The following is a 56,177-nucleotide window of genomic DNA, read 5'->3' on the forward strand; positions in this document are numbered from 1 at the left end:
TTTCCCTAGCCCTGTGCCTCAGAAAGACAGGACTGCCATCCTGCAGAAACACTTCTTCCTCTCCACCTTCACCTGATGTTACATAAAAGAGATGACTAACAGCTTGTGGGATGTGATTCTGCCCTTCCACTCTGCTTTCATGAGACCCAACCTGGAGTATTGTGTCCAGTTATGGAGCCCTCAACATAACAAGGACATGGAACTCTTAGAGAGAGTCCACAGAAGGGCCACAAAGATGATTAGAGGGCTGGAGCACCTCTGCTATGAAGACAAGCTGAGAGAATTGTGGTTGTTCAGCCTGGAGAAGAGAAGAATCTGGAGAGACCTTATAGTGGCCTTCCAGGAGCTGAAGGGGCCTACAGGAAAGCTGGGGAGGGACTTTTATATGGGCAGGTAGCGACAACACAAGGGGTAATGGCTTTAAATTGGAAGAGAGCAGATTTAGGCTAGGAAGAAATTCTTTAGTGTGATGGTGGTGAGAACCTGGCACAGGTTGCCCAGAGGAGTTTTGGCTGCCCTCTCCCTGGAAGTCTTCAAGGCCAGGTTGGATGAGGCTTTGAGCAACCTGATATAGTGGGAGGTGTCACTGCCTATGACAGGGGGGTTGGAACTAGATGATCTTTAAGGTCCCTTCCAATCCAAAACATTCTGTGATTCTATGAAAAATAGCTCACACAGCTGGTTTGAGCCATTGTTTTTGGGCCTTTTTGCTTTGTCATGTTGATGCCTAGGTTTCTCCTTTTCTGCCAGCTGTGACCACATTGCTGAAACCAACAAAATCCTCAGCCTGTCGGTCTCTCACAAATGGGGTGGTAAAACCTCATTTGTTAACCAAACTTGTACTGGTAAACTAAGTTTCAGATCATTGCTTTCTGATTAGGTGGCTTACATTTCTACAAAGTCTTTCTACTCCAAATGACTATGCTTGCATTAGAAATACTTATTTATTTATTTATTTATTTTATTTTCTTCTAGTAGAATTGCTGCACAAATTAACCTTGAATTATACTTTGGGGAACACAACAGCCTCAAATCGTAACATGATAAAAAAACCTCTCAGGCATACTCACACATACATAGCTCATTCTCTCCTCTCAAGTGGTAATTAATTATTTGAAAATAAAAACCACTCAAGTATCAGTGTTTTTCTAAAGAAACATTTTGGATGTTCTTTTTCTGTAGGTTCAGTATTTAATAATAATTAATTCCCATCACTCTGCAAGCAGTGATTGCTTCATACTCTTGTCTTTTTCCTTTGAGGTATCATATGTCATTTTCATTTTTTGAGTGATTTCCATAGTTGTGTTCTGCAAGATTTCTGGAAGGGCATTCTGGCCTCACCAAAAAGAGAAATTGATGAAAAATGGTTCCTGTGAGGTTTGCCAGATTATTTTAAAGTTATTGTTATGCAAATAACTCCACCAGGCTGTGGAACAAAGCCCTGGACCAAGTCAGAGGGGAAACTGTCAGCTTGAAACGGAAATTGACAAGAAAACATTTCATTTTTCATTGTCAAGCCTCTCAGAACTACATCCTTTTGCACCAAAGCCTCCTAGCAGGATATGAGTAACTTATGCAGGGATGTCAAGATTAATTCCAAGCTTTGCTCGTGTCCTCACATTAGCTTGGCTACAATTTTGAAATAAAAGTTTAACAGAAGAACTTTACAGAAGCTTGCAGACACTGTTGATGAAGTCCTGAACTTCACCACTTAGTGATCGCAAAAGTAACCGCAGTTGCTTTTAATAACTTCAAGCTTGGGTGATGTAATTTTCTGTTAATAAGAAATGTCCTTGTTAGCTTTAACCATTTTACTTTTTGCCAGAAAAATTCTCTTATCTAGAAGCCTTTCCAGACTACCCTGAAAACCTGAGTGCTGCTACAGCAAACACCTTTCACTAAAGACCAAACCTTCAGTCTCAACAGCAGCCAGAAAAGGAGAAAGGAGCTGCTCTTGCAGTTGGAAAAAATGTGTTGGCTTTAAGTTGTTTGTGTCATCACTTACTTGGTAATAAATTGCTGCATATGCTGGCCACTCCTTACAGGCTCTGCCTCTCCCCTGACAGCTCCTGATGCCACAAAGACCCTGGGCACACAGGTGCCCTCCTCTCACAGAATGTGCATCTGCATGTGCATCCAACTCCTGCAGCACCTCTTTCTGACCCCCCTTCCTCCAGCGACCAGCTGACATCTGCAGTTGATGCCTTACTTTAAATATAAGACAAGCAGGAATATGAGGTCCACTCATTAACCCCAAAACTTATTACAGTTTTGTGAGCATACCTTTAAGTGCATTTAATCAGACATTTCCTGATCTGTTTGTCTTTACATAGGTTTTTTGTGGATTACAGACCTTTGCCTTGCTGGTCAGTCAGATCCCATGCTCTCCTGCTTCAGTCACACAGCAGCTTCATTTCTGAGAACTGTCCAGAATGCAAGTGAAAGCTTGGGAACAAATTAGGCAGAAGATAGTTCTGTAACCACTGCTTGAAAAATGCAGTGATTCACGTTCTTCCCTTTGTTTCTGCTGCACTGGTATAGTCACTCCAGTTTCCAGTAAAAAAAATAAATATATATATACACAAGAATTAATTGCACACAGTCACTAACTAAATGACAACATTTCCACACAGTCCAAGTGACTAGTGGTATTGATAAATCATAGATGAACTTCTGGAAAATGTTGCAAACCAGAGCCACTGAGGCACAATTGTAAATCCTGCTCCTACAGTCAGTCTAAAACACTGTTTTTTCAACCTTCCAAACCAGGCTGACAACTGGGTAGTTGCAGGATTTATAGAATCAAAGAATAGAATCATAGTATCATTAGGGTTGGAAGGGACCTTAAAGATTACCAAATTCCAACCTCCCTGTCATGAGCAGGGAACCCTACCACTAGACCAGTCTCAAAATCTCATCCAATTTGCTCTTACAAACCTCCAGGGATGGGGCATCAACAACCTCCCTGGGCAACCCATTCCAATTCCTCACCACCCTTGCAGTGAAAAATGTCTTTCTAATATCTAACCTAAATCTCCCCTCTCTCAGTTTAAAACCATTACCCCTTGTTCTATCACTATTTTCTCTGATGAAAAGCCCCTCCCCAGCTTTCCTGTAGCTCCTTCAAGTACTAGAAGGCTGCTATAAGGTCTCCCTGGAGCCTTCTCTTCTCCAGGCTGAACAGTCCCAAGTCCCTCAGCCTGTCTTCATAGCAGAGGTGCTCCAGCCATCTGATCATCTTGATGGCCCTTCTCTGAACCCTCTCCAACAGGTCTATACCCTTCTTGTGCTGAGGGCACCAGAGCTGTACCCAGTGCTCCAGCTAGGGTCTCACCAGAGCAGAGTAGAGGGGTAGAATCCCCTCCCTGGCCCTGCCGGCCACACTCTTTTGATGCAGCCCAGGATGCAGTTGCTCTCTGGGCTCCAGTACACACTGGCTGCTCATGTTGAGCTTCTCATCTATAACCACCCCCAAGGCTGCGCACGGTGGTCCCGGCAACACCCCCTGTGTGTCATGCTCTCCTGAAAGAGCTGCCCAGCCCTGCTGGGCCTCTCTGCTCTCCCAGGGGCTTCCCGAGTTCAATGGCCCCTCTCAGGGTGTGGCATAAGAGAGGGAGATTATTTCATCCACCGATAAATTTTAGTGATGTGTAGGTTGGTCCGTCAGTACTAGTAGAAGGTACTGTTGTTCTGGAAACAGCTGGTCAAACGCAATTGAGCCAGCCTGACATTTTATAACATGCCCATAAGTAGTGTCTGTGTCTGACAAAGCCCTCTATGTCTTGTGTGAATTTGGAAACCTGTAGTACAACAGGATGAAGACAGTAGCTGCATCTACTGATGTATGCTCTAGCCTGCACTTCTGGGTCAGGATGAGCTGTGGTGGGACGCACAGTCAGTAGCCAAGTGGTGCTGCAGGACCAGGTGTTGCTCACTTGGGCAGGGTTACAGAGAAAGCGTCACATTTGTGTATAAGCTTTAGATCAGAAAGAACAACGGTAGTTTGTATGTGGTCACAGCTGTTTATCCTTTGTTGTGTTTGATTTGGAGGTATTTGAACTGTGATCTCTTCCCAAACCGGGCTCCCTCTCTCAGCTACCACACTGCCAATGGCTGCGGTAAAGGACTGCAAATTGCGGCTGCTGGCAGTGAAATCTTGTGTGGCATTGCCTAGCAAGTGTGAAAGAGCAGCAAAGGAGGGCATGGAATGCTTAGCTGAGAACTAGCTCGGTCTATCTGCAAAAGCACGTATTACTAGGGGACAGAACATGTTGTGTAACTGTCTGAACCTGGCACTTCTCATCTCTGCATTTTGGTAAAATTGCTGCAGACACCTTAAGTCTTGCAAAGTTTTGTTTTGTTTCGTTTTTCTCCCAGCCATGTATCACAAATAGAAGGCGTGAATTACAACATACACCTGAACCTCCAGCCCTGCAAATTGTGTTTCTGGTTCTTCTATTTTTCGTCTTCCTTGTAGCTCAGGAAACAAGAAGGAGAGGAGGAAGTAAAACCAGATTGCGTTGGAAAGCTTTGATAGCAAAGGCTGTGCTTTGTTGGGATTTGAAGGGTTTCTTTTTTACCGTTCATCTTGTCACACCATTTCTCAGAAAAGCATGATGGTTTCCTCTAGCTGACAGCACTCCAAGTTGCTATTTCAGTGGAGGGATCCTAGAGGGAGTCTATACTGCAACCTGCTAGTCACTTCATGGAGGCCACCAGCAGCAGCACACCTTTGCCTGCCCCAGCACCCCAGGAAGCTGCATCACTCATCCATTCCTCCCCTCTTCCTCTCCCACCCCCATCGTCACTGCTTGTCTATGGCGGAGGCTTTGGGGTGGTTTATTTAGGTGGCCAATATCTGGGTGCTGCATACATGTACTGTGTGGGAGATAATGAGCCTCTTTGGTCACAGTTTTGCTCTGTAACACACACAGTATAGAAAACAGTTCAGCCGGCAGGGAAACCACACCAAAATCTGCTACCTCAGCGTGCAGAGATCCGCTGGAAGGATGGGGAACTGCCTACCAAATATAAGGTAGGTTCATTACCTCTTTATATTTAATTACTAAGCATGAGGGCTAAGAGAGTGATTTTGTAAAACACGCAGATCAAATTATACCTGTGATGAGTCAGCTTTAAGGGATCACAGAAAACCCACAAAGCAACCCTGTTGCCTTAAGACAACATGAGGAGACTCTTGATTAAGCAAAGGTAATTTAGCAAACAAATTAAGATTAACAATACAGTTCTTGGTATGTCAGAGTACTGCCTCAGGATGCTTTTACAGAGGTGACTTCATCTGTAGGCTCCCAGCATTGAGAGCCTGCTAAAGGGAGGAAGGGTGCTACAGGTGAGGAACACAAGAAGCAGAGAATACTTTCAGGTTTCCAGGTAGGAGAACTACACTTAGAGGTGCACCTTGACAACTTGTATCTGTTGCACCATGTCTCATAAAGACAACATTTTATATATGCTGTACATAGATTAATTTATACAATCACAGAACAGTCTGGGTTAGAAAGCACCTTAAAGGTCATCTAGTTCTGACCCCTCTGCATGGGCAGGGACATCTCCCACTGGAACCAGGTTGCTCAGTATATTAAACATACTTAAATTTTATACATGGTTTAAGTAAATATACTACAGTTGTGTACAACAGCGGGTAGGAACAGATGGCCTCCTAAGGAGTTGTGAAGACAGAGAAGGGTGCTCAGTGGAAGCCACCCCTTACAGGCAGGTTGTCTTTGGCACTGTCTGTGCCAGAGATGCTCAGTGTAGGGTTCCTCAGTGGTACTGGACACCAGCTAGGCTGCCTGTCTGATATGGCCAACAGGCTGCCATTGCTGTCCTCCCTGGGGCAAAGGCTTCCAGAGGATTCACCAGTGTTCAGCACAGCACTTTTCAGTGTCATCGATTGAAAGAGGGGCAAATTGTATTAGATTTTTTTCTCTTACCTGGGTATGTTATAGCACTGGGATATTTCTGAATTTATTTCTAGTTTATCCCATCTGAACAGGACATGCAGGAAAGCTCGAGCACTGGAAGCAGCACGTTACGAAGCAGTGAAATAAAATCATATAGCTGGAAATTTTTTAATAATAGTCATGAACGCCCTCCAACAAAACTAGCTGGCTCAAGCCATTACTTCTTTCACAAACATGATTTGAAGGACGTTTGCTCTGGGCACGTAACAACTCACATACTATCTTGCACTAACTTGGGATTTTCAATGATGCCTAAGCCAATGTGCTTAAACACTATGAAAGGGGGAAGGTGAGAGGCAGATCCTTGGACAACAAGTGGGTGAGAGCCAGCACTGTAGCTGGCAGCATTGCACAGGGTTCCTGGGGCTGTCCCAAGCAGGCTGGGGGACCCCTCCACAGTGCCACAGCTCTGTCACCATCCAACCTTGCTGTGTGATGGTACATAGAGAAGTTTTGCCTGACCTGGCTATCCATAGGTGAAGACATCTGGAAAGGGCAAAACCACATCAGAGTAGCAGGAGTTGGGCAGCTGTCCCACCAGACATCCAGCCTCTCTGACCATTGCTTTGCTTGGTATTTGCATCACAACCTTCCTTCTGCTAAATATTGTCCTAGCTCTTTGCGGGAGCCTTTGTACTTTTGTGGGATGGTAATCAGGGCTCTCCGGTAACACTCTTCTTAGTAGAAACAAAGAAAAAAACACTGTGTACAGAGGATTTCCTTGAAGGCCCACATAGAAGAAAATCCCCTCTCTTTCCCGTTGTCTTCTCAGTAGATCAAAGGAAAAATTGTGTAAGCTCTGAGTATGTACCCTGACTGTTTACTTGGTCTTAAGGAGCTCAGATGAGGCATTAAATTGCCAAAATTAATTGTTCTGCTTGTTTCTGAAGAGAGTGCATCTCTCACCTCCCTGCATGTCTGTGACCAGATATTTAAAGCATGACAGCTTGTCCTGGTTTGAGCCAGGATTAAGCCAGTTTTACTTTTGCTGATTTTATTTTTTTTTTTCCTTCAGTGAGCTTTCTTTTAACTAGCAACTGTGTGTTCTGCTAGGATGATAAGACACTGGAATGTTTTTGCAACTGCTGAGCCTTCAAGGTTGCACCTTCACTCTGCTGGCTCAGACACTGCGGGGGAGATCTGTGGCCCCCCCGTGGGAGGCTGAGTTAGACAGACAGCAAAATTGGCCAGAGATATTCCATTCCATATATCTATGTAGGCTCGGCGGAAGGTTGAAGATCATAGAGGACAACTTCCTTCCTTTTTTTCTCCCCTTCTCTCTTCTGTCCATCCATCACCGTCGACCCTTAGGCTCCAGCTCTCCTGACCCTCATAACTCTCAGCTTCCTTCAGCAGCAGCTCCCGGATTCCTCGGGACTGTCCCATCTGAGGGAAGTGCTGTGGGAGTTGCTGGGGGTGGGGGGAGGTGAGAGGTTTTTGCCCATACCTGAATATATCTGAATATATCTGTATATAATTGTATATATTTTCTGATATCATTCATTAGTGTTTTAATTAAAGCTGTGTAGTTTAGTTTTCAATCCAGCCAAGTCTCTCTCTTTTTCTCTCTCTGCTTCTCTACCTGGGTGGGAGGGGGAGAGGATTGAGAGCATTGCTGTTGGACACGAGTCAAATGGTGACACAGCTTTACCTGGCCATGATGGAAAGAGTAAAAGTCCCGAAAGCAGGAAGCCTTGCTCTCAGCAGCAGTTTGAGTCAAGGCCAACAAAATCCTTGTAAGGTTGGTGGGTCATTGTCAGTTACAGCACTGAGCAGTGATGATCTCACGTGTCTATAGGGTTTCAGCCCCAGGTTCTTTTCTCCCAAGCCTGCAGAATCCCATTTGCTTGCATCACAGTAGTGGATGTGACTTCTGCTTCTTTTGAAAACATTCCTAACTGCTTTTTACCATCAGGAATCAGTCAACTGCGAGAAAAGTTTTCATAAAGCAGATTTGCCTGCTCACTGTTGATGGGGCTGTGAAACCCTTATCCCCCATCAGAGGGGAGGAAGGTCCGATGCCAGAAAAGGTGGCACCAGCAGTGCTGTGTCAAAGCCTGTGCCCTGTCCCTCTTTCCTCACTTTCAAAAACCCTACTTAACAAACCAGTGTCAGGAAAGGTAATACAGGGAAAGTATAAACTAGCTGCCCTAGCAGGGCAGAAAGAAGCTGCAGCTCATCTTGCTCCATCTCCTATCGATTATCAGTGCTGGCTCACAGTGAGGGTTGTGTAGCAGATCACTCCTGAGTCACAGCTGCCTGATTGCTGATAAAACTGTGTCTTTTTGAAAAATCACAGACTTTGCAGAAGTTCAGAGGGATGGAGAAGTGATAAGAATGGGTGGTTTTTTGTTTTGTTTTGGGGTTTTTTTTCAGAAAACTGTCATTCCTGCAGTGACTTGGCATCTTGACAAAGATCCGGTGCTTTGGAGGTTCAGCCCTGGCTGTTGCTCCTCACCAGGCAGCGTGAGAGACAAAGACTGATGGTCAGCTAGGAAGGGCTCCTCTGCTCCACAGCACAGGGCAGGCTCCTAGTCAGGCTTAAGAAAAAGCTGGATCAGTTACCTCTTGTTGAGGGAGAAAAGTTAGACGGAAATGACAGCGGCAGTAGCTCCCCAGTGAATCCTCCCTCCTGAAGGGAAGTGCTGTTGTGTCCCACAGCAGATCAGAGGAGTGTTGTATTTCTGAAAGCAGGTTAGGCTGGCATAGACTCTTATAGAGGTGGATGTGTGTGAGACCATACCAGCAGCATCCCACTATCTCCACACAGGAAGTCCCCCTTTGGGGGCAGGAACAGCACCCATTACCTTGTTTCTTGGGATTTTGGCAGATGGGCTTGCAGTAAAATCAGACTTAAGGTGTACTTAATTTCAGGTGTGCAAAGAGGATCTAACACAAACTCAAGCTCTTAACTGCAGGTGGCTTAATCCTGCAGCTACTGGGATAAAATGTTGCAACCAGGAGCTGAACAATTTCAGACCCCACCATTTACCTGTAGACCCTGCTGCCTCCTCTGCATTTAATTTCTTGACCTGCTATTCTTGTTATGTATCCCCACGTTTGCTACTTTATCCCCTCGGTTTGGAGAGCTAACTTTTTAGTGTCACCTCTATATTTGGCTTAACCACTTCCTGAGTATGACAGCCTCTGGAGCCTGAACAACAGCTCATTGGGCTGCTCTGCGAACAGCAAAGTGAAACTATAGAAACAAAGAAAATGAATTCTGCCTTTGTTTTTATTTTAATAATTGACTCACGTTTCTCCTCTTTTGAGACTGCTGGCCAGAACTATTTCTGAGAATTTTCACTGATAAAGCTACACTTAGAATTGCCTCCAAAAAAACCCAATAAAAGCCAAACCCCCCAAAAATTCTTCAAACACAGGCAATTCTGGTTCTCCTCTAACTGCTGGGCATCTACCTCAAAAAAGCCAGCATGTTTGTAGCAAGGATGCAGATGCTGCAAAATGCTTTTAATTCTCAGACTGCATGACATATTTTCCCACAGAATTACACATTATTGACTAAATAAGATGACTTTATCAAAGGGTCGTGCAGCAGTTTACAGGTTTAATTTGTACAGGAACATATGTTACTTATCTTTTGACAGTCCAGGGGAAGAGCTATCCGAGCCCAACAACCTTTCCATCTAAGCAAGAGATAAAAAATGAGAACCCAACTGCATATAAACAAGATGATCAGAAAACAACTTACATCAAACTCGTGATAACTGACAGTTAAGATACACTCCTCATGTGAATTGTGTGTATTATAAATATACAAAAATTATGCATACATATTTTATTTAAAACGTATCTCAAAGCACTTCTAGGGCCAAATTACATGAAGTATTCACACTGGCATCCTCAGCTGATGTATGGGAATTTATACTTTGTGTGTGCAAAATGCTATATACATTCAAAGAAAACCAGGTAGGCCACCTGGAATGAGGTGGGATTATCTTTATTCCTAGCTGTAATAGAAGCAACCTAAATTCTCACTCTTATCAGGAACTCAGAATATCCACTAATATTTGTCAAAATTTCTGCTACTCTGACAGCAACAGGGGCATGTGCAGAGAGAAATGACTTCATGCTAATTACCGAACTTGGGTAGTATATGAAATAATTAAGATCTAAGATCACATGTTTAGCAAGGAAAGTACTGACAGCAACAAAAAATGGTAACATTATCTATGTACCTCCAGTCATGGGAAAGAAAATGAATATGCAAATATGTAATTAGAGACTGACTCATAATGCACTTCCACCGGCAAGTTGGGCACATCTCCCAACTTCATATGACTTGAGAGCTTTACAGTCCCTTAGTACATTTTTATTATATATGTATATAAATCTAACACATGAATATCGACACTGCAATGTAAAATGTTTGTAAATTACAGGCGTTTTACAAGCACAAAGCTATAAGCAAAGATGCACACTCCTGTGAGACTAACTCTTATTCTCTTATTATCAAAAAACTTGGTAAAAGAGCAGTTCAGATGTAATTTAAAGGATCTTAAAGTTGCCAAAGGGAACTACTTCAGCCTGGAAGTAGTCTTCTGCTTGAAACAGCGAAGTTTATTCGCTAAGGGAGATTAAATGTTTCAAAACCTGACCTGTCCGCTCACCAGCAGGTTTGCAATTCATGTTGCACAATTGCCATGTTTCTCTTCCTTTTGATTGTTCACCCAGACACACCACAGCATAGGGTGATGTGCATAACTTGAGGGGGAGAAGACGGTGCTGCTTCTCTCGTAACTCTTCCCAGTATTTACTGCTCACTCACCTGTTTGGAGGCATTTAATATGAACAAGCCCAGAAAGGCTGATGGATCCTCAAAATCATAGACATTGCTGAGCTAGTGCTGGGCTCTCCAGGGTGACAGAGGCAGTTTGCAGGAACAGCCAAATGCTGTAATGCCTGCCATCAACTGCTGGTCCCTGACACCCCTGCACCCGTGGACCTGTGCTTTGTGTCTCTCCTTCCCTAGGGCAGCCTCTGCTCCTGCCTGGGACTGCCAGCTCGGGACCATGGGGAAAGGCTGAGAGGGCAGAGACAGAGAAGCTGCATAAAGTGACTTGTCAAAAAAGCTGTTGGAGCAGTTTTCCCACACAATGTTGGGCACCTGAGGGTTGACAGTAGGAAGCAAGGAATAACCAGCACTAGACCTAACCTGTCCACCCTTATTTTCATACCCTAGGTGGAGATTGCTCATCCCCATCAAGAGAAAAAGATACTCCCACAAGGCAAGTAAGTAAAGAGACTCTTCAAGCACCCTGGAGGTGGGGGTAGCATGGCATTCCCAGGTGATGATGTAAGGAAGTCCTCCACAAAGCATTACAGCAGAGGCAACTGGTAGGCACGAGCCTGGCTATAGCCAGCAGCCATAGGTCAGGCATTTTGCATCCCAGCCAGGGAAAATGTTTCATCCAGCGGGGTCTATCTGCCCTCTTGCTGCTCCACTACACTGGATTATTTGGGGTCTCTCTTGGTTATTTTGGTCTCTGGAGAAGACAGTAAGAGAGAGCAACAGTCTCCTCCAGCCTCCTAAGCCGCACTTGCGTCAGCCATCACCTCGCAGCTGCCTCCTGGGCTGATGAATTTGGCCTTTTTTGCACACCACAGCCAACCCGAAGGCTTGCAAGCACCTGAACCACAGCTGGGAATACCTACTCTGCATGATGCTTGTGCTACACCTCTGCTTTGTTTGTCCCCTGCAAAAGAGGCAGAGGTACTGAAAGGAAGAGGGCAGCTAGCACAGCACACAGCTGCATTTGGACCCATTCCAGACTGCATTCCCCATAGAAAAGCACAGCTTAGGAGTTTTTTTCTAAACATGCATCAGTATAAGATATTCTCCTAATAAAATAGGTTCTCCATATTAAGCGTGCAAAGAGGGAAGACACATAGTAGCTGGGATCACGTCTGTTCCCATGAATCATGAGGTCTTCATTTTAATTCAGACTGCTACCTTTTCCATCAGTGGGCAAAGCCATTCATGCAGAGATGGTATGACACTTTTACCACTTTCACAAATGGCAGTATTTGCAGCTTCTTCTTAGTTGTGTGCATGGCAATTTCAAGGCAGTGTGAGGGCAGCACAATAATATTTTAAAACACTGCAAATTGTCTAAGATGGCAGCTTTCACTCAATAGTGAGAGACTGACATCTCTCCTTCAGTCAGGAAGTACACTTGAAAAGCCTGTTATCTTAGGCAAAAGTAAAAGCTCAGCTCTGAAATTTCATAGGAACAACCAATAGTTCAATTGCCAGCTAGGCAGATGAAAATACAGCTGTGAGCAAGGATGAAGCAAACAAGAAGCTCTTGTCACTCTGTTTCTGCCAAACACATGGACACAAACACCCAGCTCACAGTTGGGGATGAGGCATATGATGTAGTGCCTCTGCACTCCAGCACCCAGCTAGCGATCTCAGGCAAAATTAAGACTGCATTGGTCATAAAGTACAGGCAGAGAGCAAGCAAGCAAGAACAGCCATTTCTGAAAAAGACATGTAAAACTGATTTAAGTTAAAAAAACCCAAAACAACAACCAAACCACAAAAATATCCCTACATGGCTGCACATCTAGGTTTTATTAAGGTCAATGAGCAGTGCTGCATGGCGTAAGTAAATGCTAAATGAGATAAAAGATGAATCTTAAAACCCCACCAGATTTGTTTAGTCCTCAGAGATTCAACTCGTTCCTAAATAATGCCACACTAGCTCATCCTTTTGCACCACCTGTGCTCAGTCTAATTAAATCTGAGTAAATCCTGTGCTTCAGAAAGTCCTTGTATAATGCTACTGCACCAAAGAATGACAATCACATTTGACAATGTCATTTGACAATGACAATCACACAAACACGTGTTTTCTTCTTTCTCCAGCACAGACTAACAGCCATCCGACAAGTATCGTCCAGGTAAGGACTAACAGTTAATGTTTTTGCAGCTCTCTGGGGCAATTGACTCCAAAACATCCATAGGTCAGAAAGACAAGGTGTTCATCATATTCCCGCAGGAGAAACAATTCACATATTTGCCTGGAATGCAGAAAAACTTCAATTTAAGCCCACGTGTGAAGTAAATGTATGTACGTAAACCATAACAATGATACACAGGCCCACTGTCTGGCAGCCAGTGGCAAACAGACCACAGCACTCACCTGTCATTTTAGAGGCTGAGTGTAACCCTGCTTTAATCAAACAATTGAGGAGGTTGAACCTCCTGATCATGTCCTAGATAAGTGTTCCCAGCCACTGGGCTATTTCTACCTCCGGGGGTATTTTTCTGTCCTCCTCCTCCTTCCTTTCTCCCCTCAGCTTTCTGCTCATGAACATAACCTCACTTGCCTACAGTTTCATCAAAACTGGAGTGTTTCCACAAAAAGTTTCAGTTTCAGCATAGCAACTTCTAATAAAAAGCTGTTTAACTGGGCTATTGCCAACAAGTTTTAGTAATAAAAGAAGTCTTCAATTGAAAAACAAGGGGAGATTTAATACTTGGAGGCCTAAAAGTTTGGGTTAATCTTGTGTCAAGGAATGACTAAATCTCTGTTGGAACAGAGTAAGGTTTCCATTTCCAGTGAGCCACTGCCTCTACTAGGAAGAAAAGGAAAGAAAAAAAACCAAAAAAACTCCCACAACACACACAAAAACAACCCCCCCCCAAAAAAAACAACCAACAAAAAGAAACCCTCAAGAAAACAAACCTGCACTGCCAGGTTGAACAATTAGTTTCTTAGAAATCAGAATGGAACAAATGGTTGCACTGCAAGAGAGGACAGGCAGGAAAGACATTGCCCAGTTGATCGCTTTGCAGTTAGATTCAGGAGCTCTGGCACTGCACACCAATAATTTAGGAGTTAACTATATAACTTGGTGTGTCCCCTGTTCCTCTACCCAATCTCATCCTCACGGAGGCAGGGGTGAAGGAGCAGTCACTTCTCAACTGATGCATTTCAGAGTCTCATGTACTTGTCTGTTAATATGCTGGGCTCCGAGAGACAGCAGCTGAGTGCTTGTGGTTTGCTGCCTCTGCTTTGTAAATAGTTCATTTTAGCAGCGGGTTAGTGAAGGTGCCTCTTGAGTCACCAAAGATGAACAATCACCAGGAGCTCTATGTACTGCAGAACAAAGCACTACCATTTAGAAGCCCAACCCATCTGTTTTGTTTTTTTTAAATGAAGATGACATCAGTAAAACTAAAGATGGTGCCCAATAGATATGTGGGTGTTTAGCAGAAAAATTTTAAGAGAGTGGGCAACACAGAAAAACATGTGATTAAATGAGCTCATCGTTTGCACATGTGAGTGTGGGGTGGACTGTGGGAGAAGAGGAGGGGGTGAAACTGTAATGGGGAACCTGCCAAGTAGCTGTCTTGTTTTGAGAGTTTTTGCTGCCCCAAAACCCCCAGAGTGTGGTTTGAAGACTATCCTGAACACGTTGTTTACACAACTGGGGAGCTGTCCCTTCCAAGTATCAACCTTGGCCTATGAGTAATGAAAGACTCAAACAACATCTCAAGAGTCTTCATGTTTGCTCCTCGTGCACCATGGATGACCCAGTCTCTCTGCTAATAAGAGAAGATCAATGAAAGCAGTTTTTCAAAGCCGGTAGACTGGAACACTTTTGAAAAACATGGCTGTGATTAAGGCTTGGGAAGAACTAAATGTTGGAGGGGAAAAGAGGCATTCCAGACTTCACTCGGTGGATTGGTAGCCAGTCACTTAGGAAAATACAGAGCCTACTCTTCTAATTTCACAGGCACATTAGAAGAAATTCTGCTGCCCTCCCAGTTTACAATACCAAACAGGGGAGGTGAGCCTCATGCCCCTGAGGATAGTTAGGAAATTCCTTTTGTCCTGATTGCTCTGCTCCTTAAAACTTCTAGAATTTCTAAATCTCAAAATTTTAAAAAGCCTCAATTCAAAACTCAGGAATTATTTCCAGTGAGGTGCCCTCAAGGTCAGGAGATTTTTAACACAAAACAGAATCCAAACAGACAAAAAGATTTTTATAAACTGGGAAAATCTGAGACAGATTTTGCAGGAATTAAGTTGTAACAACTATTTCTTACTTCTAGATTTAAAAAAATAAAAGAGAACCCTTTGGATTTATTAACCAGTGGAGCAGAGACCTCTGTTCCACTTAGAGAGTATGAAAGGTAGCCACCTTTCATACAGCATGTCAACACGAACTCAGCAACATGCACTTAAAATACTGCAACTACCACAGAAAATAGAGAATTATACTATAAAGCCTGTACTTAGTCACTGGTTTTATTACCCAGTGGGTTCAAATTAAGAGCAGAGCAAATAATTTTTTAACTTCTGGTTCCAAGTACTTAATCAGTTCACACCATCCCTTTAGATTCAGTGAGTCATCCTGCTAGCTATTTAGATGCACAGTCACCCACGACCCATTAGCAAACACCTTGAAGAGGCAAAAGAAGGGACAAGTCTAAACAGATCTGGGAAGACATTTACCCACACAATCTTACCTCCTTTTTCACTAACGGCTCTTTCTTCTCCTCCCTCCATTTTCAAGGAGAGCATTAGATGCAGGCTGCCAGGGAGGGGGTCAGCCACCACTGAATCCCCTGTGAGTCCAGAACCCCTTCCAGGACAGTGTGTCTCCTGCAGACACATGCACACCCACACACTTGGGGTTTCAGTTGACTCACACACTCTGCACCCTACTTGTCTCTGTGACAGGTGGCTATGACTCTTCTTGCCCTCCCTTTATCCTTCTTTCATTTGTTTGTTTGTTGTTTGTTTGTTGCCCTGCCCCAGCCCTGCCCCGGCAAAAAAATCAGTAAAAGGCAAATTAGCTTCATCCTGGCTCAAACCAGGACAGAAAGTCACCCTGATCTCTCCCTTTGGTTCTTCCCAGAAACATCTCATATTAAATCCTGCGTAAACAAACTCCAAATGCTCTCTTCTCACATGATAACATACCCCATATCGTCAGTATTTCCTCCTCCACCACATCTGTAATGTGATCTGGAGAACTCTTCCCATTCACTCATTGGGTAGATGTCACTGTGGGACCACCGGGGTGGTGGCTTTCCTGGGACAGCCCTGGGGGAACTTGAGGCAGTGGATGATCCTGGTTCTCCTACCTGCCATTGTGCCATTGTACTCCCTTGTGTGTGTGGTGATGAGCTGCACAAGCACACGGGCTATACCACATCTGTTCTCATTGCATACTTCTTCAGAGTATAATCATGTTGAAGCTAATAACTCTCTGTCTTTCACTTCCTCTCAGGAACATTTAGCCCTCAAGGATTCTATGAATTCCAGTGACCTCTGGTACTCTACTATCAGCCATGATGTAAAACATGAAGCCTCTGTGATTAACACTCATAATCAGACAGAATATGCACTTGTCAACATGCGCAAGAGGAAGGAAGATTTTGCCTGCACTGAAGAGCACAATGAATACGATTTTGTCCTGATAACTTAGAAAGGGACACTTCCTGCTCCCAAGGCACTCTTTTCTTGAATGCTTAAGCCAGCACTATGCAGCCTTGCTAACTATCCTACTTCTCCTGTCAGGACTCCACATAAACTTCTCTCTCATGTTACCAAGCTTACTGCCAGTCATTTCCAATGACAAATCTGTCCAGGAAAAGGTTGTCATAGAGAGACATGGACAGGACTTTACAATTCAACCAAAATGAATCAGTGGCAATTGCCGCTGTCAGACAATGTTTCTCTATTGAAATTTAGGTGCTTCATTACTAGAAGCAAATCAGGCTGCACATTCTTCTGGACTTCTACAGTCTTTTTTTTTTTTTTTTAGAAGAGATCTTACAGAATTACTGATAGAAATTTTAAAAATGCAAAAACACCACTGCTTTTTTGTTTGGTTGGGTTTTTTTGGGAAAAGGTTAGTGTTTTGGCGTTTTAAATGAAATCATAGTCCCTGTGTTAGGTGCACTTTTCCAAAGCTTCTCTGGACTGCTTGATACATGCCATTATACAATGTATAATTCATATGAATAACTCATTTCCCAAATTGCTCTCCCCCCCTAAAGTAATACTACTTACCTTAGAGTGAAGTCTTAATGAAGTTGGAATTAAATAAAAAGCAAGACTGCACACAAAACAAACTTCTGGCCACTTGGAAGGCTATGAAACCTGATTCTGCACAGATGATAACTTCACACCTCTCGTTAGAAGACTCCCAGATGTGGCCCCGGTGGCACAACTCTTCCAGCTTACTCCTGCTGCAGTCTCAGTTTTGGCTCTCTGCAATACCAGAACATAACCTCCCCGTAGTCCACCACCCCTCTGCAAACAGTACTTCTGCACACATGCATAGAATTGAAAGCAGTTACTTGACTGCTCACAAAAGCTCATAAGGTGATTATGTGCTTGTGTTCTTGCTTAAGCATTTTTCTTTGCTCCCTCCATTTTTGTAATAAAACAAGTGGGAAGAAAATGTAGAACAGTTTTCCTGAGTTTAAAACTTCCTTTGTAGGGCATGTAGTGATAGGATGAAGAGGCATGTTTTTAAGCTGAAAGAGGGTAGATTTAAATTAGATTCTAGAAATAAATTCTTCACTGTGAGGGTGGTGAGACACTGGCACAGGTTGCCCAGAGAAGCTGTGGAAGCCTCCTCCCTGGAAGTATTAAAGGCCAGTTTGGATGGCCAGTTTGAGCAACCTGGTCTAGTGGGAGGTGTCCTTGCTCACAGTGGGAGGGCTAGAACTATATGTTCTTTAAGGTGTCTTCCAGCCCAAACCATTCAATAGTTCTATGCTTCTGTGTGATTGCTGGCTGGGCTGTAGCCCTGGCTTTAAGGTGTGGAGCCTTTGCAATGCCCACCTGCGGTTTTGGTGCTGGGGGCAGTCCCAGGGGTGAATGCTAGCATGCAGTGGTGGAGAACCACTGCAGTGGGAGGCACCTGAATCTGCCTAAAGTCTGTACTGGCTACACAGATTTTACACAGCCTGCCATAGGATTTTAGAGAGCTGGTTGTACACTCCACAAGCTGAATTACCAGAACTCCCTTCTTTTCCTTTATAACAGAGTCTCAGTCGCTAAAGTTATTACCTACACTTCCACTAAAATTAACATTAAGCACTCACAAAAAATATCTAACTTGATGAGGTGAGGGTATAAATAATTCACCTGGTTATCTTCTTTTACATGATCAATTTACCTCAAAGATATAAAACCAGAAACCCATTTTGTCATTTTTTACATTTTCTTCAATGAGAGTTCAATGCTTGAGTGGTGGTAGACTGCAAGGTCAGATATTTTCTGTTGAATATCATGACATCTTGCTGCAACTCCTCCTTCCCTGCAAATTGTTCAGGTAAAGGTACAGAGGCAGAGAAGGATAGCTGGAAAAAAAATGAATGCTTGCCTCCTTCTTTTGTCTATTGACTCCTAACGCCCATAGATGTATCACCATAGAATGGCATAATCATTATATTCTTTTCCAGTTCTTAGAATCAAGACAAAGAAGTGTTCAAGGGCAGGTTCAGTCATCTTAGTAAGAGCAATAAGATCAAGCAGGATCTCAAAGGCAAATTATTTCTTTTCTTCTGGTATGTTCATAGACTTCTGCTTTTGGGACAAATCATGCAAATTATTAATTTTATTCTTCCCCAGTGCAGGAATCAGAAGGAATACCTCTTCTAGTTGTGTGCTGCATAGAATATTGGGTCAAGAGAAATTATGGTTCTTACATCCAATGCTAAATCTTACAAATCAAGATGGAGTCAGCATTAGACACAAGTATGACTCTTATGTGAACTACTAATTTGGTCAAGGCTGTTTCCCAAGCTCAGTTAAAACTCAAGCAACAACAAATAGAGATTTGAGTGTACAGTTGTGACCTACAGACTCTTCATACAACTCTCAGCATTTAGAATTCCAATGGTTATTTTCCAACTCAAACAGCTGAAAGACTGGAACTGCTAAAGAATGAAAACAATCACTTTAAGAGTAAAAATAAATAATTTAATGTATGGTAAAACTGACAGATTACTCCTTAAATAAACTAATAACATTAGAAAAAGAGAAACACAACTTCCCATATTTCTCACAATACAAAAAGTTTCTTAAAATACATGTGTCTGTCCAACATTTTATAACATTTATACTGGCTATGAACAAATGACAAGAAGCTATACTTCACTAACATGGTAGTGAATCCATTCCATCCCATGGAAAGTTGATGCTAAATTTTTGTTTTTCCTGGTATAGCCAATTACAGGCTATATCCCTCATGCCACACTGGCCTACATGGTCTGATCCAGCATCTTCCTCTTGGCATTGGTCCATCTCATCTAATTTCTTGTCTACAAGAACTATTTGCTGCCTTATTAAGGCAAATAACTTGCAGCTATTAATTTTTACCCCCACTGCTAGGACAGGGACTATAATTAAGGACATAGACGAGTTTCTCTTAAATTTACAAATGCAGGTCAAATAGCTGTCTACTCACTAGTACCAGTAGCTAATTACTAAAGTGCACAGCTAATTTGATCCTTGAAGATTCCTGTGGCATTCAGATGCATTAGTGAGTAAGACATGTTTCTTCCTGATGTTTCTTCCCTCATTTCTATTTCATGTTATAGAACAGAAAAACAGAATAGATAACACTTTCTCCAGGAAGACTGTAAGATGAACAAGAAAGGGAATATTGAAAGTTGAAGCATGTTTAAGAAGCTGGTGCAAAGGTCTTGCATGCAATTAAAGAAAACAGAGGATATTTAAGTTTTCAGGCTGTTTTATGAAGAAAGAATAGTGAAGCATGGTATATGAAATAAACAGGCATAAAAGTAACAGACATGAGCATGGCTGGAAGTGAGCATTAAGGATGAAGCTGTGTAGATAATTTTGAATAAGTCAAGAAAAGCAGAAAGGAAACACATGCAAGACTGTTTTTAATGCTCATGCAGGGAATCCAGATTTAATCATAAGGTAAGACAAAGCAGAAGTTTCATAGTCCACAGAGCATGCATCAGACAAGATGCATAATTTTCACAAGAGGTTAATGAGTTATAGTTATTGAGATAACAATAAAGGAGGTAGCGGTGTTACAGAAGTAAAACACTGTTATAAATATACCACGTTTTCCATTTACAATATTGCATCACACACAGTATTTACAGGACAACATTTTTAGAAGTGTTTCTACCTAATGAATAGTTCCCTACCCTGGGATTCTAATAGGCAGCAGAAGCCCATCTCTTCTAGACAGTGAGGAAGATAAGAAGTCTTTCCATCATTTCTCTGAAAGTTAAAACAGTACATTATTAGCATTAAAATGAAACTTTAGTTAGAGAGTTCAATATATTCTTTCCTGTCCCTTTTATACTGTATTTTCTATGAATCCTATCAATATATTATGAACAAAACGATGTACCAAGAACAATTAGCATGAGCTAATCGCAAATCTTACTTATGCAGCTTGAATGTTGATGTGTTAGCCTACAGCTGTATTTTGCAAGTGGCTTGGTAAGTTGGGTATGGGGGGAAACAACTCCATAGATTGTTTTCAGTAAAACTGCAAAGCTCACAAGACTTTTATACTGACATTTCAATCAAGACAAATCTAAATGCACTGGAATCGCTACCTAGTCACTGGTAGTTATTGGAATCACTACCTAGAAAACCTGGAAGAAGAAACATCTCTGTGCATAATAAATTTTCCCTAAAAACTCTGAAAAGACAAAAAACAGGAGGCATTTTCATCCTTGACTGTGAACCAGAAGTTCACCCCCAAATTACTTACCCTGTTTTAGTTGGATTAAAATGTGTTTTACAAGCGTTCAAATATGAATAAACAATAAGCAGAAATATTTTTAATTATTTGGCTCTCTGTTATGGTACACACACAAGGAGATCATAAAATGCAAGAGGAGATCTGAAAAGCTTGGTTGAAGTCTGTAGCTAATCAGTGCCATCACTACTTCCTTTCTCATCAGAAGGCTACACAGTGAATCCTAGGTTATAAGCTAAGAACAGTAGGACTGTCTTGAAAACCGAGTATTTTATGATGTTCTTAATATTATTGTGCAAAATATATTTGCTAACAGATCTCCACATCTTCCCAGAAAGATTTCCCTTACTTCAAGTAAATACTTCTGCTCTTCGTAAACAGTCTCTTTAATGTATAGTACTTACATGTTAATTTGAGAGAAGTCGGGTCAAACATTAACCTGTTACATTCAGATGTCCCAGGATCATCTTCATCATAAATATTTTGACGTAAAACATTCCTTATAAAATCCGGGTTCATTGTGTTTTCCATAAACCCCTCTGTTGATGGTGGTACTAAAAACTTTAGCTGATAATGCACAGTGGAGCTTTCATTACTGAAAAACAAGGTCAAGTATTAATGTCTTCCAGTCCTCATTGGATCTTTTCCTTTTTGAGAAGGCTGACTTTTCATATCAATGTTGACATGGATTTTTAAAAAACTTGTTCTAAAGAAAAAATTCCATTTTTCTACTCCCTCTCCCTTCTCAGAGCAGCTCTTGACACTGAAAGGAACACATATACTTGAAGCCAACCTGAAATGTATTTTCAAATGCACAGCGGGCAATTGCACATGTGTCATTTTGGGGTGAGGTTTTGAACACTCATGCTTCACAAGTACGTGAAGAGGTGCTAGATAAGAGGTGTGAGAATGATCCATCCACAGGTTAGCTGAAAAACTGCAGAAAGAGTTTCTCTCTTGCTGGCAATACCTGGGGCCACCCAGCTGTGCCCCTAACTCAGCTGTGGAGTGGTTTACACAAAGCACAAAACTGGAGTCCATCTCTAGAGATTTAATTATTTATGGTCTAACAAATCCGCTGACTACAATTTGACAGCTACATTTTGTACTCACAGAATTCAAAACATCAAAAAGTTGTTTGGTGGGGAAAAAGAAAAGGAGACACTGAGAGATGTACAAAAGAGAGAGAGAGAAATCAGGTCGTCAGCATGTATGCAGAACTGCAGCTTTGTATTTGATGGTCTAAATAATAATTTTAACCCACCCAGCTAAGGAGCCACAGTTCAGTCACTGACCAGCGGCAGCATTCCCAAGGCTGGCAGTGCAAGGCAGCACATTCCCTGAAGTGCTCTCAGGACTGCTCCTTGCCACAGCCTAAGGAGGAACCTTCCTCTGTCCTTGGTCTCTCAAGAGCCTTGGGACTGTGCAAATCTAATTTCCTTCATTTTCTCCTGTCTTTCTAGTCCCTTTTATAACAGTGGCTTTTCAGAAATCCTTGGGTCTCTGACCATCTTCCCTTGTCTCTTGCTATCTCTCCATGGCAGGATCACTCTGTAGCTGAGCATTCCAGCTCTACTTTTCTCTCTGCTGCTCAGCCTCCCTACTGTGGCAAATCTGTGGTGTCTCCATAGATTGAAATTTTACAGGTTCAAGACAGTAAACTCCTAAGCCTTCCTCCAGTCCTATTATCTGCCAAGAGTAAGATCCACTCTCTGTTCCAGCTTGAAGCTTTCTGTTGCCTCTGCAAGGAAGGGCTGGATGCTTTTCCCCTTCTTCCTACCACTGCTACTCCTCTGGCTACACCAGCCTTCAGTGGCTGAGCTTCTCCTTCACGTGTCTCCCACCCAGGTTAGCCTAACCTCCACTCTGCCACTTGCTCTGTCTCTCACTGCTTTTCCACCAGTCTCTCCAACATACTACTGCTTTGAGATTTGCTTCTGTTGTCCAAAATAAAGTGAGGGGGGGAAAGTGGTCCAAACAAAGCAGCAATGTAATGTTGCTGTTTTGGCTCTCACAACTTCTGTCCTTGCTGCCTTTAGCTCCTTTGGGAGCAAAACAGTTCTGCCCTCCCCATGAACCCTGTGTCATCTATTTAAGGCTATTTAAGCCATGTCAGTCTCAAGTGGTTTCAGCAGCTCATTTTCCTTTTAATAAATATCCTTGAATATGTTTATTAAGGGTTGCCCTTGGAATCAAAGACAATGTTACCTCACAGTAACAAAACGTTACTGTATGCTATTATATATTAATAGCAGTACTTGCCATTTACACCAGAGGATGCTCTGACTCGTTTTCACTACCTATATGAGTAACTTTCCCCAAAACCGCCCATTTTTCACAGATTTAAATGTTGTGCATATTTACACAGGCGCATTTATGACTCATAAAAACCTGAAATTTTATGATCATTTTGGTGACAGAAATAGCTTACCTGAAATTAATCAACTGAGCTGACCTAAAGTAGCGTCCTAGAGCTGGAGATGAACTGTAGACATCTGTTAACTTGGGGAGAAAATAGAAAAGATAAAGGAAAAAAAAAAAAATTCCATTCTGTCACTCTTTTCCTCATAAAAGAAAGCACAGTAAAAGATTCTTACAAGGTGCTTTAAGGGACATAAACACAGGTGCTGAAGGTCAAACCTCAGCAAATATATGCCCTGGAAACAGTACACAATCCTTTTAGCTTGACAGACAAGTTAATCTTTACCCCCTTCCTGGCAGTGTTCAAGGCCAGGCTGGATGGGGCTTTGAGTAACCTGGTCTAGTGGAAGGTGTTCCTGTCCATGCAAAGGTATTGGGACTAGATAATCTGTAAGCTCTCTTCCATCATTCTGTGATTCTGTCATTCTATGATTCTATGAAACTAGGTGTGTGAGTGATTACTGTATTACGTTAACACAATGGAGGCATTCAAGGTGAAATGGAAGTGTGTGCTCATGTTGCCACGTGCAATTTATGTTGTTTGGCTTGGTTTTTTATTACTACCAAAAAACCTTTCTACTCTTACTTGGTAGAGAGCAAGTTCACTCTACTGAGACTTCCTTTCCACAGTAAGTCTAAATGAGCATGGTCATGCCTGCTGAGCTTGTTTCAGCTGTTATGCAGGGTTGTGATGGCTCAATGGAAATGGCAGCTACAAACCCAGGCTGCCTTCATGTACTTATAGAGGAATGCAATGCACAAGATTTTTTTGCAGCATTGGGTTTTGATGACCTTTACAGGCCCCTCCTTACACAAATTATTCAATGATACTATGAAAAATGTGAAGAAGGCTATGTTCCAATTATTATTCAAATTTGGGGGAAAAAAATCAGGCACTTTTTTTTTTTTAAATAAATGTGAACTTCTTGCATGCTCAAAAGCAGACAATTATTTTTCTAGATTGTGACTTAAAATTATACTACAAAAAGTACAACTCATATTTTTTTGTGGACTTACAAATTACTGAGTTGCTGAATCTATGTTACAAGTAGAATCAGCTTTGCCAAGAACCACATCAACACATACCCTGTTAGTAATAATGTCTTCAGAGAAAAGGTGTGGGAGATGACATATTAACTCCAATGTTCCTGAAAAATTGTGAAAATTTCCACTACTTAGTAGTGCTTCAGAATCCCAGTAGTCATCCTCATCGGTGTAAACATCTAACATAGAAAATGAGGTAGAAAGGGGGGAAAAAGTTCCAGTTAGCAGATGGGTTGGAAAAAAAGCTCTTGGCTTCCATGTGGGTGGCTTTCTCACAAATTTCCTTGGTAACTACTGACAGGGAGTGACAAAAAGAAAGTGCAAGTCACCTGAAGGAAAGTGACAGCACAGGGAGGTCAGTCACCCTCCCCCATTAGTGAAAGTCAGCTGCTTTGGGAGGCACCAACAGCACACACAGGGACAAAAGTGATCCATGACACTTGTTGCAATGTTACAAGCATAATTTCCATCCTCATTCCTGACTCTCAAAATATTTTCTCACTTAGCTATAAACTGGGATTGGCATGTTTTCAGGTTAGAAGTTGCTTGCTGCCTGCTAAAAATAAAAGCATTCACATCCACTACTCAACACAAGCAAGCAGCTTCCCAGTCCCTTCAGCAGTTTACAGAAAGAGTGAAAAGGATGCTGTTGTTAGATTTGTGTTACATTGGATTGTACATAATGTACATTTTTGTTAGAGGATGAACCAAGAGCGAAATACTTACTAGAATAAAGAACTAGGCTGATGAGAATGACCAGGAAGAATACTAGAAAAACTGTGGTTATAACCATCCATAGCTTACACCTCCAAAAAACTACATTCCCACATGATTTCCAGTGATCGCTCTCCTAGTTACAAAAGGAAGGGACACGTTGATTAATAAGGTGGAGAAAAATATTCAAACCTGTCTCTGTTGTAACATTTAGAAACAAAAAACATCACATAGATGGGAGAGTCTCATTGGTAAACAATGCCCTACATCAGCAGTTCCCACCCCTAAGTATGGCTACAGCTGGCTTGCGAAAGGCAAAGGACATTTACAGACAGACTGCTGCTTGAAAGAGATCTGTCATTCCCCATTTGTGCAGGATTTCCAATTCCTGAATTGCCCATAAATCTAAAGTTCTACAAAGGTGCTTTCATGGCTTCAAAATTTTGTTTTAAACTACATAGATTTTATTTGCTTTTTCCACAAGGTGTCTTTTTAATGTTTGCCATCTCTCACAATCAAAAAGGTGTCTGTGGAGGAATTTCCAAAATCATTCACCTCTGAGACGATGACTATATCAGTCTCTTTAGCTCCTGGGTGCCAGAACCCAAAGGAAGTGAATTGCTATAAATTATAAACTATTGCATTAAAAAACACTGTAAAATAATGAAGACTTTTACAGCTGGCTCCCTTTTTTCTTGAAGACTGGAAACTTGAAGGCTATTAAGCCTTCATTTAACAGAAAGTTTATTACAAATATTGCCCGTTCTAATAGATCACAAGGAAACTCTTTTCAAATAAATTGTGCAGGTGTGTATGTTTACATAGGAGAGAAAGGACAATACCTGACTTTCATTTATTTTTTAATAAGATTTAGCATAGCAGAAATTAGTGTTTTAATAGTTACCACAGCTGTACTAATATATATATTTTTAAAAACCCAACACACAAAATTAACCCTAGGTGATATAACAATACAAATTAAAACCCCTCCAACTATTTTACTCCACAGCCAGAGGACTGAAGGAAGGGCATGAATTCATAAGAAAGTAGACCATTACACCTTTTTGATTCCTCCTCCTCCCCATCACTGTAAAACCAGCTTTCAACTCCGTGTCCCTTTTGCCATCAGTACCAGGTAAGGAAAAGCACGTGCTTTAGGTTGCCTGGGCCACATACATGCAGGTTAGCAGGAACCAGCTGCTGGCTGGAGGCACTAACCCAGGTTACCTTCCTACACTTTTTGAACCTTCTAAGAACCCAGCATAACAGAAAGCCTTTCACAGAGTTTAACTGACATCCACCAGCTGGCTTAAGCTTCTTTGGGGGTGGCAGATGAGCACAGGAGAAAACAGACACTCACAGAAAGATCTTACAAGAGTAATTTTTCTGGGGAGTGGGGAAAGGCAGAGAAAGGGAAAGCTCTCTCTGCAGACATCCCTGCACACTGTACTTTGGTTCTGAGAGGGAACAACAGGCAAAAGCTTACTATGGTTTTATGGTTTCACTTACAGCATGCTTACAGGTGTGGTCATGTTTACATATTTTTTGGGTTTCTGTTTGTTTTTCAAAGTGTATTAGAAAAAATAAGCTTCAATGTAATACTTAACACTAGCATATAGTTTTATATCTGAAAATAAAAAATAAAAAAAAGGCAGTAACTACTGTCTACAGTACAATTACAAAATCAGAGATAGTAATACCAGTTGAGACAGTTATCAAAATCAAGTTTCAATTGAGCCATATATTTAGACCATTGCAAAAGTGTGATTCTTCATCACACACAGCAGACTGGCCTGATCTCGAGCAAACATTCAACTCCCCAACTATTCCCTCCCAGCTGAACCAACACCTTCTGGACATCGCAAGCCTGGTGGGAGTGAACAGCAGCAGAGAAAAATCTCCTCCCTGTGAGCAGGACTGTCCTTCTGATTAAACTGCCTCATGAGCAGGAAGCAGAGCATGGTAGCTTTCCAGCAGTCCCTATAGGATAGGAAGCCAATTACCTGAGTCAGGAGAAACAGAGCCCAGTTGAAAGCTCAGTTCTGGAAAGGAGAAGGCTAAACAGAAACTTCAGGCTAAAGTTTCTCAAGACAGCTGAGCAGATCTAGCTCACCCCTGCCTGTTCTCCACCTTCTCCTGTTCCTCTTTGCACCTCCCGAGAATTTGTCTGACCCTGCAGCAAGTTGGTTCAGCGTAACCAGACCAGATGGCCCTCAATATAGCAGAGTAAATGGGGGTTTTGCCTGGCAGGAGGAATTAATCAGCCCATGGAGATGATCAGCAGGGCCCACACAAGGAAGCAGTCACTGTTGCTTGGGCGGGAGCAGGAAGGGAGGGGTGGTGTGACTAATGCAGCCAAGCTCCCGTGAGGGCTCAGCCATCCCTACAGAAAAGTGGAAAACTTCTTTTCTTTACCACAGATATGACCTCTGCTCTGGAGAAAGCAATGAAAATCATTGCACAACAGTCACTTGCTGTGAATCTCTATACTACTCCTCTGCCAGCATTAGCCTGTTCCATAACTTTAAGCTAAATGCTGCGAGCTGCTTCCCTCAGGACTCACAGGCGTTAACTAAGGCTTCAGGACACTCCATACAAATTCGTAATTGTAAGCAGCTGCAAATTGCTCAAAGATAAAAAGAGACAGAAGCTGTTGTAGGACATTCTATACTTGTTTTGGTAGTGCTGTTTTCTGATTAGTTTGTTCTGAAAGAAATCCTGATTTTAATATGGGTTTTAAATTTTCTCCTTTCTGGTTTTGAGCCCAATCTCCCTGAGAGCACTTGACAAGAGAAAGCAAAACACCAAGTACCAATTACAACTTCATTTCCTAAGTTAAAGTTCACAAATAGCCAAGCACCAAAAAATATTTTAAAGAAGCATAAAACCCCACTCCAATATTAAAATACTTCTTTCAAAGAAGAAAATAAATATGTTTAACAAGTTTTCAGCCTTTACTTTCCTGTGAACCACATTTCCCTCTCCCACAACCTACAAATTAAACCACTCTTACTGATGTTCCCACGAAATGTATCATTTCTTTTGCTGTGTGCTGTTTTTCACCAACAGCAAGCATCAAATGAGCAAATGAAATTCCTACCTTTCTCGTTTCAACGTTTAGAGGCTTGTCATGATCACCCTCATTTTCTTCCACATGATCTTCACGTAATTCAATAATCTCATGCTCCTGGCCAGAATTTTGCCTTTTCATAGCTTCTTTCTCTGCACGAGGACCCCTGCCTCCGAAGCAAGCACGGAGGCAACTCATTTCCTTCTGGTTTCAGCAGCAGATGTGGTCAGCAGCAGTTCTGGTATGAGGCTGGAGATGGTAACAGTGAGAGTTGGGATAGTTTTCACAGGAGTGATCTCAAAACACTGATAAATGAGGAGAATTCCTTGAGAGGAGAGATAATGTCGTCTGCCCTAGCTGCAGAGAAATGTGAGGCGGAGGAAGTATCGATTTGCCCAGCTGCCAGAACTAGAGCCCTCAGCTCTGCAATACTAGGTTTTCCAGTTTGGCTGCCTTACTGTACCAGCCCTTGACAAGCACAAGGTGACTAAACCTTCAGTAATGCTGTCATTTGCTGAGGCAATTTTAAAAGGAACCAGGTTGGTTTCCCTGCTCCCGTCAGCCAAAACAGTAAAATACTATTGCTACAATCCATACAGATAAACAAACTGATGTGGTTCTGAACAGCATAAATTGAAAAAAGGATCACATAGCCTGGGGTTCGCTTAGGCTGTGAAGGGAATGTATAATATACATCTACATTTCTAATTTTAGTCTCCCTGTATAGTCAATGAAGAAATGAAACCTACTGACCTTTGTGCTGCAAATTTTACACTGTCTAGGAATTATGGAGCCTATAATAATGTTTGGTGCTAATGAACCATTTATGTCTATTCACATACTAACCAACCTAAGCCTGAGAAGCCGCTTCCATGTAAAAAAACCTAAAAGACAAAGCTGAAGAGAGGAGGAAGGTGGCCTTCATTTTCAGGCTGTGCTCTACAGGGCATGCTTTTATTCAGGAAATAATGGTGTACACTGAGATCTGGTCTGCACTAGCTTCCCGAATGAACTCTCCCATGCTACTTACATGAGTCACTCATTAAACTTATCTCAGCCTGAGGCTAATTCCTCTCCCTAGTCCCCCACTCTCCTTCATCCTACCATCTCTCATTTGTCCTGTTCAGACTCCATCCTCGTGTTTCTCCTTCCTCCACACAGAGCACCTCTCTCCTGTCCGGATCAAAAGGGTTGCCCAGGCAGCCAGTAACCACACTCTTGCTCACTCTCCTGTCCCAGCACAAATAGGATCATGCATTATGTGGACAAAAAAGCAGTTTTCTCCAACCCCCTCCCTTGCTGGCTGAGCATCCACCCACAACACTGCTCCTTCTTTTTCCTGCCAAAAGCTGAGGATTCTTTTACCCCCTTCAGATTTTACTGTTGTGCAACACATCTGACTGCTGATGCCTGGAACATTGACAAGAGCTCAGATTCCGCATGACATGTCTCAGCCTTCCAGGCAAAGGCACTTTATCAAGCTGAACACACAGCTTGACTTCATTCAGCAACTAAAAAGAGCCCCACCTTTTGGTTCTGGAGAACCCTTAAAACTCCAGAGGATGGAGGATGAAGTTGAGCAGTCATCAGGATCAAAACGTGTCTGTATCCATAAGATTTTGCCTGCAATGTCTTAACTAGAAAAAAACCTTCACCCACTGGTTCCCAGTACTCCTGTTGGAGATTAGCTTCATTCATGTCATTTCCACTCACAGTAAAAGACCTTACCTTCCCTTCTGAACTGTCTGAAACCAAAGCAGCTTTTCTGAGTCAAATGAGTTAATGATTATGGATCTCACCCAGAAAAAGCCAAAGTCCATCAGTGAAGGAGCTCCTTACAAAGTCTTGAGGTTCTTTCTTCTGGGTGATCCAACATCCACACTTGCACATGAACTAACTGACCCTTCTGACACACGGAGCTGAGAGACTCTCAAAAAAAACGGGAAGTTGAAAACTGATCTGATCTTTCTGACCTAGGCTTTTATCTAGAACAGAACGTCGGGAAAAGAAAACTGTTTTCTTTGCTAGTGAAGACATCTCTTGTTTCAATATAAGGAAAAGAAACTTGTGCCCTTAAATGTGCGCTTCAGGAAACAGGCAAGTTAGGCTTAGAAAGAGGAAAAAGAGGAAAGTCCAAGGTTCAAGTGTAGCTCTGGTTGCACCTGAGGATTAGGATTTCAGAGGCACCATCAAATGAATAAAACATAGCTCTTGCATTTTTTAGCGTGTGTTTATTGAAAAAAGAAGATGTGAATGACTGACTAGACTTTAAAGATAATAACCCCCTTAAAATATAGGCTTTGAGTATAGCTTGTGTAATAAATTTTTCATAGGCCAGGAGACAGCCCAGAAAGGAATGGTCATCCAGTGGCAGCATAACTGGAGACTGAATTCATCTCAGCTTTGTCAATTATATTGATCATAGTACTTGACTTTTCAACACGTATGAAATAATAATTTATGTTTAGAATCCTGCAACATGTCTAAGGTAACATGTATGAGTTGAGTATATATGGGATATGGCCATGAATATCCAGGTTGTGTATGTAGAAATAAACACATATCTATTATATATGGACATATACACATAGCAAGGGAGATGGAAGGAGGGGAGAAGATCTGTAAAAAAGAGATCTGACTGGGTTTTTTTTATATAGGTTCCAACCCAGGTTATGTTTGTTGGTTTTTTTTAAATGCTTTGCTGTGTCTGCTGATGGGAATAAGGAAGATGAATCCATAAAGGACCTGATGTTGGTCTGAATCTGAACAGCAACTGCTGATTGAACAACAAATGATTGTTTATTCCTTAAGAAAGTACATTCTTCCACAGAGAAAGAGTCAATGACATTTTCATGATATATCATCAGGGGTGGACATGACAGATGACGATAGGAAGCAGCTTTCATAAGGGAGATGATCTGCACCCTCTCCTTGGCACATCAGTTTGCATTCTGACGAATCCAGTCATACAGTGCTGTCACCTTCGTGTATACACCAGGACGATTACGCCGAGCACATCCTTCACCCCAGCTCACAATGCCAGCAAGGTACCATCTATTTCCCTTTCCTGTGCAGGCCAAAGGACCTCCAGAATCCCCCTAAAATAAAGGGAGTTTGGCCATTAGCATATACATGCACACAAACACACACACAGAGAGCACTGTAACAAAAGTTATGTTGTTTAAAAATATAAATAAATATCTTTATATTTAGGTAAATACCTGTCCCTCTCTTTCTCAGATTACAGTTTAATATTAGAATCATAGTTTGTATAGAAAGTACCCAGCTAGATGTTAGATTTATTCAATTTGTTTTAACTTACAGAATAGCACACTAATCAATATAAAACAGTAGCAAGAAGTTGTTTAAAAAATATTATTGCTAATGTTGCATTACAGAATTTCTAAAACAACTTATCTCAGGCTGAGTGAGAAGAGGAGAAGACAGGGATGGGAAGTAGGAATTCTGCTACCGTTTGACCATAAATTGTTCACAGGTTGAAGGCAGAACGTTTCTAGTGTCTATTATATAGGAATAGAAAGATAACCACACAACCCCAGAAAAAAAAAAAAAAAAAAAAAAAAAAGCAAAAAACCCTCCCACATCTAACCAAAAAACAAACCTGGTACAATTAAGCATTATCAGTGTTTTCATAATCAAGACTATGCTTACACTCACAGAGGGAAAGGAGGAACAAGGACTAAGGAATGTATAAATAACTGGCTTCTCAAAGGGAACACGCATCTCTGTGCAGCAATGTAGAGAAGTAAAAATTCCCATTTAGTTCAGTTCACAGGATTGAAATGCACTTGCAGTCAAAAATGCTTTGTGCCCTTCATTGTTTTAACTTTGCATGCCTCCTGTGACCAGCCCAGTTCACAGAACTCTGAGCAGTTATGAAAGCAGTTCATCTCTGCAGCTGTTCCTTATGCATAGAAGGCAGTCATCAGCCTCCAAGTTGAGCCTTCAATTTGTTTGCTGCCTCCAGTTGGAGATAAAACATGGTCAAGGTCAGAAGAAAACCATGTACTGAGAAAAGAGTAGCAATAGAAAGCCTTCATCATCCTATCAAAAATAATTATCTAGAGACAAGAAAAGAACCCAGAACAGTTCTTCCTCTCTCTCAGACTGCTGTCATACTGGCAATTTTGGTAATCCAAGACTCTGATCTCAAAGTGACTTGAGAAAGCAGACCAGTTACATAGGCAGTTGTGAGAGTCCAAAGGGGTTGTATTCTGGTGGAGAGAAAGCAACCTAAAAAGAGGAACCAAGAAGAAGGAACATCCTAGAGTGATAAGAAAACATGGTCTGAAAGAGAAATGTTTAACTTCTCACGGTAAGTGTCACATCCTCAAAATATGAAAGGTATTTGGAAGCTTCACATAACCTTTGCAGTACATGCACAGCTTATGTGTCCCTGAAGAAATTTAAAAAATCAGTCTGGAATAGCAGTAAAAGGGTTTTGGGGTGCTGTGGTAATTTCCTGAACTGCCAACATGATTCCTCTGCAGAGGAAATATACTACAGACTGAAAAGAAAGAAATAGCAAAGGCACTCCTCAGTCTAGGAACTTAAGGGCCCAGAGGGTCAGCATGCTAGGGGCTGAAACAGTGCTACAAACTGGGTTGACCAGATAGCTATATAACAAAATTGGTTAAAATGTCCATCTACAAATTCAAGGTAATTTCTTAAGCAAGTCTTTTAATTTTTTATTTATTTATTATTATTTTTTTAGGAATATCAGGCTTCTAAAACAACATATTTTGCAAAACAATTTCAAAATCTAAGTTTATAAGCAAATTGCACATAAAGTCAACAAAAATAATTCATTGAGTTAGAACTTTGAGACCACAGGAAATCCTGCAAATAATCTACTCTGTAATAAAGAGGTTGAACCCATTAAGAAATAAGATCTTGCAAAATTATCCTATTACATTAAAATACATTACAGAAAAGTTCTATCAAATTACCACAATCTAGAATCAGTAACACATTTCTCTCCCTTTACACACAGTAACTCATACAAGGATCTTGTTTGTAATTTTGAAAGTGGATATTCATAATAAATTAAATCCTAATAAAGTACTCATCTAGTCTAATAACTGAGAAGAAAGACACAACCAAGACAATTAAGTACTTCCAAAGAGCAGTTTCTAGTTGTGTGTGCAGCTAAACTAGGTCATATAGCTTACAACACCATGATGTAATCAAAACTTGTAATTATACACATGAATGAACATATGAAACTGAAAACCAGCATTGCAACTGCATTTACCAGACCCAGCTTTCCTCTGCCTTTTTGTATTTCATTGTAACTGTAACAATACATTACTCATCTCTCTGTTATAGTATTTTATTAATCCCACATTAATCTAGACATCAAAAAAGGAAAAAAATCACTATGTATAGTATACATCACTGACAGGCCTAACTGCAATCCCTTTAACTTTACATCTTGGTTCTTTTATGGGAAATGTAACAGTTGAAGAGGAAAAAGAATTCTTTGACACCTTTTATCCCTTATCTTTGCAAAGGAACATTTCTCAAGAGATTCAGAGATTATCTGTGCCAAATTTCCTTCCTTATTTTGCAGAGCCTTTAATTGCAATATTAAATAAGCCACACACTCAAGCCATCTTACTTTATTACTAAGAAAAAAAGAAAATCACAAATAACCCACTACTCTAAACAGGTTTCTAATGAAAGTAATTATTTCTTTGTAGTTTCCCTAAAAAAAAATTCCCTACAAGTTCCATATTACCTGGCATGCATCAACACCACCATTAAGATTCCCAGCACACAGCATACGCGATGTGATAAGATCATCATACAGCTTGTTGCAAACACTTTGGTTAATTATTCTCACTCGAGCTTCTTGCAGTGTTTTGGAAAGATGACCTAAAAAAACCCCAAATGGTATTGTAGGAGTTATGATGGTACAGAATTCTTACAGAGATATCACTTGTCAAAAGAGAAGCGAATTGATTCAAACTCAAAATCTACTCAGCTAATGGCAGGAGAGCAGTTCCCCTTCCTTCAGCTGCTGCCTGCCCTCAGCTTTGTCTATTCTACACTCTGGACATAGAGGTCCCTGTGTCCTGACTTTCCATTTCCTTAGTCTTTACCCTCATGAACAACTTCTGTTAGAAAGCAGTAAAAAAAAAGCCGTGCCAATTATAAGATTCCACAAAATGTGACTAATTTTGCATGTAATTTCAAATTATGCCAAAAGCTTGTAATTATTTGTGCTCAAATTATTGTCCAAGTCCAAGTAAATTATATTTTTACACTCTATCATCTCACTTCTAGGAAAGGACCTGAGGAATGAAGTTGATGGGGACAAAGTATTTTTAAAAATCAAAAGTGTAAGTCAAAAGTGATGCTAAAGGGCTTAATTCTGTACTCTTGGCATAAGGTGTCATTGCAAACTAAGTATCCTCAGTCATGTTTTGGCTCAACAATGAACATAACCTTTTCAATACCCAGATGATCAGAAGAAGTACTGAGTTTTGATTTGTTTGCTCATTTGACTCTGAGGGTGGACTGGGAATGAAACAGGTAAGGTGAAAAAATGTGGGTTTTTTCACATATCATGATACTGATTTTTAAATATTACCTTCATTTTTTGTTAAAAAGCAAGACATTATAAGAAGGCATCAATTGTATAGCCATTTGCACTTTGTTATGCTGTTATAATATTGTCTAGAATATTTTTTTTTTAAATGCATATTACGAAAGCCATAATTACCACAGACACATGACTTCTGATCAAACATGAGGATTTACATCTCAATGCGATTCTGGGGACCACTGCAGTCATGAGGAGCTGAGGCAGGACCAAGATCCCATGGACTCCTGCCCTTCCCCTCTCCAAGTCTGCTTTTGTTCTGCCTCCCCTCTGCAGCATGGTAGCCCAAGCTGTGCAGGCAGAACTCTTCATGGGGCACACATTAAATTGCCTTTGGTTAAGTAACATATTTTTTTCCACTATATTTTTGCAATTATTGCTGTTCATGGCCTCATTGTCAAACACAGTCTTAGAGACAGTCGTCTCTGGGGTAAGTGGTAAGATGCAAGTCACAGTTTTCTTTACCTGTAGATTGCTTATGACCAATTCAGCAGATAAAACAAGCCATGAGCATGAAAAAGGATACATTTTTGTAAATCTATGATAATTTGCTTTTCAATGGTTTGTGACATCCAAGTACATGTATTGACAACACTTGTCATCTGCCATCCAAGCAAATATTCAGAATCCCCAGACTGCAGCTAAGGGGATATTTGCTTCCTTTTTATAGGCCTGCTAAGTAAACCACAGTTCTTTTTTCTTACAACTACAAATAATTCATTTTTAGAATTTAAAATTAAGGCAAACTTGCAAGAAGTATATTCAGGAAATTAACATACTATTTTCTTTTATGGCTCCCCAGCCAGTTACATAGCAGACAGTTCCATAAACAAATACTCTAGAGGTGCTGGGTAAACAAATGGGCTGTACCAGCTCACTGAAGAACACAGGTGTCTCCATTTCCAACAGAGCAATGTCATAGTCTGAGATAGATTGGTCATACTGTGGGTGGACAATAATCTTTTTGATTGATCTCACAGCTACACGATTGTTTTTTTCATTAATAGTATGTAAGCCCATATATGCTCTCCATCCCAAAGGTTCGGAGTATCTGTAAAGAGAATGCTTTGAGAACATCCCGTTGGAAAGTAATGCAGTGTCACTTTATCCCATTTAATCTACTTTTCAGAATTTGAAGACATACATGAAAACCAAAGTGAATGGAGTAGAATGCCACTTAGGAAGACAAATGCACTATACAGTCTCCCCCAAATATTAAGTAATGATTTTACTTACCATTTTGAAAATAATTACAATGTCTTGGAGCTGTAAGACCACTTCCTTGTAATGCACCATGCTTTGGAAGTCAGACAAGTGTATTATTAAACTCTGTTTACCACACGTAGGAGGCATGTCTTTTCAATTTTCACTACCTAAATTGAACATGAGTTTTACACTCCATTTATTGATAAATAGTCCTTTCCTTGGGAGAAAAGACCATTGCTTACGCTCAGAAAATCCCTGCCTTCTTAAAAAATGGTCTTTACCCTAAATATAACAAAACGGTGTGTTTTATTATGCAGGATTGGCTAGTAATGGAGGCAAAATAATTACTTCAGACACTTGGGACTTTTGAAGCCAGCAGAATATAATATTTGAGGATTCAGGTAGTGCTAGCATGTCACAGATTTATCCACTGAATCTACTTATCTACACAGGGAATAGTTACTGCAGACTTTTGAAAGCAACACTGTAGTGTTATTAAACCGCAAATATTCCGTGACACTGTAACTTCTTCATACCTCACAGAAGCAGAATCCAGGAAGCAGTGGGCAGCAGATATGAGCCACCTATCAGAAATAACAGATGCACCACATAGATGGCCATGTGCTCCCATCTGTAAACTTGCTTGCCAAGGCCACTTTCCAGATCTTGCATCTTCACCTCCAACAATTCTGTTTTTCTTAAGCTGATGTCTTCCACAGGCTAGTAGAAATAATTGAATAAAATAGTAACAAAAAAACATAAGCTGACTTTGCTTTGCTATGGTTAATACTTAAATTTGTATCCATGGACCTCAAAGTTGTTGGAAAAAACCCCAAACATTTTCTTACTGTACAACTCGTAAAAAGAGTACCTGCTCGTTTTCACTCAGTAGGCATGTCTGGGATAAAACAATCATTACAGCTTTCTAAAGAGGTTAGTAGCTCAAAAAGACATTTAGCACAATTCTAAGCTGAGTTGTTTCCTAAAGTTCACTGGAATAAAATATCTGTCTCCCCCTTACATACACAGCACCTTGACTGCATCTCATTCAGCTCAAACAAGCACAAAGTCCTACCAGCTTAATCTGGAAGTGTGCATTGCTTGAAATGAGTCACCATAGGATGGATCGGTGGATTTAAAATGAAACAGTGCAAATTCAAGACAGATATTTTCATACAGATGTTATCAGGAGATTTAAAAAAATAAATAAATTCACACCTGATTTAATAAATTCTTAATTCAATAGTGCTTGACTATAACACATATTCCTCACTCCATTTCCCAAGTAATTAAATTATTTTTATTTAAGTGTTACCACACCACAGTTAACTTCATCAGATCCATCTGCACAGTCTCTTTTCCCATCACACTCAGGATTTGGTTTCAGCAAGCATTTTCCATTAGGGCATTTGTATGCATAAGGGGAGCAACTTTTGTAGGCTGAAAAAGAGAGAAAATAGTGTCACATGTTTCGAGTCATGATTTCCAATTATTAAAAAAACTTGCACATCCAATGTATTCAGTGGTGAAAGTCATTCAAAGCTACATATTCCAGTTGTCTTACAGCTATAGTCTGTACTGGTGTACACTGGTCCCTCCAAGGAGAGGGGATAGGGGGAATGTTCTTCTCTGAGTAACAATCACACTAATTTCAGTCTCCACTGTCCAATAAGAAAGAAAAGCCTCCAACTGTTCTCACTTCAATTTTATTTAACTCTAAACTGAGCAAGATACGCTTGTCGGATCTGTTGGTTTTAAGTGAAGGTTGAGAAAAGTGTGGAAGAGCTTTGTATCTCCCTCCACAAAATTTCACAGTTTACCATGTGGGAATCTTGACAGATTCTTCTCAACAATATCATTCTTAGTATCAGCTGTATACCAGTGGCCTCTGAACAGTGGTAGGAATTAATTTTTTTTGCAAACAAGGACATCCTCCTGGATGCCTCAAGGACCTAAGATTGAAAGTGAGGCAAAAATTATAAAGTCAAAATACAGCAAGTCACTAGGGAGACATTAGTAGTACCAACAATGTCCATAATCATGGTGTATCTAAATTAAAGAGACCATGCATGTGGCAAAGGACAAAAGTCCCAAAGCTATTTTGTCTCCCTCCCTTACCTTGTTTGGTACTCATTTGGCAGCAGCTGAGAAAAACACGCTTTTCTGACAGGATCAACAGCAAGCTTTGGTAAGGTCATCTAACTAAAGTTAATTTATCTTGGATCTTAATTCATTTCTTGTTAGATTTTCCCAAGAAGTAGCTGTACTCTGCATGCTTTGCTTTTACTAGTATGAAAATTGTACTTTGTGCTATGAAAAAAATATATATAGAAATACTACATTTATCTATTGAAAGAAGCAGATTCCTGCTTCTGCCTTCCACCATCTTTTGGAAAATAGCTAAAAGTATATACTTACAGCAGCTGTTTTCATCACTGTCCTCCCCACAACTGTCATCTTTACAAGTCTTATACTGTTGCTTACACTTCCCATCGCCACAGTCTGACTGTTCTGGATTACAACCTGAAGAGGAAAAGTCTGTAAATGCTTCGTAATCCGAATAGTTGACTAGCAGCCATGTATGACACTGCCTACCAGAGGTCACTTTGATGCTACTCTGCCATCTCTGCCAGACATTAGTCTGCTGAGGTTTTGATAGCCTTCAGTGATGGAGACACTTGTTGCACTACATTCTGCTCTGCTCTGTGACCTCGCATTACGTTCTGGTCACTCTCTGGCATCTCTTAATTGTTCCCTATCTTCCTTGATGTGCAGCACCTAATTTCAGTACAGTACGCTAGATGAAGCCTCCCCACTGGTGACTGGGAAGATCTTTTCGAACTCCTGTTTTACATCCTAGTGTGACACTTCAGAACACAAAAACAAAACACCAAACAAGCAAGTACACACAGAAAATTTCATAACTTTGTGATTCTCAAGTCAGCTTTTGAGCCAGTATCACCCCCCAGCCATTTTTCAGCAGAAAAGCTATGTACGCAATGCACATGTGTACTTGATGGCTGAAGTTCAGGTCTTTATTGAATGGAATATAATTTTCTCTAAATACATTTTACAGTTTGTCAGGTTCATTTATAAATCCATCCCTCTTTCTATTGTGTGGCACTTTATTTAATAAGCACCCTCTCTAATCCATCACTTAGCTCAGTAACAAAAATTATAAGATGTCCCATAACAGATGTTGACAGAAAAACTATTAAAATATTCTGGTAACGAGTAATTGACAATCATTCTCTGGAAACAGTTTTCTATGTTTTTTTCCTCACTGTGTTTCCCTTACTTACTGATAAGTTTGTCACACAAGACAGTGTCAAAGTACAGTTTCTCCTCTATTTATCCTTCCACAGCAGAGAACTAAACAAAATAAAAAATTCCATGCTGGTTTGTAAAACTTTTTAACCATTTACAAATAGTTTAGTTTGACCACTTGTTGCTTAATTTTTTTTTGGAAGCTTGACTTGAAAAGATCGGTGTAAAATTCCCCCGATTTTTCCTGCTCTCTTTAGAGATGCTTTACACAACCTCTTCCCCAGACTTTTAGATCTTCACCCACATATTTCATGTGATCTTGGGGATAGCCACCAATATTTTAGAGATAATTTCAGCCAGTCTCTAAATTTCCATGAACAAACTGTTCACAGGAGAACACAAACAAGAGATAATTGCCTTATTATGATCTAATTCTCCACAATCATTTGAGCAGCCTTTCCAGCCTTCAGACTGATTGCTTGAAGGCTGGAATTGCTTGACTGATTGCCTGTACTATTTGCACATCTAAGGACAAGCTAGAAAAATACAAATGTAATGGCACCAGAAATGCTGTCAGTTTAAACAGATTAATGGAGGACTGGACCATGATAAAATATTAAAATGGCTATTAAAAACTGAGACTAGTGTAACTTATAAACTAAGTTGAATGTTAAAAAAGGAAATGTATCTTCCTTGAGATAATCTGCCAAAGATCTTTATCAAGCAGTCTGAATTAAATTAATTGATATTCACCTAAATGGACTTAGAAAATTAAATTCACGTTCAGTGTTTCACTCTACATGTTGAAAGCGATTGAACATAGATATATAAATACTACTGACAGTGTACACCTCTTCAATTTGTTAAGGTAATATTTCTTACACTGGAGCATCTTAAGGAGAGAGCAGGAAAAAAAGAAGAGAAACAAGTCAAAACTAGGCATTCTCCTTAGCTTTATAACTACAGATTTCCTGTCATTAAAATGTTGTAAAAATTAATTTCTGTACTACTACACACCAGCTTCATGTATGATGTAAGTGCTTTGTCAAACAATATTCAAAATTAGAATTTTCATTCTGAAACAGCCTTTCACCAAGAATATCTTTCACTTAAGTTAATAATATTGACGCTATGATATTTCTCTGTAGAAAAAGGTGTTTTTAGACTTTGACTCCTCTCTGAACCATTTTTGAGGCAATAACAAGAGTAACCACGGAATACAGTAAAGTTTGCAACTTTTTTTCCAGTGGAAAAAGACACACAGTAGCGGAAAAAGAAATCCCTGTAATATCCGAATCCTACAGAACGACTGACCACATCTGCCACTTCCTCCTAATGAAAGACATGAAGCAAGAAGCTGTACCAGAGATCTGAACATATAAATACTTCCAAGTCAGCAACAAGCAGAACTACACTCAGTCAACCAAGCTGAGGATCTGATGAGGTTTGACAAACTGATGTGATATTCTGAAATAATGGAAAATTTCGGCTACCTTGGTTAATTGGGACAAAGAAGTTGGTTGGCTTCAAAACAACAACAAAAAAAATGGTTTCTGGAAATTACTAAGAAGGATTTTACAAAGAACATACTGCAGTTGTTTCTTTTCTAAGAATATCACGAGTACATATACAGTATTTTTGGAAAATCCTTTTCCCACCATCTGAAAGCACTTCCCCACAAAAAATAAAACCTCACACTTCTCCAGAAGTCCAGAGACTGTGGAGTCAGAAAATGTCTGTAAGAAACCCAGTCATATTACTGCAACACCTGCTAGCAAGTGGTTCTCATTAACTCTCAGTGAAAACTTAATTTTTCCAAATCTGGAAGATGAGGTGCAATTTTAAGGAAAAGACTGACTTTCATGATTGGCAGAAGAATCATGCTTAAAGCGTCTCTGCCATACTGTTTCCGTGTTGCAGCCTGGCTATTTTAAAATGTTAGAAGTCAAGATGTCAAATAGTTACATCTACAGAAACTGGGAAATTTTATTTTACTTTCCATTTTACAGAAGTGTTGTTGAAAGTTAGAAAATAAGTACTAGCTTCTAAAAGCTTCTTTAAACAATTTTGCGCAACTGTTCAATTAAATACATAATATCATTTTAAGCAGTTCTCTCTTGCAATTACATTAAGAAAATAAGGCAAGTCAGTTTGTATGTGATTAGTCTGTCACACATCGTTTCTCAATGTTTTTTCCTTAAAAATTAAAGCTTATTCACTTACGGTCTGTGTAACTGAAGGCTTTGTATTCAATATAAAACCCTCTGTGGGTGACCAGCTCATCAGAATGGAAGTTGATAGCAACAGAATAGCCATATTCTTTGTTTCTGTTGTTTTCTGAGAGAGCTTTACAGTATCTAGCAAGGCAAAAGTGATAATATTTAATTTCTAACCAAGCTGACCATTACCATCCAGCTACCTCTCCTTTTACTGAAGGGTACCAATGACAAAAATCTTTAAAACAATGCAATAAAAATCAGAATTTTTTTTTAGTGTTAAAGCAGCTCAATAGAAGCATTAGAAAGCCCGTTTACAAATACATTCCGCTCCACAACTTTTCTGGGACGAGCAGGCTTTGAAACAAAGCTCAGCAAGATGATCAATGTCAGAATCTACCTAATAAATACAAACCATTTCTAAGGATGCTTGATTTCAGATTTCCCATTTGGGTTTGCAAAACCAAAATCTACAAATCCAGTAATGGAGTCATACAGACAAATCCAACAGCTGTTGCTGGTTTCAATACAAACCTTCCAAGTGACAAATAATTCTGAGTACTTTTTCATTGGGGCTTTGTTTGTTTTTTGTTTTGGGGTTTTTTTTATTTGGTTGTTGGTTTTTTTTTTTTAAAGCACACATATTGCAATTTGTCTTATTTACAGAAAATAATTACATTCACTGAAGAGCAAATGATAAAGGAAATGAAACTTCAAATGACGCAGGCTCTTCACCCATGTCAAGACCATTGCCAGGAATTTAGAGTTGAACTGCAGCTGCTCTTAAGGGAAACAACAAAGTAAGTAAAAGCATAAAACCGTGAAAAAGGCAGGAAGCTTAAATTAACATGATGACAAATGTTTGGTAGTAGGCCAGGATTAATACCATTATTCTGCCAAAATTCAGTGGAAGCATGCCAATTCTTTTTGAAATGTATCTTTCTGTGCTGGAAGTTGTGAGGTGTTTTTTCTTAAGTAGAGCTGTGCAGATAACCAAAGTGCAAATTAATGTCAGAAAACAGTGAATTTACTCACCTAATCCCATCAATTTCTAGCCAGTCTTTATCACATTTACTGGACCCTGGGGACTTCTCTTGAATTTGGATTATGAGAATTTTTAATGAGAGCTTGTAACCAGGCAATGGTGCCTAAAACAGTCAAAGGATAAATATCCTAACACACACATCCACAAAATGAAAAAGCCAATGATTCTAAGAGGGTAAATCTTGGTTTACTTTATTATCACATTGAAAATACTACAGTTTTATTATGCAAATGAGCACCTTCAAACAATCAAAAAAAGATGCTATTTTAAACATGTATAGAAATCTTTTTATACCCAACTTCAGACAGACTGTGCCAGATAAGGGAGTGTAAGCCTTTCTGCAGCTAGCACAAAGCACAAACTGAGGTACATGCTGTGAATGTACTGCCACTTGTTTCTGTAGGTCAAATAAGAGATTTAAGATACCTATGGCAGCTAGTCACTCAACTGTATTAGCTACAACCTCTCTGCTTTAGAAAGCCATTTTCTTCCTTTTCCTGCATACAGATGAGAGTTTTGTGCTACATGATATTAATAATTTTAATTGAGCAAGTAAAATGTTGAGACTGTTACCAACTCACAGACATGTAGAGCATCATTTTCCAGGGAAAGGAAAAAAAATTGTGAAATACTTAATGGAGCAATAGATAAAGACACCAGAAAGTTGGTGGAAATCACAAGCTGATTCTAAGTCCTTCAAAAGGCCTTGCTGGAAATCCAGAAGTGAAATTCTGCATGAGGGAAGGTCCTGTTTCTGCAGGGTTCAGGGCAAAACAGTGTGGTCTCCATCATATGAGGCATGATTTACATGACCATTTTTTCTTTCTGACATAGAAGAAACCCTGAATATTAGTGACTTTCTCTGGCTGCCAGGAGTTGTCATCTGACCCATTACTTTGCTTCTGTCATGAGTAATACTCAGCCTTCTGGAAGCTGACAATTTTTCCCTCCTATACTTGACACTTGTCCATAGGACAGAAAAGAAATAGGTGCCTGAGAAGAAGTAAGGTGCAGGGGTCTTAGTATGTTTTTCCTTCATTTCACCCACACTGAAAGTGATTTCTCCCAATTTTATTCCTAAATCACACAAAGCAAAGTCATCAATGTTTGAAGAGTTCCCAGCACTTACTCTGATGATCCAGCTGCAATCAATGTTTGGTGGGTAGTAACTTGGGTAATAAGGAGAACTCAGTGTCCCATTCCAGGAAATAAAATGACCACCACACACTAGGAGAGAAATCAGCAGGGAACACAATTATCTCAGCTGGGCTGAAGTGCAGAACCTGTTTCACTTGCCTGGACCCTTATCTATGTACAGAGCTAGAAGAATGTGTTGTGACGGTATGAAACTCAGGTTTTGCCTGTATTTACAGAAAATCATGCAACTGCCACCTCTCCATCACTCTGAATTTCTCTTCTTTTTGGAACAAATTACAATAAAGGATAAGCACAAAACACCTCTGACTCTAGGGTTTTTTTAAATGTTCTTTTGTAGTAAGTGGAAAATGCAAGTAAACATGGAAAAAAACAAACCTCTTCTGTCCAATTTACTTCTGGGCTTTCTGTGGACCTTTTCAAAAATTAAAAACCAATTAGCCCAATGAGTGAAACCTCTGATTAATTTCACCTAAACCAGAAAGCTTGTGTATCAGTTCTCTGTCTGAAAATTCATGCCACATTTGAACAACGTATTTGAGGTTTTATTTTCTACCAAGAACTCTCCCAGATAGCCAGTCCTTCATGTTTTTTGCTTCCTTTAGGTAGCAGAGTAAATGCAAACATGAATATAACAGAAATTAAGACAATCTGAAAATACCAACATTTTGTGGCAAAACCTGGGATATATGCTATTTGAGGTGCCCATCTTCAGAACCACTTGTCAAGGCTGCAATGAGTTAATTTCTCCAGGAGAAGGCTGTGGGGAGCTGTATCAGAAGCCTTGGAGAAGTCCAGGTAGATGATGTCCACCACTCACTCTGCATCAACCAAGTGGGTCACTATGTTGTAAAAGGCAATCAGGTTTGTCAAGCACAATTTGACCCTGGTAAATCCACATGGGTTTTTCCCAAGCATGGGCTTCAATTGGCTTGTAACTGTCCCCAGGAGGATTTGCTCCATGACTTTCCCAGGGACTGAAGTGAGGCTAATGGGTCTGTAATCATCTGGGTCCTCCTTTGAATTCTTCTTATAGATGGGCATGACATTATCCTTCTTCCTGTCCTCTGAGATGTCTCCCAATCTCCACAACTTCTCAAATATCATAGAGAGTGGCTTTGCAACGACATCAGCCAGCTCTCCCAACACCCTAGCGTGTATGGCATCTGGGCCCACAGATTTTTACAGGTCAAGCTCCTGTAATAGTTGAGACACCAGCTCTTCCTCCATTGATGGTGGGTTGGTGTCTGCATCAGCCTGGACTTCTGTTCCTAAGGCCTAGTACCCAACATCACTGATAAAGACAGAGGTGAAGACAGTGTTGAGGACCTCTGCCTTTTCAGCATTGCTGGTGACTAGTTCACCTCTCCTGTTTAATAGTGGGCTAATATTATTCCTTAGACCTTACCAACCAACTGTGGCCAAACTCTCACTTATGAGGGTCCCATGTCTCCTATAAAAACAGTTTATCATTATTCAAAATATTTCACCAATCACTGAAGACTCCTGCAAATTTCATAGTTCTCCATAGGTTTGGAATACACTTCCTGAATCATGAATACACTATTTTTTATGCAGTTAACTACACTGAAGAGTGCTTTCAGAAAAGATCAAAGACAAATTACAAGTATTTGTGTGTGGTTTTGGTTTTGATGAAACACACATTCCCTGAGCTGGGAATAGATTGCCAAAACTGATAGAAGTGCTGCTTTGCCACAGGGGCTGTCTAGCTTTGGATAGACACATAGAGCATGTGGTTGACTGTTCTATCGCTCAATGTTAACATTGTAGTAAGTGTAATGCCTGGGAAAGATGGCTTGGGTAGTAATCAGGAAGCTAAAAAGTCTCCTAGGCCAAAGAACATTCTCTATTCTTTGTTCAGTTCTCAGACTTTTTTTTTTCCTCTTTAAAAAGTGGATCAGAATGATAATTCTTTTAGTTATATTACAACATTCCCTCCTCTCATATGTGCTCAGGTAATTTCAGCTTTTCTAGATGCAACAAGAGGAATAAGCATGCTTACATCAAATAGCTTTTTCCGTTAATTACTCACTGATTTTAGGAATAGCTTGAAAGTGAGCTTTTAATATGTTGTTTTCTTCTCTTCGGTCCAATGAGAAGGTAAGCAACATTACATTACTTGATGAAGTTAAACGTACCACAGATGTCCAAGCCCCAGATCCACACCATCTGAAATATTACAAAAACTGCATTAAAAACACATACTAATCCCCACATTCCAGTAATCTTTGTTGAGAAGTCGTCAGAAGGAACACTCATCTGGTCATCTGTTTCAGAAGTATTCCCTTGGCTACCACTTCCCTTTTATTGTTCCACTTGGTTGGTACCACATGAAAGGCTAGAGTTTCCTAGCATTAAGGCTGAATCACACAGGGTCAACATCACAGATATTCTTGTCTAACAGATGCCCTGAAGTTTTCAGAGCTGTAGAAGCATCCAAAAGGCAATGCCAGATTATGTTACTTCAGTAGTGATAGTGGTACTGAGTAGTAGAGAGCACCACTGAAAAAGCAACAAGTGCCAGTGCAGCAGCATTGTGCAACATCTACACAATGGATAACAAGCCCAAAGCATTTCCAATCTGTTAGCAGTCAGCTTAGTTTCATTTCACAACAGCTGTCACACAAGATATGGAGCCCCATGCACAGCAACTATTTATTCTCCTTCTTCTTTTGTTTAAATAATTAGTTAATTTATATCCTTACTGTCACTTCAAAATCCACAGTGTATTTTGGATTTCTTTAATTTACAAGTCTGCGTTTGAAATAATTCTGTTTTCTCTTTTCCTATGCACAGTACATTAAAACATTTACATGCAATTTTAGAACTGGATGTCAGGGAGTAACAGCTACAATATAATTTAATGGATTCAGGGATATCATTATTAGTTTCACTGTATCTGTCATAAGTATGTGACCAGCTGCTTTTAGCTTCAGTAGAAACAGACACATGCAAACCCAAAAATTTGCTAGGCTAGCAAAAAAATCCAAAAACCAAGAATCGACATTTTTGGAGGTGCCATATGTCTTTTAACATGATTTCCACCACAAATTTCTGTTCCAGCTCTTTGCACATTGATGTCTGTCTATAATTCTTATAGAGCTTGCTGCACGGATACACTGTGCACACAGTACATCACACACCTGTGTCGGTTTCACTTCAAGGTGCTTTCATCAGCATGACTGACTACACTTCTGGTTCCTAAAAAGCTGAGCCATTGCTAACAACGCACAGTGGGGTAACAGCAGTGGCAATAACCTGCAGTCAGCAGCAAAGCACATGCAGCACAGCACCAGGAATGGGATTTTCCACATTGTGCCGTGATCTAAGACTAAGTCCTTACAAGAACCCTGTGCTTACTCCATGCCTGGCTTTCTGACAGTCTGCCAACAATGGCAACCTCTTGAACCTTGCTGCATAAGGAGAGAGACAAAAGTCTTACTAGAGCTGAAGAGGACTACTTACTCACTTGAATTCAGTTAAAGCATTACTAACTATGTGCTTTACTGCAGACGCTGCTAACTGAACCTGCATGCTCAACTAGCCTCTTCCTAAAAGTCTTAAAAAAACCCTAAAATTCCCCCCTTGAAGCCATCCATCCTCAGATTCTAAAACTCATTTCTCTATTTTCTTAATGAAGATAAGTTTTGTTAATGAAGACAAGTGGATAACATGTCCATACATGAAATTTTACTCTGAAAAATGGGAGCAGTATAGCCGCTGGAGGTTACAAGATCATCCAGTCTCACTTACGTGAATGGATTACACAGTGGACTCTGCAAATGGAGCCTTCCACACTACCTCTATTATGAACAGGGATTTGACTGTGCCTGGATTGCTATAAAACACGTGTTTTCTAAAGGTAATAGAATACAATACTCTAAAAAAATTGAAGCCTGTTTCTTTTTGAGTTGTGATGGTAACTGCATGAAATTGAAGGCATTAAAAATTAGTCATAAATTAGAATAAAACCCACAGGAATTTATAATTCATTGGGGAGGGTAGAAATAATAGAAAAGAAAGAGATTTTTCATTAAATTGTATTCAGAAACTTACATTTTGAAGCCTGTGAGATATCATTTTGATATCATGACAGTTTCAGAGAATTTCTACACAGCTCTATAAAACATCTTTACTTTGTACTATCATACCTTGTAATGATCTTGTTCTGCAGAGGAAGAAGGAAATCATATGCTGATAAGTTGTGTGATGCACAGCTCTCTGGAGTGACACCATGTGAAGTAATAACTACCAGTCTCACCACACAATTAGAAGGAACTCGCAGTCTCCATTGATAAAAAGACTTTTTGGGATTCATCAGAGTTAGAGTCCTGTTGTTACCTGGCTTGGTATACAGGTCAAAGGATACTGCTATACAAAAGAAGCTAAATCAGTGGCTAAAAAACTGTTGAGTTGAAAGATAAATTACGTTATTATGTAAAATTTCAGAAGAAGCTGCAACAATCACCTTCCTACTTGCTCTTCTTCACTACTCTAGTTTCCTCATCCCTTCCTTCTACAAATCTATTCCCTTTGCCCTACCAGGCTGCTTCACCCTCTCCCCCTGCTCTGGTAAAGGGAGCACAGTACCTCACCACAATAGGCTCATCACACACTCAACAAGCAGGAGGGGACTTGGCTTGCAACTGCTACCATCTCTGCTTAAATCCTCCTGCTGCCTTCGCCACTTCCTCTTCACCCTTCTCCATGCAATGAGAACGCTAAGAATATGAAGCCAATCTTGAGGTGTTCTTGATGTGAAGAAACAAGGCAAAGGGAATTCAAGCTTTACAGCATTTGACTGATCACTAACTATGGATAAGCAAAATTAGCTAATCACAAGGCAAATAAATTATATATAATTGTATATAGTAGCTTTATAAAGGATGGCAAGAAAAGGAGCCTCAGCTCACTGCAACTCAGTGGGAACTATTAATTTTCAACCATTCTAGTCAGAACATAAGAATAAGAGCTGTAATGCATTTTTATCTCAGCCCTAGGTCCCTACCCTGGTTATTTTGTAGGCACTACAGGTATCAGAGTAACTGACAAACTGCCATTTTTATGTTACAGGATTTGTTTTTCCCCAAAGTGATGTCAGCTGGGATTGAAGAAAAGTTACCTGATTTTAGCATCACATCATATTCTGTGGAATCTGAAACTGAAATTTAATAACTATTAGCTACACAAGCCAAAAACACAAACTGGAGAAAGAAAAATAGAGAGAATAGCTAAATGACAGGTACATTGTTACCAAAAAACTCCATTGTAATGAGATCAAAATCTTCATTCCCAGAAGAACTGAACATGTGAGCTACTTGTTTACTACTGGTTTCTTTTTTTCCCACTGGGATAAATTTTTTAAGAGAAGCAACCATATCTTTTGGGGCCCAGAATGTTTTCCAGTAGTAAGCTCGAAGTCCAGACTCTCCTTCACTGCAGGGAAATAAAATGTATAATATATACACTCTAATTAGTATTTTGGATCTGCTTTCCAGTAGTCTGCATTTTTGGTTCACACAGTTTCATAGGCAGTTGAACTGCTGTGGAAAAAGTTTAACACAGTAGTAAAAAGATCTCTTGTTTAACAATTGCTTTTTCTACATAGTATAAATAATTTAAAAGTATGATGCTTAAACAGTAACACACTGAGGCTGAAAACCACACCTCACAGAAAATCCTGACAATATTTTCTGTTAAATTGGATGTTTCCATCCCTGCCACATAATGATATACTTTTAAGACCATATTACATGACTAGACACTTTAAAAAGTATTTTAATTGACTTTCACATTATAAGACAATATCACTTTATGCCCAAATGCTGATACAACATTTCACACAATTCTTGATAAATTAAATAATCTGTATGTGTGCCAAGTATCACTTCAGTGATTCAAAGACGCAGGCCATCATGCTCTCCCTTTCAAAATGGCTAATAGGCTTCAGAAGTTTCCAAAGCCTGCCAGGACAGTAGTGGCCCCCTGCTCAATGTATTTACATTTCTCTCCTGCAGCTTAATAGAGTTCTCTGTCCAAAATTATACCTTTATGTTTTGCTTAGAGAAGTTAAAAAGGAACTTCTTTTAAACAGACAAAACCAAAATCAGATTCTGCAAGTGACAGAGAAAAAGAAAACCCTGCTTAGCTCCTGGCTCACATAGCTAGGTGCATTTTTTCATTTTTTATTCTCTGTTATAGAGATCTGCATTTCCTTCCAGATAACTAATTTACAAAAAAAGACAAACATGACCAAATATTGGAAATTTATACCACATGCTGGAACTGACCTGAAAGCAGCCACTGCAGACTTCAAGTAGTACTTTCCCAAAGATGAAGACTCATACAATTCTGCAAACTGACAGTTGAATAATAGCAAAACAGAATGTAAAACTGTTACATTTGACTTTATTCTTTATCTTATTCTATAAAATATTTGTCTTATTTCTTCCTTCCCCTTCCTCATCCCCCTCCCATATCACAAGTACTATCCATCATTTTCACAAAAGATGTAAAGTAAGGTTCATAAATCTGCATTCATTAATAAATAAATAAATAAATGAGTGTGCTTTTAAGTCACATTCCAGTATCATTGAGATAACTCTTGATTATTAGCCATAAAAAAAACCAACCAAACGACAACAAAAAAAAAAAAAACAAAACAAAAAAACACAAAAAAACCCAACGCCTTTATGAAGACATTTATGGTTCTCCTTTAGTGTTTAGATTTCTGGCATATTGTCTGGACACGAGCAACTTGCATTGACTGTGCACAAAGCACCTTTGAGACACTAGATTAGCTCTTTGGGGAAGTACAGTCTAACAGAGAACTGCTTTGTGTTTAAGGTTGCTCTTCACATGTTCTCAGGAAACAGTACTAATCTCACGAATAGGAACTCACATAAGAAGTGCAAGAAGGCAAGCATTGCTTTGAGGAAGAAGGGAAAACAAAAAAAAATAAAAGAGCTAAGGATTGAATTTGAGCTATAATAAAATAAAACAAAATCAAAGAGAAAAATGTAGCAAGGAAGAGTGTTTGAGTAAAGTAAAACAAAACAACCCCCCCCCCCCCCCCACTAATAAAAATAATTAGTCCATAACCTTGAAAATTCCTGGTTTTATTACCTAGTAAATTTTGGCCTTACTGTGAGACACAGAGCCTCAGCTGTCCAGCTACATTCCTGCCAAAGCACTTGCTAGCTTTAAACATACTACTATGAAGAAAATAAAAACAACTTGTGGCTAACTGGAATCTTCTTCTTAATCTGATTCTGTAATAAATATTTTTAAGTTATTGCTATACTTATGTGTGAACTTACACAATTTTGGATTGCTTCAGCTTGCAGGAGGAATTTTTGTGACTTTGGATCATTAAGGTCATTTGTATAAGTCAAATTAGGAATTTCTACACTTCCACCAATATAAATGAAGGAAAAAACTGGAGCTGGGAAAAAAAGGATAAAAACAATTAGCATACCTAAAGACATTATGGAAAAGCTTCCAGAACAAGAGGCATGCAGAAGCTTGTATTTGTTCTTGGCATCAGTAGGCAAAACTGGCTGTTACAATAATGATGGTATCCACAAGCAGAAGCAAAATATTTAGAGGTAAGATACAGTCCTTCATTATTCTTCTGCAACTATCAACCAGTCATTATTATTCATTTTGCTGCCGTAGAAAAGACATTAAGGAGAAAAGAAAGTGTCATTTATATGCACATTATGCACTTAGCTGATAAGAGGAGAGCTTTTATGCTTATTATTCACACAGTGCAAAATAATCAACATCCCATCCAGACAAAGCTGAGGCATAACACTTACAGAATGAGTAGTGCAGGACTAGTACAATTACTGTAACTATCAAAGAAACTGTAAGTAATATTCCTAGAAGCCATCTTCTCCAGAAACACAGCCTCATCCATTCGAAGATATGGCACTTTTGATACAAGCTTTCTTGGTAGGACAGGCAGTAGCAAACATGGGGACTTTCCTGGAGAAAGACGTGGGAAGGCATCAGTTAGTAGGACATCAAAAGAAGTATTTGAGTATATTTGCCTTTTTAGTTTTTAACAAGGTTTAAGTTAAAATAACATCTTTCACTTTTCAGCTATGTCACACATGAAACCCCTACATAGGGCTGGGGGAAACTTGTTATCACTTTGGTTAGGAGCAATCTGCATATGAAGAACAGAGGTCGATACACAGCAGCAGGCAAAGCAATCATTTAGTGCTGTAAAGTTTCTTTCTTACCTGCCCTGGCATCTTACCTGCCCTGCAGTCTGGCCAGAGTCATATGGAGCTGATACGCTGTACACAGAAATGCGGCTGGATGGGAAAGCCCGTATCATGATGCCTTGACAAATGCTTTCTGATAAACCTTACAAAGTCCTAAATGAACCTCATTTCTTCAACATAACCCAGAATAGCATACTGTTCTCCCTGCCCTGCACCTCGGACTGCTCTCATTTCGCCTTTGCCATGCTGCTTCAGGCTGGAACCAGCTGATCTGCAATCAAAGAAGGTGGGGAGGAAAAGTAGCCACCACTGTAACTCTTTGTTTCCCTAACTGGCTAAGTAGGATATGGATCCCATCATTTGCAAGCAGATTAGCTACTCTCTTACTTCAGAAATACAAGAATAGGAAATAATTCATGACACAAAGCAGAAGACTTGCATTCAATTTACACATAAAAACCCGGAGAGCAAGGTAAATAAGGCAACGTCTAATAAACACCTGCTGAAATCCACAGAAATACTAATGGAAGAAGAAACACGCAGTTCCACAGACCACCTGAATTTTCCAGCCTGAAGCCAGTACCACAGAATAAATATAATTACAAAGAAATTTGAGTTCACATTTCCTGTTTCGAATTAAAAAGAGTTTTAAACTAGGGTTCAGGGTATTCTGCATTTAAAAAAAAAAAAAAGAAAATCAAGAGTATGTGAGGGTAAATAACATATTTTATACATGGGGAAAGAGAGATGAAGCACATGTGCACAAAGTGCAAAACCTGGAAAAACAAAATAGGCCAAAGAAACCTCAGATCCAGGAAACAAAAAAGGAACAACCCGGTTTCAATACGATTGCATGGAGACTACAAAAGCGATTAATTGGAAGGGAATCCTCACAGCCCAGAAATGCAAACTACAACTGTAGACAGACTGCTTAGTTCAAGTCCTCTTTCATTTCAACAGCCTATCTCTGCTCCACACACAACCTGCTGATTGACTAATACTTTGCCCCCTCCTTCATGAAAAAGAAACTCACAGAGAAAGCCTAGAGAAAATAAAACCTCTTTGGCATCATCTCTAGTAATTATATCAGGATTTTTTTTAAGTGTACATAGTCAGAAAACCTAATTCTATGACAGTTTAAAATACTTCTCAGAGGGTAGTAACATGGGGCTTATTTGGGCAAGGATACGATCATTGCAATAAGACATCACCATATTTACTCATCTTGTTAAGGTTGCCTGCAGACAAAGAATTAAAATTCTCAAGTGGATGAACTGTGAATTTCTTGAATAATGGGAAATCAAGGCAGGATATAAAAGAGTTAGTAGCTTCAAATCTTGCAGTTAATTAAAATGGAAGCTGGAAAAGAAATAAGGCTTGGGTTTTCTTCCATGCCTGACTGCAGAATTTCTGATCTCCAAAAGTGAAGGTTCTACAGTTTTGATGGGATTAATTAACTTTCTGCACACCCTCCTCTCTCTCTCTCTCCTTGTTTCAGATGCTCTTGCTGGAGAATGTAGGGGAAAGGAATGTTTGCAAGAGTACTGACAGTTGATTTCTGCTTCACAGTCACTACTGTCTTGGGCCATACACATCACAGAGGAAACAACTGAGTAAGACTAAGCTCTGTCTCTAGCTGGTCAATTGTTTCTTCTGCTTCCCAAATAGATGATTGCACATGTGTTTAGTTGGTAGGTGGAAAATTAACACAAAGTGACAGAAGTTTCCTATTGCACTTCCTCCTGTGTCTCCAGACATCTGCATAGAACAAACGCCACAAGATCAGTCTCTGTCTTTCACCAAGGTTTGATGAAAGGGTATTTGTTACTTCCATATGCATATTTCAGATTCAAATATTGAGTCAGCACAGAGACATGCAAAGAAATTACACCATTGAACAGTTTTACCAAATATGATTTTTAATGAAGATATCTATGACATGTTTTATTCCAGCAAAACAGTGTTCAAGTTACAAGACTGAAGGCACATATTTGTGAATCCATGGTGCAAAATTTGACACTCTTGTGTAGACACCAGGGAAATTTGGTCTTCCACATCCATAACCCCAGCTAACGATGCCAGTCAAAAACCATTTTCCGTCTTTGTTGCTTTGACATGACAATGGTCCACCGGAATCACCCTAAAAAGAACATATGGAGTTGTATGTGTTTACAATACAGATTATTAAAACTGAGACAAATTCCCAGAGAAGATATTTTGCCTGAGTAATTCCAACGATAATTATGTTTACCCACTCACACAGTTCAATCAATCAGACAGCCAACAGGGTAATTTTTTTCTTGAAGCAAAGGGGATTACACAGTTGTACCAAATTTTGCTCTTTCACAAGAGGGAGGACTAGCTCTCACTCTTTAAAGACATTAATAATGACATCACAATTCATGGACTAGGTTTAAAATTCACTATTAACTTCCTAGCCTCAAACTCACAGTTAACTCCCAAATCTGCTATTTAATATGCATATTAATTTATAGGTTACACACCCAAGGATTAAAAAAAAAAAATACAGTATTTAATTATTATAACTTCTTCCAAATTAAAAGTAAATTGAAACAGATTAGATCTCTTCATTGATTTGAGGCTTTTTAATTAAGAAGGAAAAAAAAAAAAAAAAGAAATGTCCTCCTCTTGTAGATACAAACCAGCAGGAAATGTTAATGTTTTTAATTAGGTCAGTTGAAATTAAGTCTGTTCTAGGCTTCAAAGTTTTTACAGCATGGACAATGCAAATAGTACTCTTTTTTTTTATATGGTATGATTATAGAAATATATTTGCGGAGATTCAGGGGAAAAAAAAATAAATTACCTCTGCTTTGGGAAAATCTCATGGACCAAGATTATACTTCCCTGTAAAACTCTGCTGTAGACATGCCACCTCTAAAAAAGGCATCTAGCAGCAAATTAAGCTAAATCAAAACATTGGGTGCAATACAGGATTTCCAAAGCTGAGCTGGTTAAATGTAAATGTTTTCCAAGAGAAGTACCTACCTTCTAGACATCCTGTTAGAGCTAGAAAACAGTTTGCTTTAACTTTATAGGATCTTAGGATATGCAGGTTGGCAAGAACATCAGATGATCTAAGTAAAGCCATCTGCTGTTCAAAGCAGCATTATCTTGAATTGCCTCACGAAGTTGTGAAAGATTTAATTTGGAAGATAATTTTTACATCCTTGTGTAAAATCAGGATTTTACATTTAGAGAGTAAAATTTTTAACTGTTTTTTTGTTTTGTTTTGTGTGGTGTTTTTTTTTAATTCCTGGGACAAAATAGAAGTGGAACACTAGCATTTTTCTCAAAACAGAAATCCCACATTTTCATCAGCTCTATCAACTGCCAGAGACAGTCACACATCATTTGCCCTTACAGAAATGCAGCTGAAAGACCTCTAAATGATGCCTTTCCTTGGCTATATCTTGAGTGGCCATACAGATAACTGCAGAAATAAATTTTTCAACTAGTGAAAACTATGGTTAATGCCAATGGCCTACTCATCTCTAAAAGTAGCTGCTGCATTATTCTGTCTCAGAAAGCCCTCAGACATGGCTTGCCCTGAGACCCATTGTGATATCTCTCTCTCCTATGTAGTTCAGTGAAAGTCAGAACATCTTGAAGATTCCAGATCTCCAACATAAAAAATAATAGTTTTAGTAATATTTTAACAGTAAATTTACTCCTATTTGAGTAGTAAATGTATATGGTTTATTTAAATTCCATATAACCTAGTATACATTATAAAATATCTGCAAACATATTTCTACAATAATATCGTATAAAGTATATAACAAATATCAAATTTTATATATAAATATATATCACATGTGTATAAATAATTTTACTACTATACATTAGTTTCAAAACTTCACATTTATTACCTTTCAGCATTTTCAAATCAGACATATTGTACATTTGAAAATCTATGCTTAGTTGTCTGCATCTTATCAGATAGCCCTGTAGTTCCAAGTTGGGAAAGAGAGAACCTGATAAGAGACAGTTTTTTCTTCAGCTGAGGGGACTCCTGTGCCAAAAATTGCCTGACTTCAACTTGTTATTGGGATATGCAAATTGACTGGCTCTCGGCCTTCAACTGAATCATGCACATAAAGTATCAAAACTCAGAAAACACTCAGGTAACAGATTTGCTTATAGAGAACTCTTACACTACTGTTTTTCAGAATTGAAGTGTATGGACTACAAAGTGGTCTGCCAGTCAATTCTTGCACCTCAAGATGAAACAATGTAAGGTAAGATATACTCTATGCAAAGTCTACTAGGATACATACTTTGCATCCATCTCTTTTCCCAGACATTAGTCCAGCACAAAACATCCTAGCTGTAATAATCCCATATGTGGAATGACATGTTGTTTGGTCAATAATTTCTACCTCTGCTTTCTGAAGAACTGC

The 56,177-nt window shown here is 39.8% G+C and overlaps 3 protein-coding genes across 3 annotated transcripts in view; all 3 read right to left on the reverse strand.

The window, feature by feature from the left end:
- Positions 1-21,077: 21,077 nt before the first annotated feature.
- Positions 21,078-28,179, reverse strand: LOC104384940 (chromosome unknown open reading frame, human C3orf52). The gene is made up of 5 exons (XM_009993332.1): positions 28,012-28,179; positions 24,924-25,047; positions 24,240-24,376; positions 23,164-23,234; positions 21,078-21,327 (listed from the first exon to the last, which is right to left on the reverse strand). The coding sequence occupies exons 1-5, from the start codon at positions 28,177-28,179 to the stop codon at positions 21,078-21,080; spliced, it is 750 nt and encodes a 249-aa protein (XP_009991634.1).
- A 2,741-nt stretch (positions 28,180-30,920) lies between these two features.
- LOC104384991 (transmembrane protease serine 6-like) lies at positions 30,921-51,866 on the reverse strand. The gene is made up of 17 exons (XM_009993385.1): positions 51,786-51,866; positions 51,340-51,508; positions 50,839-50,963; positions 49,810-49,877; positions 48,774-48,955; positions 48,642-48,680; positions 47,671-47,890; positions 45,552-45,688; positions 43,473-43,570; positions 42,334-42,446; positions 41,306-41,439; positions 38,234-38,338; positions 37,136-37,255; positions 36,352-36,535; positions 35,389-35,660; positions 33,743-33,879; positions 30,921-31,079 (listed from the first exon to the last, which is right to left on the reverse strand). The coding sequence occupies exons 1-17, from the start codon at positions 51,864-51,866 to the stop codon at positions 30,921-30,923; spliced, it is 2,343 nt and encodes a 780-aa protein (XP_009991687.1).
- Positions 51,867-53,654: 1,788 nt separating this feature from the next.
- The window catches only part of TMPRSS7 (transmembrane protease, serine 7), a 35,754-nt gene continuing 33,231 nt past the window's right edge, over positions 53,655-56,177 (reverse strand). The window contains 2 exon segments of the mRNA XM_009993333.1: positions 53,655-53,893; positions 56,055-56,177. The exon segment at positions 56,055-56,177 is cut by the window's right edge and continues 1 nt beyond it. Coding sequence (XP_009991635.1) covers positions 53,723-53,893; positions 56,055-56,177 — 294 coding nt within the window. The 3' untranslated portion in view covers positions 53,655-53,722.

The sequence above is a fragment of the Chaetura pelagica genome, unplaced genomic scaffold (assembly GCF_000747805.2).
Source record: "Chaetura pelagica isolate M959 unplaced genomic scaffold, ChaPel_1.0 scaffold101, whole genome shotgun sequence".
In the NCBI taxonomy this organism is placed as follows: domain Eukaryota; kingdom Metazoa; phylum Chordata; class Aves; order Apodiformes; family Apodidae; genus Chaetura; species Chaetura pelagica.

Excerpts from the sequence above, each read along its gene's own strand:
- LOC104384991 (XM_009993385.1), bottom strand. The coding sequence starts at position 51,866 with ATGATACGGGCTTTCCCATCCAGCCGCATTTCTGTGTACAGCGTATCA. Across the intron at positions 38,339-41,305 it reads AGCCTTCAGTTACACAGACC|GTTGTAATCCAGAACAGTCA; the intron begins GTAAGTGAATAA and ends TTTCCTCTTCAG. Across the intron at positions 37,256-38,233 it reads CAGTGATGAAAACAGCTGCT|CCTACAAAAGTTGCTCCCCT; the intron begins GTAAGTATATAC and ends TCTCTTTTTCAG.
- LOC104384940 (XM_009993332.1), bottom strand. The coding sequence starts at position 28,179 with ATGAGTTGCCTCCGTGCTTGCTTCGGAGGCAGGGGTCCTCGTGCAGAG. Across the intron at positions 25,048-28,011 it reads TAAACGTTGAAACGAGAAAG|GAGAGCGATCACTGGAAATC; the intron begins GTAGGAATTTCA and ends TTTTGTAACTAG. Across the intron at positions 23,235-24,239 it reads AAGACATTATTACTAACAGG|TTAACAGATGTCTACAGTTC; the intron begins GTATGTGTTGAT and ends TTTCTCCCCAAG.